General features: G+C 42.0%; 2 protein-coding genes across 3 annotated transcripts; one reads left to right on the forward strand and one right to left on the reverse strand.

Annotated features, from left to right (window-relative positions):
- The first annotated feature begins 3,580 nt into the window (after window positions 1-3,580).
- LOC132816526 (nucleoside hydrolase-like) lies at window positions 3,581-22,576 on the forward strand. The gene is made up of 6 exons (XM_060826237.1): window positions 3,581-3,764; window positions 6,366-6,556; window positions 13,037-13,216; window positions 14,423-14,534; window positions 15,681-15,817; window positions 21,564-22,576. The coding sequence occupies exons 2-6, from the start codon at window positions 6,374-6,376 to the stop codon at window positions 21,909-21,911; spliced, it is 960 nt and encodes a 319-aa protein (XP_060682220.1). The 5' UTR covers window positions 3,581-3,764; window positions 6,366-6,373; the 3' UTR covers window positions 21,912-22,576.
- A 21,732-nt stretch (window positions 22,577-44,308) lies between these two features.
- On the reverse strand, window positions 44,309-65,295 carry LOC132816849 (nucleoside hydrolase-like). 2 transcript variants are annotated; one of them, XM_060826828.1, is made up of 6 exons: window positions 65,164-65,295; window positions 57,181-57,371; window positions 52,765-52,944; window positions 51,441-51,552; window positions 50,151-50,287; window positions 44,309-44,808 (listed from the first exon to the last, which is right to left on the reverse strand). In XM_060826828.1, exons 2-6 carry the CDS (start codon window positions 57,361-57,363, stop codon window positions 44,461-44,463), a joined length of 960 nt encoding a protein of 319 aa, XP_060682811.1. In that variant the 5' UTR covers window positions 57,364-57,371; window positions 65,164-65,295; the 3' UTR covers window positions 44,309-44,460. The 2 variants fall into 2 exon arrangements, with proteins under 2 accessions (XP_060682811.1, XP_060682812.1); XM_060826829.1 differs by lacking the exon at window positions 65,164-65,295 and adding an exon at window positions 60,317-60,397.
- Window positions 65,296-72,089: the final 6,794 nt, after the last annotated feature.

The following is a 72,089-nucleotide window of genomic DNA, read 5'->3' on the forward strand; positions in this document are numbered from 1 at the left end:
ACAGCATTTGAATCGGTCCAACAATGTAGAAAATTTACCAGGTATGTCCTGTACACAAAACACAGGACAAATCCAACTTGGCCAATTGCTGTCCATCAGTCAACTTGCAAACATTAGTGACACGGTGGAAGGTATCATCAACAGTGCTCAAAGTTTGGGAGAAGATTTGTAGCTCGGAAGCTCGTTGTTATGGTTCTGTTCACCGAGCTGGGAATTTGTGTTGCATCCCCTGTCTAGGTGACATCCTCAGTGCTTGGGAGCCTTCTGTGAAGCACTTCTGTGATGTTTCCTCCAGCATTTATGATTCACAGAAGCGCTTCACAGGAGGCTCCCAAGCACTGAGGATGTCACCTAGACAGGGGATGAAACGTTTGCAACACAAATTCCCAGCTCGGCGAACAGCACCACAACATCAACAGTGCTATCAAGTAGCACCTGCTCAGCAATAACCTGACCCATGACGCACAGCTTCCGTTCTGCTAGGGCTACTCAGCTCCTGAACTCATTACAGCCTTGGTTCAAACATGGACAAAAGAGCTAAATTCCAGAGGGGAGGCGAGAGTGACAGCCCTTGACATCAAGGCTGTATTTGACACAATGTGGCAGTGTTTCTGTATGGACAGTAATTGAATGGAAGTTCTTTCTCAAGGCAGTTGTAAGCTTATTTAGCTACTTCACCTTTTCCAGATACCCACAACCTCAGTATGATCGTGCTGCACATTGTCACCTCACTACTCATTTGACAAACTAGCCATGGTGAGTACTCCTTTTCTGTCAACATTACTTGTTCATCTTTCCCTGTGGCCTGTGGTCTACCTGATTACACTTCCTCAATCTCATTGCAACCCGTAAAATGTGCATAACTATGCAGGTGCTTGCAAATGTTGACTCCAAGTGGTAGAGGGTGTATTGGGATATTGCATTGGCCTGGGGTAATATCAGTCTTTCAGGATACTGGTCGGGGTCAGTGTGGCGGAGAATTGATAAAGATAACAATATTAATTTACCTGTGAGTTATTTCAATGAGTAAATGCAAAGTGTTCTCCTGACCACATCTGCACTGTGATTCATGAATATGCAACATGCAGTTCACTCTTCCAAGTTAATTCAGAACTCTCAAGGGTGGTCTTCTTTATGGGACACTTCCTCCTCTCTCTACAAGAATCTCAGGGAGTCCCTCTCCCACTGCAACTCCCAGGACATTTCCTCTGCCCTGAAGCTACTCTATGCTTTCTCTCCATCCCCATCCTCCTCTCACTTACCTCTCCACCCTTCAGACTCTACCTGTATGCCTGATGAAGGGCTTTTGCCCGAAATGTCGATTTTACTGCTTCTCGGATGCTGCCTGAACTGCTGTGCTTTTCCAGCACCACTCTAATCTAGAATCTGGTTTCCAGTAGCTGCAGTCATTGTTTTTACCTAACTTAAATGACTCAGCCTTTCCAACAAAACAAATAGGGAAAAGTGTTTGTAAACAATTGTTTACATAAATTATACCGTAAGGACGCTCAGAGTGCTGTAGTACACTCCCTACATTGTAAAGTTAGATGTCAAACGTTTCAGAGAATGATAAGTTGGAAATAGATATAGTGACCATATAGAAAATGGAGCTTAGAATGTTAACTAAAATGGCTGAAGCACATTGGCTATATTGCCCAGCATCCTGAGCGAACAAATTGCTAATACAGCAACTTGCACAGGCTGGGTAAACATGTCCAATCCCACAGATCTGAGAATGACATAGTACCAGCACTAGGTCAAAGGGCAGCCATCAGAGGAGTACTGGAGCCTCACGGTCTAGCTGTAACACATTAATGAGGTTTGAATGTTTACATTTAAAGAGCATCTCTGAGATTTGACTGTTGCCTTTAAGGGTTAGAAAAATAATGGGAGTTAATGTCTGACTTTAAAGATAGTGTTAATATCTTAACCAGATGGGTGCTGGTGTCTGTGTGTTAAGATTTAGAGCATTTTTTGATGTGTAAGCTTACAATTAAGTATACTTTGATTAATATACTTTGCGATAGCTTAATGACACGGGACTCTGTATTGCATGAGAAGTTATGTATAAATGTAACAACTTTCCCTATCAACGGTGAGAGAATCCACTCTTTAGTACCCAGTGTGGTCTGAGTGGCTTTTCTCTCCCAAGCCTTGTAGTATATTCATATACTGATAGTCTTGAATAAAAACAGTACTGTTGAAGTGTATTAATTAAGTGGTGGTTCTCTGTTCTTGGACAGGCGTTCACAGAAAGCCAGGTAACGTGGCTGAGCTTTCACAAGAACACCTCTGGAACACCATGACCAACCAACCCAACCACCCCGTGGCTCAACACTTCAACTCTTCTTCCCACTCCACCAAGGACATGCAGGTCCTTGGACTCCTCCATCGCCAGACCATAGCAACACGACGGCTGGAGGAAGAGCGCCTCATCTTCCGCCTGGGAACCCTCCAACCACAAGGGATGAACTCAAATTTCTCCAGTTTCCTCATTTCCCCTCCCCCAACTTCTCTCAGTCCCAACCCTCGAACTCAGCACCACCTTCCTAACCTGCAATCTTCTTCCTGACCTCTCCGCCCCCACCCCCACTCCGGCCTATCACCCTCACCTTAACCTCCTTCCACCTATCCCATTTCCAACACCCCTCCCCCAAGTCCTCCTCCCTACCTTTGATGTTAGCCCGCTTGGCACAGTTTCCTCATTCCTGAAGAAGGGCTCATGCCTGGAACGTTGATTCTCCTGCTCCTTGGATGCTGCCTGACCTGCTGCGCTTTTCCAGCAACACATTTTCAGCTCTGATCTCCAGCATCTGCAGTCCTCACTTTCTCCTGTCAAATATACCTGCCTGTCTAATACTCTGCATTATGTGAAATTCAGACACAGACCTCAGGAAATTTAACATTAATTTTAATTCGGGTGACACCTCTGGAGGGACATGTTTGTGGAAAGAGTTCTGTGTAATGTGTCTCAGCTCAACGCGTGGCATTTCCCATCGCAAAACCATGAAGAAAATTTAGCAAATCTAATCCAATATCACTGAACTGACCCCCATGGTCTGAGTTTGGTGAGGATTAAATTGCTTCTCCAAACTCCACTGGCAAGGCGTTAAGGACCATACTTCAACTTTAAAGAATGTAAACTTTGTCTTTGTGATTGTGTCGTTATTATGTTATCCCAAAACTTGTAACCGTTCTCTCACTCTAAAATGTTGAGGGATGGTGGGCATGCCATTTTTGTTTTAAAGACTGCATTTAATTATTTGATTATTTATGTTTTTAACGAGGATCTGTTTAACACACCATTCACGTCTGATTGAGGAAATAATTCACGCCCACGCACACTCTGCGTAAAAAATGCAAATATTTGCACAGGGTCAGTGGTTAATGTTGAAAGATTGGTCGAAGTTTACAAATCTCTCCGCCAAGATAAAGGGGGAAAAAAAGACTTTTGATTAATATTTTACAATCTGGACCATAATCAACTTTACAATCTTCTTTATCAAAGTCGGTTCTGTTCCTTACTGTTGAACATTTCCGAATTTGTCACTATTGTGGGGAGTCGGTGGGGGGGAGGGTGGAATTTGAACTATGATGTGCAATAAATGACATTGCAATAGCGGAAGTAAACGGGTGAGGAGGTCTCTGTTTTGATTCAATCGCGATCCTGTCCCCTGTAAAGAGGCTCCAGAGGCACCAGTTGCTCGGCTGGAAAAGCAGACCCACGGCTCACATCGGCCTTCACTCACTCCGTCACTGCCAAGGTATGTTGTTGTAGGCGCTAACCAAATGTACATTGTTGTGAGCGGGTGTGTACCCACACACAAAGCATTATTCAGGAGCTGATTCTCAAAATTACTCACTCTTCCCACCGCATTTATTAGTGTTTGTAACATCGACTGTTGTTTAAGATGTTTTACTGCATGTCCCCAGATACAGAGCTGTAGAGATGTACAACATGGAAACAGACTCTTCGGTCCAACCCGTCCATGCCGACCAGATATCCCAGCCCACTCTAGTCCCAACTGCCAGCACCCGGCCCATATCCCTCCAAACCCTTCCTATCTATATACACATCCAGATGTATTTTAAATGTTGTAATTGTACCAGCCTGCACCATTTCCTCTGGCAGCTCATTCATACCCGTACCACCCTCTGTGTGAAAAAGTTGCCTCTTAAGTCCCTTTTATATCTTCCCCCTCTCACCCTAAACTTATGCATTCTAGTTCAGGACACCCCTCCACCCCAGGGAAAAGACTTTGTCTATTTATCCTATCCAGTTCTTACAATAATGGGAGGGTTTGTGTCCTCACGAATAAATGTGGTCTTATTAATGAACAAGATGCATTTTTCAGTTTTTTTATTCACCCATGGGACTGGAAGTCGCTAGCTGTCCAGCATTTCTTGTGGTCTGTCTCCATCATATCTGTTCTCACAAGGGGGCCTCTGAAATGTCCACCTTCTTCCTCAGCCAAGGATTCCCCACTGTAGTCATCATAATGAGGTTAGCCCTCTGCTGTGTTTAACCTCTTCCCCCCCCCACCCAGCCCTCATCTTGTCTCTTCCCTCCCATGACAGTGATAGTGTACCCTCCGTCTTCACTTAGCATCACTTACCATCCCACCAGCATCCGTATCTAAAGGATTGTTAATTTCCATTTCCACCACCTCCTGCAGATGCCACCATCAGACACATTTCCCTCCTCTCCCTTGTCATCCTTCTACAGCGACTGTTCTGTCTGGGATGCCCTGGTCCACTCCACTTCCAACATCTCCACACACTCCTACAGCACCTTCCCATGTAATCACAGAAGGTGTCCATTTACCTCTTCCATTCTCGCTATCCAATGTCCCAGAGACATCTTCCAGATGAAACATTGCTTTACCTGGACTTAACCCTATGTCATCTACTATATTTGCTGCTCACGATGTGGTCTCCTCTATTCTGGGTCAAGGAAGCACAGACTGGGTGACTGCTTTGCAGAACACCTATGCTCTGTTTGGCTTCCAGTTGCCTGCCATTTTAACACACCACTGTGTTCCCTGACCATCAGCTCTGTCTCGGGCTTGCTATACAATGCTCCATCCAGCAAAGCTCAACACAAGCTGGCAGTACATCATTCTGCTTGGGAACTCTGCAACCTTCTGGAATGAATATCGAGATTATTGAGAAGAATCTTGTGGTCTGAGCATGTCCTTAACCTAACCCCCACAGACTAGGCCCTGTTATCACAAACAACCAATTGTTATCCACTGATGGTCCCCATTACCAGCTATTTATTCCTTTGTCTGCTCAACTCTCTTTCTCTCTGTCTCGGCTCAAACTCGACCTATCATTCATTCCTTCCGTTTACTGTGTCCCCTCTATAGCATATACAGAGAAACCTTGATTATCTGGAATTTAATTAACCAAATTTTGGATGATCCGAACTAGATTGCAAGGACCCGATACATGGCTAACTATGTTATCTGGGATCAATTATCCGGCATTGGATTAACCAAACGAAATAATCCCCATCTCTATCCTTTGGATAATCGAGGTACTCCTGTACATCAATGTTTTCCTGGCTACACTTAGTTCTGGAGAAGGGTCACTGGACCCAAAATGTTAACTCTGCTATCTCTCCACAGATGCTCCCAAACAATTTCTGTTTTTCCGTCTTTATTTAACTCTTTAGATATCGAGATTCATTACAAAACAGACATTCATTTCAACATTTACTTCTTATGTCATCTAACTTAATTTTAACATTAACTCACTTCATTTAACCACTTTATCTTGAACTTAATTCACGTTCAACTGTACCTCTAACTTTAATTCTATAAGTTTGACTTGAAACAAATACTACACTGATTTGAGTGAAGTGGGTGACTTTGTTCTTGGTGTCTAGAGTGTGGTGCTGGCCTCATTCCTGATGAAGCCTGTAACGTTGACTCTCCTGCTCCTTGGATGCTGCCTGACCTGCTGTGCTTTTCAGCACCACACCTTTTGACTCTGAATGTCCAATATCTGGAGTCCTCACTTTCTCCTTAATTGCTTTGTTGTCATAATAAAAGAAGGAGCAAATGAACAGTGCTTGCAATTCTAAAAAATTACAGTTTCCCATTCTCTCTTCAGTGCTCCATGCTGCCAGAATATTAATCCCAGATTGTAAGGCCAATAACTTCTGTTTTCAAGTTAGACATTAATAGATTTATAGTTGCACATGACACCAAGGTTTATGGGTCCAGAGTGGGGATATAGAGTTAGGGTCAACGATCAGCCCTGATCTAGGTTCACACAGCAGAGCCACTTGGCTGAATGGTACACTCTTGCTCTATAACTCTATCTTTTAAAGTCAATCTTATTTATTTTTTGTGCCACAGACTTTAAGATGTCGAAGAAGCTGTTGCTCTTAGATGTTGACTGTGGGGTGGATGATGCCCAAGCGATCATGATGGCTCTTGCAGCTCCTGATGTACACGTCCTGGGTATAATGTGTACTCATGGAAATACAAACATTGAAAACGTGTGCAAAAATGTACTTCGAGTGCTAAAGGTTTGCCAGAGGACAGAGGTATGTGATGGCCATTTTGGGTGAGGGTACAGTGTACTTTGAAAGATAACCTTTTATCATTACTAGAACTTTCTTTTCATAAGTGGTTTGTAGAAATGAATTTGTCTGTCTTTTTAAAACGCAGATTGATGACAAAATGGCTGTTGTGAAATGTCTCAAAAAGAATATGTCATTTAGGCCCTTTGGCCTGATTAACCATGCAGTGAGATCATTGCTAATCTATGACCTTTGGTCCATATTCATAGGAACTTAGAAAATAGGAGCAGGAATATGCCTTTTGACTCATCGAGGCTGCTGTGTCATTCAATATGGTCATGGCTGATTTTTAAAATTTCACTTATGGGACATGGGGTTTCCGGGCTGGACCAGCGTTTAATACCTCTTCCTAGTTGTCCTTGAGAAGGTGGTGATGTGCAATTCTGTGTGCTGTATGTAGACTCACAATGCTGCCAGTGAGGGAACCTAACTCAGTACTTTGTTCCTGCTTTTGCCCCAAACCTTTTGAAACCTTTATGCAAAGAACCAATCTAACTCCTTCTTGGTCTTAACTGCATTCTGTGGAAGAGAATTCCACGGGCTTACTACTCTCTGGGTGAAGAAATTTCTCCTCGTCTTAGTCCTAAATGGCCACCTATGTATCCTTAGATTGTGACGCATAGCTCTGCATTGCCTGGTCTTGGAGAACAAGGCAAAAATGAGGACTGCAGATGCTGGAAACCAGACTTTAGATCAGAGTGGTGCTGGAACAGCAGGTCAGGCAGCATCCGAGGAGCAGGAAAATTGACGTTTCGGGCAAAAGCCCTTCATCAGGTCCTGGAGAACATCCTTCCTGCATTTACCATGTCTAGTCCTGTCAGAATTTTTTTGTTCAACTCTGGTGAATATAATCCTAAGCAATCCAATTGGTTTTCACATGTCAACCCTGCCACTTCAGGTATTTTTGCACACTTTCCATAGCTAGACCATCCTCCCTCAGATAAGGAGACCAAAATTGCACACAATACTCCAGATGTGGTCTCACCAAGGTCCTGTACAATTGCAGCAAGACTTCCCTGCTCCAGTGCTCGAATCTTTCTGCAATGGAGGCCAGCATACCATTTACCTTCATCACTGTCTTCTGCACCTGCATGGCTACTTTAAGTGATTGGTGTATGAGGACACCCAGGTTTTGTTTCACCTTCCCCTTTTACCATTCAGATAGTAAGTTCCCTTCCTGTTTTTGCTACTAAAGTGAATAACCTCACATTTATCCACATTATATTGCATCTGCCATGCATTTGGCCACTCACTGAACTTATAATAATCACATGTGAGCATGTCTGAATCCTCCTGACAGCTAACCCAACCTCCTGGCTTTCTTCACCTGTAATCCAGGGGATTTTACATTTCGCTCCTGCATCTAAATGATTGCTGGGGTCAATGCAATGTGATATCCAACTAATCACTCTTTGGCGCTCAGAAAATGACCCATTTATTCCTGATCTTTGTTTCCATCTGCTGACCAGTTCTTTATCCATGTCAGTACACACCCATCAATTCCATGTGCTTGAATTTTACATGCTAATCACTTACATTGGACTTGATTGAGAGCATTCTGAAAGTGCAAGTAAACCACATTCATTGGCTTCCTGTATCAAATGTAATAGTTTCATCCTCAAAAAATTGCAATACATTTGTTAAGCATGATTGCCCCGTCGTAAATCAATGCTAACTCTGTCTAAACATGGCACTGTTTGCCAAGTGCTCTGCTATCAAGTCTTCTCTAACATTAGAATATTTCTCGAAATCAGTACCCGGCTAACTGATCTTTAATTTCATTTCGTCTATCTACCTCCCTTTTTAAACAGTGTGGTTAAATTAGCAATTCTCCAACTGTTAGGAACTCTTCCAGAGCCTGTAGAATCTTGAAAGGTGACCATCAATACATCCAATATTTCTAGTGCCACTTGTTTATGTAATCTGGGATCAGGCCTTAGGGATTTATTAGGTTTTAATCCTATTAATTTCCCTGATACCATTTCCCTATTAATACAGATTTCCTTTAATTTCTCCTCTCACTTGAACATTTAGTGAATCAGTTGGTCCTCCTTTATGAAAAGACAATTGAAGTACAAATTTACTTGGTCTGGCATCACTTCATTCCCCATAATAATTCTCTCTGTTTCTGATTGTTTCCCATTAATAATATTTTGGTCTAGAAAAAATCAATCAATAAATCAATCTATTCTATCAACAGAATTAATGTTTATAATTGATGTAGCCTCAATTACCAATCGCAGAAGAGTGTTCCAAATTTCTACCGTACTTTGTGTGTAGAAATGTGTCATGATTTCTTTCCTGAAAGCTCTGACTCTAAATTTTGGACTATATTCCTACAGTTAGGTTCCCGAGCCCATGTCAATAGCATTGATCGGTCTATGTTTTGAAAACTGTGAAATCACCCCCATATTTTAAATTTCAGTGAATCTGCCCTGAACATTAAAGGAACAGTACCAAAGCTACTCAAAGCGATCTTGCCTGTGGAGGACCAACTCTCCGTGCCATGGAAAATTCCAGTGTCCTTCAACAACCATTCAATCTGTCCAAGCTTTCCTGGGTATGAATACCAACAGCAAGGCAGACTGTGTAATTGCTCCCCATTCCTGAAACCTGTCCTATTTCCTCTTTTAATGGAAATTGAATTCCCAAAGCCATCCTGCTTGGTTAGTAACACAAAGCAGTTCTTCTTGCTTTACAGCAGTGCCTTCTCTGTTCCTCTGTCTCAGCTACAGCTGTCCTTTTTTAGTGAGATACTGTTTGAATGTGATTAAACTATCACTTGACATAGAGTCACAGAGATGTACAGTATGGAAACAGACCCTTCGGTCCAAACTGTCCATGCCGACCAGATATCCCAACTCAATCTAATCCCACCTCTTAAATGTTGCAATTGTACCAGCCTCCACCATTTCCTCTGGCAGCTCGTTCCATACATACTCTGTGTGAAAACGTTGCCCCTTAGGTCTCTTCTGGAATTCAGTGTACTTTGTTAACAAATATTATGAATATTTGAGACCCAACATAGAGCCTAAGTCTCCTAAGAATCTTGAATGTTTCAATAAAGTCGCATCTCATTCTTCTACATTCAATTGAGCAGACTGAACCGACTCAGCCTGTCATTGTAAGATAGTCGCTCTATACAGGAAGCGGCGTAGTGAACATTGTCTGGTCTGTCACCAATGGCAACATGTCTTTGCTCAGATAAGGGAACCACAACTGTTCACTGAATTCACCATTCCCCCAGACATCCCCCCATACTAAGGCAGAACGATCAGTCCTCAGCAAAGGCCTTACCTTCATCCCCCTCCGTCCACGCACCAACGAATTCAATACACATCATGACGTTGAACACTTCTTCTGTCGCCTCCATCTCGAGCTTACTTTTTCAATCAGGACACCTTCCGAGGACCCCTTCACCCGCCTCCAACACACTGCATCCACCTGGACACCCTGTGCGGGCCTATTACCCGCCCTTAATCTCTTCATTTTCAACTGCCACCGAGACATTGACCGCCTCAACCTGTCTACCCCCCTCCCCCACTCCAACCTCTCACCCTCACAGCGTGCAGCCCTTCACTCCCTCTGCTCCAATCCCGACCTCACCATTAAGCCAGCAGATAAAGGGGGTGCAGTGGTAGTCTGGTGCGCTGACCTCTACACCGCTGAAGCCAGACGCCAAATTGAAGACACCTCCTCCTACCGCCCCCTCGACCATGACCCCACTGCCTCCCCCATCACCAAACCGTCATCTCCCAATCATACAGAACCTCATCACCTCAGGAGATATTCCACCCACAGCTTCCAGCCTCATAGTTCAGGAACCCCGCACTGCCCGGTTCTACCTCCTTCCCAAGATCCACAAGCCTGACCACCCTGGCCGACCCATTGTCTCAGCATGCTCCTGCCCCATTGAACTCATCTCTACCTACCTCGATACTGTCCTATCACCCCTAGTCCAGGAACTCCCCACATACATTCGAGACACCCACCCATGCCCTCCACCTCCTCCATTTCCCCGGCCCCCAACGCCTCAATTTCACCATGGACATCCAATCCCTATACACCTCCGTCCACCATGACCAGGGCCTCCAAGCCGTCTGTTTCTTCCTCCCCTAATGTCCCCACCAGTACCCTTCCACTGACACTCTCATTCGTTTGGCTGAACTGGTCCTCACCCTTAACAATCCTCCCACTTGCTCCAGATGAAAGGGGTAGCCATGGGCACCCGTATGGGCCCCAGCTATGCCTGTCTCTTTGTTGGCTACATAGAACAGTCCATCTTTCGTAGTTACACCAGCACCACTCCCCACCTCTTCCTCCGCTACATTGATGACTGCAATGGCGCCACCTTGTGTTCCCGCGAGGAAGTTGAACAATTCATATGGTTGAAGATGCCCTCAAACGCATCTCGTGCACGTCCCACACCTCCGTCCTCAAATCCCACCCCTCCAACCGCAACAAGGACAGAACCCCCCGGTCCACACCTTCCACCCTACCATCCTCCGCAAAAACCGCATCATCTGCCGACATTTCTGCCACCTACAAACGGACCCCACCACCAGGGATATATTTCCCTCCCCACCCCTATCCACTTTCCACAAAGACTGTTCCCTCCATGACTACCTGGTCAGGTCCACGCCCCACAACAACCCACCTTCCCATCCTGGCACCTTTCCCTGCCACCGCAGGAATTGCAAAAACCTGCGCCCACACCTCCTCCCTCACCTCCATCCAAGGCCCTTAAGGAGCCTTTCACATCCATCAAAGTTTTACCTGTACATTCACAAATGTCATTTATTGTATCCGTTGCTCCCGATGAGGTCTCCTCTACACTGAGGAGATTGGATGCCTTCTCGTAGAGCATTTTAGGGAACATCTCCGGGACATCTGCACCAATCAACCCCATTGCCCTGTGGCTGAACATTTCAACTCCCCCTTCCATTCTGCTGAGGACGTACAAGTCCTGGGCCTCATTCACCGCCGCTCCCTCACCACCCGATGCCTGGGGGAAAAAAACGCCTCATCTTCCGCTTCGGAACACTTCAACCCCAGGCATCAATGTGGACTTCACCAGTTTTCTCACTTCCCTCTCCCCACCTTACCTCAATTCCAACCTGCCAGCTCAGCACCATCTCATGACCTGTCCTACCTGCCAATCTTCCTTCCCACCTATCCGCTCCACCCTCCTCTCCAACCTTTCACCTTCATCCCCACCTCCATCCACCTATTGTACTCTTAGCTACCTTGTCTCCAGCCCCACACCCCTCCCATTTACCTCTCCACCCGGAAGCTCCCAGCCTCATTCCTGATGAAGAGCTTTTGCCTGAAATGCCAATTTTCCTGCTCCTCGGATGCTGCCTGACCTGCTGTGCTTTTCCAGCACCACTCTAATTTTTGACTCCAACTGTGGTCTGTCTAGTGCCTTGTATAGCTTTAGCAAAACATCTCTACTTTTTGTTCCCTTTGAAATAAAGGCCAACGTTCCACTTGCCTTCCCTATTACCCTCTGAACTTGGATGGTCGTCTTTTGTGATTCATGGATGAAGATTCCTAAATCCCCCTGTTTTGTAGCTTTTTGCCCATTCTGGAAAAGTAAAAGTGATCTCTGCACAGTGCTGCTGTACAACACTTGTGGAGACAAAGTCTGTTCATCGCATTGAGAAGAATGTTGTACATCACAAACACTGTGCTTAACTGAGATAGACTTTGAACAGAAGGAACAGCTCAAGACTCGGCATGCAGGAGATACTGTGGTCCATGAGCAGCAGCAACAGCAGAATTGTACTCAAACACAATCTAGAGCCTCATGGCATTCACAGAAAAATTGCCCCAAAATTCCTGAGCCAAGGAAGGCAGAACCAAAGTGGATTGTATATGGTGGTGGAAAGTGGAATTGGGTGGTGGTGGTGGTTGTGAGGGGAGTGTCTAAACTTGAAAGTGCCTACTTTCTAATTGTCACATTTTTGACAGATGAGATAAATGCAGAAACAGTGAACTGATGTTTGTGATTAAAAATCTCAACTGGTCAAAATCTCCTAGAGCCAACGTATTGAATGCCTGCCTCATGCAGGAATCGGTGTCTGTTACAAACTTACGATTACCGACAAATCACAGAGTAATTGCTTTCCAAGAAACAGCAAAAGAGTATGTTTTAATGCTTTCCTACCTTCAAAGTAAAAAGTGTCAATCCCCCTGCATGTGTAGAACCCAGGCAGTGTGAAAGTTTATACGTTCTTGACTTATCTCCCATCTCCTGTCTGGAGGTGTTTCAGATAAGGAGGAGCCAGTTTGTGGCCAGTAGTCCTGCCTTATGACACATCAAGTAACACAGAGCTCTGATGTTCAGAACCATACATTTATCTGGTACCATTACATGTGGGAACCATTGCATTACACTCCCATGAATGTTGTTAAAGATGGTATTTATCCTTATGATTGCAGATCCCCGTATATCGTGGTGCAGGTGCATCGATTCTGGAAGAGCAGCTAAATGGTGCCCAGTACCATGGAAAAGATGGTCTAGGTGATGTTCCAGATTGTAATGCTCCAGGGCTAGAACACCTACAAGCTGAATATGCAGTAAATGCCATCACAAGAATAGTCACTGAACATCCTGGTCAGGTGAGATGTATCTGTATCAGGAAATATAATTCTGGTAGTCAGTGCGACAGAGAACAGGAATCATTTCAGTCCTTGAAACTTGTTCCACCATTCAGTTAGATCATGACTGATAGATAACAACACATTAAAGCACCTTGATACTGTACTCCTTAATATTACCAAACAAACATCTGTGAATCTTGGTTTTGAAATTTTCAATTTACTTTGACTCAAAAGCTTGTAAGGTGATAAACTGCCAACATAACCAAGACTTTATGTGGGGCAGTGCTGTCTTACATCACCACTGAGTAGCCTAGCTTTAGTTTTAATGTAATGCCCTTCTAGTTTTGAACTTACTTTTAAAATAGAGGAAAATGAAAATACATTTTCAATTGCACAAGTCCACTGTGACAGTCCACTGGTGTGGATAAATCACTACAAGGTACCTTTAATAGAATTCTGCCTATTAAGAAATCTCACAGACAATCAAGACAAAATCATTTTAATAAGTGTAGCAACCAAAATAAGACCCCTCAAGTAAGCAAGTTAAACCTCACAACTCAGCTTGGCTTTTGTCTGATTAATGATGGTATTTAGCTAGGAGTCCAATCAACAGTGTCTGTCTCTGATGGTTTGATCCTGTGCAGTGTTGGTCTTTGAAGTTGTGCTGCTAAAGAGTTCTGATGTCGGATTCTTATATAGTTTTTCCATCCTCAGGTCTATGGTGTGACATTATTGATGACCTTCTGCATTCTTCCATCTAAAATATGCATTTCTCTTCTGGAGTCCTTGATTCTGCAGCTTCCTTTCTTATCAGAAATAACTTCACTGTTCCTTGTGACATTTAGCTGTAACTATCTGCTTGAAAGCACAGCATGTCTTGCAGTTAACTCCATAAATTCTTCAGCATTCAGTCATCTGTCCTTGTGGCGTAAGGTGGACAGTTACCAAGTTGGTATCCAAACAATTTTGTTTATGTAGCCTTGACTCCTCCCTTTCCCAGGCTTGGCTAATGCCTTTCAATTCCCTCAGTAACAGCTTGTCATTGCCTCTTAACAGCTCATTCCAGACAGAACTATTGCTGATCACCTTGTGTGTAAGAGTTTATCCTTACTGATTTTTTTCAATTCGTGAATAGTTATCAAACTTCTGACATTTATAATATCACACTACTGTGACGTCTCCATCCTCAGTCACCTTGATAAGCATTTATTTGTTACCCGATAGGTCTCGCTTGTGGCTACTGGCCCCCTGACCAGCATTGCTTTGGCATTTAAAATGGACCGCACCTTTCCGTCGAAGTTAAAGCATCTGTACATCATGGGAGGAAACATGGAAAGTATGCTGAAGAGCTAACTGCATCATTCTGTTAAGTGTGGATCACATCACACCTGACCCTGATTAAATTCTCCCCTGATATTGAATATATATGCTTGCAGTAGTTCATGCTCGTGAATCTTTTTATCCCTATGTCCTATTTAGAGTGCTTTACTGATTGATGTAAGAAAATAACCAGAGCAAACAGAGATCCAAGCTGATCATTTCCTGCAGCCCTTCATGTGTGCACTCATTCAATGAGTCATTGGGGAAACTCAGGAAATAATATTTTCTGGATCAGAGCAATGAGTATTGTGTACACATTGATTCTGTATTCCTATTGCGTGTAGTTTTCCTAATGTCTTGTCTATTGTGTAGTAATCCATTTTCATTTTTTCTCCCGCATCTTTGTCTCACCAATGCTCATTATCTTGTATCCCTACAATGTCTTTGAATCATGTTATCGTGCTAAACTGACAGCAGATTCCTATGTTAGTAACCTACATCTGGAAGAACAGTATTACTGCTGATAGTAGCTTTTACAAATTTGTCCTGCCTTAAATATCTTCTAGATTTTGTGGCATTAAGCATTCTTATAAGTGTTCTGAACAGTTATATGAGTTGATTCCCTTTGCCCTGCATCAGCTTCTAAGACAGTATGTTCCAAATATTGCGGTAGCACCTGTTTGTATCGTTTACATGAAAGTGGTCTGATAGCGTACTCAGGCAGAAGAAACTTAACACAAATCAAGTGTTTCATAGTCAATTTTTCAATCAATACAACTGCAGGTATGAACACAAAATACTGAGTATATTACACTGCTACCCCATCAATGTGCTGCCATACCTTACGGGCTTAGCCTGGTCAAGTTTAAAATCTTCAAAGTGAAGATGATTTCAGGAGTAGAATTTTGGAACCAATACTGCACAAAACTGTCTCAATGGAAACATTTTCAGACTTTCTAAAATGTGACGATGGTGTCATTGTGTATTTGATTACTTAAAGTATGCGCATTTTATATTTTGGCTGTTGACAATTCCATCCAATGTTGACATTTATCGATCAATGCCAAGCATTTATTTTCCCCGGGCTGCTAAATGTGACTGGATTAAGAAACTCTTCACGTTGTGATGAATTAATTTCATTTCATGTTTTTATCTTTGACAGGCAGGGGGAATGTAACGATGTGTTCTGAGTTTAACTTTGCAGCAGATCCTGAAGCAGCTTATATCGTCTTGAATCACTTTACTTGTCCCATGTATATTGCAACTTGGGAATATTGTCTTCGCCATGTGCTACCTTGGGTAAGCTGTTGAGAAACATTACCTTTAATATAAAATCACAATCTTTGAATGCATATTGTTGCGGAAACCCTTATCTATATAAATATATTTAATATAGTTTATTGTAAATTTGGATTTTTGGCTTTTGTTTGTAATGTGTGGATTATCAGTGTATTTGAAGTTCATAATTAACTGTAGCCAAGATGATTCCTTTAGAACCATATTCAAGGCCTAGCTTTCAAACTCATGGGGTTTTCTGCATCTTGGTAGGATTTATGACCTCACAAGAATATCAAGCTCCATTTAGAAGGAGAGTTTGATTTTCAAGTTTAAGGAAAACAGCCATAGCTTCGAGAAAGTATTTTTAAAACTTCACTTGGAATTTTGAATATTCCTGTGAAGTTCTTAGATGAAGATTGCTGTATAATCCTAAAATTGTTGTATAAACCAATGCTTAAATGATGGAAGGGTGGTACTAGATTATTTTAGAGTAAAGAGTTAATTATAGATCAAAATTGTTGGGATAAAGTCCTGAAGAGGTTACTTAAAGTAAAGTATATTTAATTACACATGTACAGTAACTCCAGGAGGAAGCTACTTGCAGTTCCAGTCTTTAAATTAAACCAAGCAAGAAATCAGAGGCAGAGACACTGGTGTCAGTCCTTTTGAGATTTTGAATATTATACAGAAGCTATTCCTTTTTCTTTTCAGTTTATAAAGGTTGAGTTTTGGGAGTAATGGAATTATACTTGGTGTGTTTAAAGATCTTTGAGTTTGTGTTATATATTAACAGTCTGATTTATTCTATTTTATTTTAGTTTCCTTCATTAGTAAAATTATTTTTTATTGTGAAAGGAAAATTTGTAGCTTTATGTATTTGTATTCCAGTGGGAGACCCCTTGTTAGAATCAAAACAAATCGAAATGTTATCTATCAAGCCAAGTTTTAATCTGGGATCTGGCTTAACTAGTCATAACAATGCAGACATTGTTTGATTTGGAAAGTAGCTAAATTGCTGACGAACATGAGATGCATCCCAGGTGAAAGTAACGTGCAGTGCTGAAGAGACCAGTTTCCCCTGCTGGTTTTCATTAACCTAAAGAGAGGAAAAGCAAAGTAATACTGCCACAAGGTAATTACACCAAATAACAGAAGTTGGCTGATGCTGGGATCTTAAGAGTGAATTGCCAGGCTTCAGTATAGTGTACAAGAATTCAAACAAATGGTAAAATTTGCATCTGGAGGGAAATGCAGGTGTTTCAATGCATCACATGTTTATTGTTAATCTCAGAGAAACTTAGAACAAGTTAGTGTCTGGAATCTTCAGAGGTAAGCCATCCAGGGATCAGAATAGAACATTATAGGGCATATTTCTCCAAAGAACCATCAGGGAGAGATTCGTTTTAAAACACTAGATATTCTCTGTTAGATCTTTGGCCCTTGACTTCTGATGTGTTTGATTGGATTCATCAATCCTGTGTCCTTTCGCATCTGTAGGTTTATTAAATATTATAAAATGAAGGGTTTCAATGTGGTGTTTTTAATGATCCTTGATGTAGTCAATACAAAACACCTTGAGTAAGGAAAGACATTCCTGTGTCTAACCAGAAAATGTTTCTTGCATCTCTACAATGTCTGTGTGACTCAAAATCCCACTGTCCTTTCATTTGCATGATTGGTCTGACACTCAGAAGCTGAGCAGATAACTTGTTCACATGGAATCACTTGAGTGCCATTGTCCTGTCAGCTCGCCTGCTTTCACCAACCCATCCAACTCCCTATGATCTCCTATAACCCTCTGAAAAACCTTTTGACCCATCCCAATATCTCCTTCTTCAGCTCAGCATTCATTCTTTCCACATTAATCTACAAACTATCTTGAGATATTGCTATCTATATTAAAAGCACTATATTAAGGCAATGTATTTTTGTTAAACTGAGTTTTGTTATGATATTTCATGGAAGGAGGCCATTTGGTCCTTCATATTCATGCCAGCTCTTTGACAATACTATATTGATGGTAGAAGCTGCTACTCCTGCCTGTGGTTGCTCATTCCCAAAACAATCACTGACATTGAGAGTCCAGGAAGGGAAAGCAGTGAAAACACTGGCAACTCAGCACCATTGGAAAATATCACCCCATCAGAACTGCAGCTTCCGACTGCAAATGGATCTGGACCATGAACATCTGATCAAGTTCAGTAGAGAGGAAAGAGTGGGAGAGTCGAGGAGTGAGCGGTCAGAGGGTGAGTTAGAGAGTGGCAAGGGCCACACGTCCGAGGATTGGTAGCCGACAAGTCGCAAGCAGATGATTGTCACCTAGAGAGTAGATTTGAAATAGGACGCATTGCTACAGAATGACTGGCAACAAGTGGGGTGTCAGGAAGCCGGACAGGTTACATCACAATGGCACTGATTGTGTCGCACATCTTGATGTCAGACTGACATGAAACAAATTTAAAATGAATCTTGCCATATTAAACAAGGATAGAGGCTCCAATAACAAATCAACATTCGAGCAAACAATATTAAATGGAGGCCATGTTAAATGGGGACTTACTATTATTCCATCACACCACCCTCAAGACACTCAAACCAAATCATCCACCAACATTTCCACCACCTCCAAACAGACCCCACCACCATGGATATATTTCCTTCCCCACCCCTTTCTGCCTTCCGCAAAGACTGTTCCCTCTATGATTACCTGGTCAGGTCCACGTCCCCCTATAACCCACCCTCCCATCCTGGCACCTTCCCCTGCCACCGCAGGAATTGCAAAACCTGCACCCACACCTTCTCCCTCACCTCCATCCAAGGCCCTAAAGGAGCCTTCCACATCCATCAAAGTTTTACCTGCACGTCCACCAATATCATTTATTGTATCTGTTGCTCCTGATGCGGTCTCCTCTACATTGAGGAGACTGGACGCCTCCTCGCGGAGCGCTTTAGGGAACATCTCCGGGACACCTGCACAAATCAACCACACCGCCCTGTGGCCCAACATTTCAACTCACCCTCCCACTCTGCCGAGGCCATAGAGGTCCTGGGCCTCCTTCACCGCTGCTCCCTCACCACCTGACGCCTGGAGGAAGAACGCCTCATCTTCCGCCTCGGAACACTTCAACCCCAGGGCATCAATGTGGACTTCAACAGTTTCCTCATTTCCCCTTCCCCCACCTCACCCCAGTTCCAAATTTCCAGCTCAGCACTGTCCCCATGGCCTGTCCTACTTGCCTATCTTCTTTTCCACCTATCCACTCCACCCCCCCCCCCCCCCCCCCCCCCCCCACCCCCCCAACCTATCATCTTCATCCCCTCCCCCACTCACCTATCGTACTCTATGCGACCAGGATAGCTGGTTGTGTCATTTCGTGGCTAGTTGGTATTCATGGATGCGGATCATTAGCTGTCTTCCTGTTTGTCCTATGTAGTGTTTTGTGCAGTCCTTTCATGGGATTTTGTACACTACATTAGTTTTGCTCAGGCATTGTTCAAAAGGGCCACAACACACTGCAGCACACCAGAACTGCAAAAAGAGGAAGAAGAACACCTCGACAATGTATTCGCCAAAAATGGATATTGGCGCAATTTCATCAACAGATGCCTGAGGGAAAGACAACGGAATGAGGACATGCCGCAACCCAAAGGACACGTTACCATACATCAAGAACATTTCTGAACTGACAGCCAGACTACTACGACCACTAGGACTCAACAGCACACAAACCAACAGCCACTCTCAGACAACAACTCACCAGGACAAAGGACCTAATACCCAGCATGAGCAAAACCAACGTACTGTACAAAATACCATGCAAGGACTGCACAAAACACAACATAGGACAAACAGGAAGACTAACGATCTGTATCCATGACCACCAACTAGCCACGAAACGACACGACCAACTATCTTTAGTAGCCACACACGCGGATGACAGCAACATGAGTTCAACTGGGACAACACTACTATTATAGGACAAGCCAAACAGAGAACAGCCAGGGAATTCCTAGAGGCATGGCACTCATCCACAGATTCTATCAACAAACACATCGACCTGGACCCAATATACCAACCACTGCAGCAGACAGCTGGAACTGACAACCGGAAGCGGCAGAGACAAACCACTATAAATGCCAGAGGAAACATCACAGAAGCGCTTCACAGGAGGCTCCCAAGCACTAAGGATGTCACCTAGACGGGACGAAACGTCTGCAACACAAATTCCCAGCTCGGCGAACAGAACCACAACAACGAGCACCCAAGCTACAAATCTTCTCACAAATTTTGAATGCGGTGTACAGTATTTAAGTATCTTTTTTATTTAAGAAAGGATGGAAACACATTGAACGTAGTTCAGAGGCTTACTAGACTAATACCTGGAATAGATGGGTTGTCTTATGAATAAAGGTTAGATTTGTTATGCTTATATTTGTGGGGTTTAGAAGCCTAAGAGGTGACTTGAGTGATTGAACCATTTAAGATCTTGAGGGGACTTGACAAGATGGATGCAGAATGTGGATATTTCTGATTGTGGAAGAATCTGGAACTGGGGTCATTGTTTCAAATTGAAGGGTCATCCATTGAAGGCAGAGCTGATGAGAAATCTTTGCTCTTTGAGGTTTGTGAGTGTTTGAAACTCTCTTCTTCAAAAAGGTGTGAAAGCAGAGTCTTTGGATGCTTTTAAGGTAGAAGTACTATTGAAAGGCCACAGATACTTGTCATTATGGGTAGAGCTATGTACTTCTTCATATTGAAACTAAACATCATTATTTTGCTACAAGTCTTTGTCCAATTTGTTAGTTGCCTGGGTTTGCCATCACCTCCAAAATTGGCCATTTTGGTATCAATGTGGCCTCCAAGAGTCTACTGTCTCTGCTTATTTTCCAATTCCGAATTATACCATTGTCCTTTATTTCTTAGAATTTACAGACTAATATGCCAAAGATAGATGTAATTTAGCCCATTGTACTTTTAATTGCTCTTTTGTGGACCTATCCAATTACATCATTCCTTTCTTCAACTGCCTTGCAATTTTATCCCCTTCAAGTATGTATTGTAGCTAATTTTTAAAGCATTTATTCATGGGATGAGGACATCGCTGGCTAGGTCTACATTTATTATGCATCCCTAATCACCCAGAAGGCAATTAAGAGTCAACCACACTGCAGTGGGCCTGGAGTCACATGTAGACCAGCAATTTCCTTCCCTCAAGGACATTAGTGCATTAGATGAGTTTTTTCCAATGATTGACAATGGATTTATCATCACCAGGCTCTTAATTTCAGATTTTCATTGAATTCACATTCCACCATCAGCCCGAGTGGGAGTCACACCCGGGTCCCAAGAACATTTCCTGTCTCACTGGATTACCAGTCCAGTGTTAATATTCACTAGCACATTGCCTCCTGAGTAGTCCAATCGAAAATATAGAGGACCAGATATTCGTAACTGATAGTAATTTAATATGAGATTGTTAATGGGAAAAATAATCCAACAATTACCAGTATAAATATAGGTCTTCATTTCCTCACCAATACAGTGGTTTCACTCTTTCTGATGGGGCGATGTATGTAAAACCTGTAGATTTCGAATTCATCCTGTGTCCACAAGAAATGTTTTCAACATATTAAGATACTCACTCTTATAATGAGAGGTTCCATGTCTTGCAAAGATTTTTTACCTTTGATAGACTTGTTTGGTATTTCAGGTAGTTACGCTGGATGACGTATAAATTTGATTGCTTTTCATTTTGTCTATTTGCAGGAGTTTTTTAAGGAGTGGGTAAACCAAGGCACTGAGAAAGCTTGCTTCATGAAGAAGATAACAGCACACAGTGAAAAATTTTCCAGAGGCAAGCAAGGTGATAGAGAGATGTATTTCGGACCTGGCTTTGTGTCCTGTGATTCTTTTGCAGTGGCAGCTGCTATTGATGAGAGTGTTGTTACTGAATACAAGAGATATGGAGTAAGTGTGGAGTTACAAGGTTCAGTGACCAGAGGGATGATGATTGTGGATACACTTAACACACTGCAAAAAGAAAATCAAGCTTTTATTATGACAAAATGTGATGTTGAGAAGTTAAAGCAGCTCATGATGTCTGCTCTGAAGTAGCAGGCTAAAATAACATGGGCAAAAAGAAAATTGATCACAAATATCAGTAGACTTTCTAGAGTGCATAGTGTGAATTTGCCTTTACTGTCAAGTGACTTTTCCTGTTTTCTATCAATTTACTAGAGTGTTTCTTTCACTTCTTCTTGGTTTTGCCACGCCCATTATCATTTTCTCCTAAAAGCATAGGGTAGGACTCACTGGGTTACAGGTGTCCTCATCCGAGCTCTTCATTTTCATGTTTAACTGCAGGTGTTGAATATTGGCAGACCAGTGTTCATGTTCACAGTGATTCACCCAATGAAATAACTCCACAGAGAGCGGTATCCCATCACCAAGTCACCCTTTATTTACATGTGGAAAGTCCTTGACTCTGTCACAGCCTCGGCAGAGTCAGCACCCAGAGTGAACGGAATCTCTGACACTCCTCTTTACCTGTTGGCCAGGGCTCCCTGATAAGGACATATTAACAGCTCCAATCAGGGAAACTCATATTTGATCAGGTCCAGCTGGTTGACCTCATTGCAGTCACTGCACCCAGTTTCTACATGAGCAGTCGAGACCCGGTCATTGGATAGTCACAGCAGCAGAAAGCTTTGTTGAATTTATATTATTTTGCAGGAACAGTTATCATGCTTCTAATAAACTATCTCCACTTCGAGTAGAAATGTGATGTGTTACCCTTACTGACTGACTTAAAGGCTAAAGACAGATGGTAGCGAAACAATAATGACACTCTGACTGAACTATGACTTTTTATGGCTCTATGACACAATTTTTAATGTATAGTGGCCTTAATGGAATGAAGACCCAACAGAACATCAGAGCAGTACAGAGGAACTTCGGTGTCCGAAGGACACAGATGGGGAGTACTTCATTTGGTTCATGGAATGCCTGATAATGGAATGCCGGATAACATAGTGAGCTAAGCATCGGGACTTTGCGATCTTGTTTGGATAATCTGAAATTTGGTTAATTGAATGTTAGTTAATCGAGGTTCTTCTGTGTAATGGATTTTTTAAAAAAAAACATGCTGAGGTGTGGAAACATACATGACCAAAAACTTGACAAAAGTGGTCAATTTTAAAGAGTGTCTTAAAAGAGAAGGAAGAGATAGTTTGGAATTATTGCATCATAAAATCCCTGTAGTTTGGAAGCAGGCCATTCGATCCATCCAGTCCTCACTGACCCTCAGAAGAGCATTCCACCCAGAATAACCTCCTACCCTATCCCTGTAACCCTGTATTTCCCATGGCTAACCCACCTAACCTGCACATCCCTGGACAATATATGGTGAGATTTAGAGAGCAAATTCCTTCGACAAACTGTCAGTGCAGTTTTAAGGTTTAGTCTGAACTGATACCTTGCCAATTATGTTTCCTTAAGGAAAAATTGTTGAGTTCCCAAACATGAATGGTATTTTAAGAGTAGAAGGTGGTACAGACTGTAACTTCATTCTGCTTCATTTCCATTAATTCATGGGATCATCACCCATTGTAAGCTGCATTGGCAATATCACACATTGCTTCAAGGAGGATGCCAACTATCAAATGAATAACTAATCTAAAATCAAGTCATGCACAAACTCTGACATCCCTGGTTCAAGGCTGACCTTGTTCAAGTTAAATTTTGTTTACATTGTATGGGTTAGCTAGAACACTCCATAGTATTGAGTAAGCCACAGGTTAATAGTAAACCATGTATAAAAGCTTGATTTCCTTTTCTCGTAGAAAGAACCAATTTATTGGAGGGGATACAGTACTTGTTGCACTTTTTTTGTTTTTGATATGGTTTCATAATAATCTCCAGCCATCAGAAATGGCAGTCTTCAGCCAATTCAGCACTCCACATGATATCAAGTTGGAAGCACTGGGTTCTGGAAAAGCTAGAATGTTCCCTGACCACATTCTGGCAGTAGTACTGAAGACTTGTGCTACAGAATGTGCCACATCCCTAGCCAAGTTATTCTAGTCCAGCTGGCATCTACTTGACAAAGTGGAAATTTGCCCACATACATCCAGTAAAAGCAACTCCAACAGCACTCAAGAAGCTAGACAGCAGCCAGGACAAAGCAGCCCACTATTAGGTACCACATCCAATTATCACCTTGTCAGTGTACTCTCAATCATCAGTAAAGTAATGGAAAGTGTCATCAACATTGCTATCAAGCAGCACCTGCTCAGCAATAACTTGCTCACTGATGCCTAATTTGGGTTCCACCAGGGCCACTCAACTCCTGGCCACATGCAGCCTTCATTCAAACGCAGACAGAGCAGTTGAGTTCCAAAGGTGAGGTGAAGGTAACAGCCTTTGACTTCAAGGCTGCATTTGATCATGTGTGGCATCAAGGAATCCTAGAGAAACTGAAATCAATGTTGAATCACAGAGCGAAACTTCTGCCGGTTGGAGTCATACCTGGCACATAAGAAAATCGTGTGGTTGTTGGAGGTCGGACATCTCAGCTCTCTGCAGAAGTTCGGAAGGGTAATGTCCTAGGCCCAGCCACCTTCAGCTGCTTCATCAATGACCTTCCTTCCACTATAAGTTCAGAGTGGGCATGTTCACCAATGATTGCACAATGTTCAGCACCATTTGAAACTCAATAGATACAGAAACAATCCACGTTCAGGTGCAATAAGATCTGCAGAGTATCAAGGTTTGGGCTGACAAATAGAAAGTAAAATTCATGCTACACAAATGCCAAGCAATGTCCATGTCCAATAAGAGACAATCTAACCTGTGCCCCTTGACATTCAAAGAACAAAGAAAATTTACAGCCCAGGAACAGGTCCTTCGGCCCTCCAAGTCTGAGCCGATCCAAATGTACTGTCTAAACCTGTCGGTCAATTCCTAAGCATCTGTATCCCTCTGCTCCCCATCTACTCGTGCATCTGTCCAGACGCATCTTAAATGAATCTACCGTGCCTGCCTCTACCACCTCTGCTGGCAACGCATTCCAAATGCCCACCACTCTCTGTGTGAAGTACTTGCCGCATGTATCCCTCTTAAACTTTCCACCTCTCACCTTGAAAGCATGACCTTTTGTTATTGAATCCTTCATCCTGGGAAAAAGCTTGTCTGTATCCACCCTGTCTATACCCTTCATGATTTTGTAAACCTCAATCAGGTCCCCCCTCAATCTCCTTTTTTCTAATAAAATAAACCTAACCTACTCAACCTCTCTTCATAGCTAGCACCTTCCATACCAGGCAACATCCTCGTAAACCTTCTCTGCACCCTCTCCAAAGTGTCCACATCCTTTTGGTAATGTGGCGAACAGAACTGTACACAGTATTCCAAATGCGGCTGAACCAATGTCTTGTACAATTTTAACATGACTTGCCAGCTCTTATACTCAATACCCTGTCCAATGAAGGCAAGCATATTATATACCTTCTTGAACACTCTATCCACTTGTGCAGCAACCTTCAGGGTACAATGGACCTGCACTCCCAGATCTCTCTGCCCATCAACTTTTCCCAAGGCTCTTCCGTTCATTGTATAATTTGCTCTAGAATTATTCTTGCCTAAATGCATCACCTCGCATTTGTCTGGATTGAAATCCATCTGCTACTTTTCAGCCCAACTCTCCAGTCTATTTATATCCTCCTGTATTCTCTGATAGTCCCTTATGCTTTCTGCTACTCCATTCAATGGCACTATCATCAATGAATCCCCATTATTAACATCCTGGGATTACCATTGAACAGAAACTCAATAGGAACTTGCCATATAAATATGGTGGCCACAATTGCAGATCAGAGACTGGGAATACTGCAGAGAGTAACTCACCTCCAGGCTCTCCAAAGCCTGTCCGCTACCTACAAGGCACAAGTCAGGAATGCGATGAAATATTCCCTACTGGCTTGGACGGGTACAGCTCCAACAATACTCAAGAAGCTTGACACCATCCAGGACAAAGCAACCTGCTTAATTGGCACCACATCCATTCCCTCCACCATTGATGCTCAATAGCAGCAGTATTTGTGATCAGTAAGATGATTGCAGAAACTTATCCAAGATCCTTTGACAGCCCCTTCCAAACCTATGATCACTTCCATCTGGAAAGACAGAGCAGTAGATGCATGGAAGCACTGCCATCTGCAAATACCCTCCAAGTCATTCACCATCTTGACTTGGAAATATCTTGCTGTTCCTTCACTGTTGCTGGGTCAAAGTTTTGGGATTGCTTCTCTACCGACTATAGTCATTCAAGAAGTCAGTTCACCATCACCTTCTCAAGGGCAACTAGAGTCAGGCATTAAATCAACGACACTCATATCCAGAAGAAAAAAATGGTATCTTCTAAGATACTTGTTAAAACAATCAAGCATTTGTTGCAGAAAGAAGAACAACAACATGGCTAGAAACTTATTTGCCATTAGGAAAAGTGGGTGCTCAGATGATGCAAGGTGAGAGCTCAGGGATCAGTGTGAGTCCAACTTTATACTCAGTCTATTGTCACAACTGTATAACAAGAATATTGCAGGTGTTTTTTAAGTCCATAAGGATGCTGTCTCCTTAGAGAGAGAGACAACTGAAAGTGGTTGAACTTGAGGATCAGCACATCTCAGATGAGGGGATCGGTTGAGAAGGAGAATCTTTCCTGGTAACCTCAGCTAATGCAGGAGTTGAATGCGCACTGTTGGTATTGATGCATTGCAAACCAGCCTACTGAGCTCACTGATCCCTCTCTGACTTCACAAAGAAGGCTAATGTGCCTTTAAATGGGCACAGAAACTTAAAAAGATGCCCTTCCCAGATAGAAAAAAGAGAAAATAGATGTCGGGGTACGCCAGTTAGCCCTTTGAGCCTGTCCCACCATTTAGTATGGTTGTAGGTAATGTCACGTGGCTGATCTTGTTGATTCACAGGAGCCAGAAAAATAATCAGACTAATGTGTTACCTCAGCATCAATCACAAAGGGAGATGTTTAAAATCTGATACACGATGGGTCCTTCTGTAGTTCCTTTCTATGAGAATTCAAAGACAATGCTGAGAGAACAAGAGGTTGAAAGGACGTCACAGGAAATTCCAGGGTAATTTACTTTGTTTTGTGAACAATGGTTCACATAGCAGCCATTTTGCTTTGGTTGTGCTAAGACAAGCTGTGAGACACTAATTTTTTAGAAGCCCAAGAAGAAATCTGAGAGTCACCATTGGAGGGTGAGTAATCTCAACAGGGAAATGGAATGGGGAATACCAGCTGTAGAACTGCTATGTTGAACCAGCTTAAGAGGGGTGAAGACTGACAGTGATGTTAAAGTGAAGCCTTCACTCCCTCTCATAACCTGCTCAGTCCACCTGTGGAAGAAATCTCTCATCTGTTTGGCTGCAGAAGCCATAGTAGCTGCTGAATTCTGACTGCAAGCTTTCAACTTGGGAACAAATCTTCAAGCAACCCAGATCTGCAGTATTTACAGACTGATTTTGCTCTGACCTTTATAAATAACTCTTATCCATGCTTTCTTTGTGTCTTTGTATCTATATTTTTGCTAACAATCTTTTAATTACTAACTTTTAACAGTGGTTGTGTAATAAACTACTCTTTGAACCTGTTTAAGACTAAAGCTTTGCTGATAGCTATTTGTAAGCTGGAATTGATAACTGCAGAATATTTCCTGGCTTCTCAAAGATATGAGCATAAATGTCTCAGATTGACTTAAATAATTTACCACTGTTTTATAGTTGATACTGAAGATTGAGGTTGTGAATATGAATTGTGCATGTATTTTCTATCTGGTACCATAAGACCATAAGACATAGGAGTGGAAATAAGGCCATTCGGCCCATCGAGTCCCCTTTATGTAGTGAAGTCCATGATTAATATGTGTAGTTGTGTCTCCTGCACCATATAGCTTCATGTCTCCAGCTCTATGGTATTTGGTCTGACAAGACAGTGACACTCACCCCTGTATCTAGATTAAAATTAATGAGATGTCTATTGGCATAAAGAAGTTCTATAGAACTTGACAAAGTGAGAACTGCCTCATTCCTGATGAAGGGCTTTTGCCTGAAATGTTGATTTTCCTGCTCCTCGAATGCTGCTTGATCTGCTGTGCTTTTCCAGCACCACACTCTTGACTCTATTGAACTTGAATCAGCTGAATCACCGGTTTCCTCTGTAAATGTGTCAGGTATCTTTTCAAATAGTGGATTGCTCTGCCATGTTGACTCTTTCATGAGTAGCACCCACCAACTTTGTTGCTCTGGAGCTTTGTTCTATATCTTTGGGTGCACCCTATAGTTTTAGATGTGGACTGTCAGAGGCATACAACATGGAAACAGGCCTTTAGCCCAGCTCGTCCATGCCGACCAGATTTCCAAAACAGAACTAGTCCCATTTGCCTGCATTTGGCCCATTTCCTTCTAAATCTTTCCTATCCACGAACCTCTCCAATTTTTTTTTTCATCTGTAATCTGTAGTTGTAATTGCAACAACCTCTACCACTTCCTTTGGCAGCTTGTTCCATACATGCCCCAGCCTCTGTGTGAAAAGGTTGTCCCTCAGTTCCTTTTAAATCTTTCCCCTCTCACCTTAAACCTATGCCCTTGAGTTGAGATCCCCCACCCTGAGGAAAGTGAAGATCTAAGACCACTCAAGAGGGGCCTCTTGGTTTGAGATCGGTCAAAAGAATCGACAAATGCAGTTTGTTCAAAAGCAAGGGTCATTAGTTTATTGAATGAAAGTACCTTGACACAGTTCTATCCAGCAACACAGAAGTTAAAGCATCTGTGTTCCATGGTGAAGTTGCGCAATTACATTTGAAAATTGCACATTATTTATATGTTTTTTAAGAGATTGTACAGCCTTAATTACAAGAAAGACCAATCACATATAAGAAGGAGATATGATATTTCCTGGGAAAGGGTTCTTAGTTACAAGAAAAGCCCAATCAACTGTAATATGGTGACATGATCGATAACAGGCTAATCCAGTGGTATTCCTTGGAAAATAAATCTTATTTATGTAAATTGTCATTCAAGGTTAGTTCAAATGGTCAATTAATGTGTCAGTATTCATTTTATGAAAACTCTATTATGCTCTTACCTTTGAATTTCAGCTTAATTCTGCAAATCAGCAGTACAGGTTCACAGAGTTCAATCAGTATTCTCAGTCATTATATAATATTCTTTTAAATTGAAAAAAACTATTTTGTGGTTATTAAAAATCTGCATATACTTGTTGCCTAAATTCAAAGGCTACGGAAATTCACCTTATCCATGCTCCTCATCAAGAATGTCTGTCTTAACTATATTCAAAGATACAGTTATTCAAGGAAGAGTCCCAACATTTCACCAACCTCTGCAAGAAAAGATTTCTCTTCATCTCTACCATGAATCCTAAGTTTTATTTTTAAGTTTTTGATGTAAGTTACTTCCAAATAATTACCTCTAATTCTGAAATTTCTCACAAAAAAATCCTTTCCACATGCATCCTGTCAACGGCGTTCAGAATCTTATTTGTTTCAATCAAGTTGTAATTTTAAATCAATCACCAGCAGATTTCAAACATCAGCAGATGTCTATCTATCCTATCCAACTTTTCCCAAAAGACATCCTGCCCATTCCAGGAAATATCTACTGAACCTTGGCTGAACTGCTTCTGATGCATTTTTACAATTCATGTAATGAGGACATCTAATACAGGGCATTAGTGAGCCAGATGGGTTTTCCTAACAATGGATTCATGGCCATCGTTAGACTTTAATTCCAGGGTCATTAAGGACAATTAAAAATAACAACTCACAAGCATCAACTCACGAGCTTCATTTAATGTATAACAATAAAGTCCATCATGACCCAAGAACTTATCAGCACACAGCTCCAATAATTTTCTCTGTATCGCTTCCCTAATAATAATAGTTTTCCTGAGTTCCTCCCTGCCTTCCATTTCCTGATTTACAGTTAATTTTGAAATGTTATTTGCATCCCTAGAGTGATGATAAATGCAAAATACCAGCCATCTCCTTGTTTTTCATTGATAATCCTGCAGCTACACTTTGTATAGAACCAATGTACTCTTGGTTAACTCTTTACTTTTATAATATTTCTAGCAAGCTTTCTCTTGTACTCTAATTTTCCCTCTTCTTTTCAGTTCTTTGCTGTTTCTTATAATCTGTCCAATCTTCTTACGTGCCACCAATCTTTGTGCAATTACATGCTTCTTAGGTTTTATCCTATCTTAAATTACTTCTCCTTAACCCTGAATTCTGGATTCTCCCCTGTAATATTTCTATTATGTCGGAATGCATCTGTTCTAGGTATTCTGAAATATCCCCTTAAAAATCTGCCATTACATTTCTGTTGACCTGTCCCTTCATGGAGTTTGCCAGTTCTCTTTCATTAGCTCTTATCTCTTGTTTCAAGCCCTCATAATTGCTCTTAGCTAAGTTTAAAATAGTTCAGACCAAATTTCTCTCCATTAAGCTGAAGGTAAAATTCAATTATAGTATGATTGCTGCTATCTAGGGTAACTTTATAATGACTAAAAAGTCATTAATTAATCCGATCCCATTACAATAACTGATTTGCTGATTGGCTCCAAAAAGTGCTGTTCGAAGAAACTACCTTGAAAATATTCTATATGTTCCTCACCTAAGCTACTTTTACCCATCTGATTTTTTTAGTCTATATGTAAATTAAAGTCCTCTTTTGACAAGCGCCCATTATTTCTTCCTTTAAGTAGCATCAAATCATGTGGTTGCTCTGAGTTAATGTGAAGCCCTCTCCATATCCAGTTTACCTCCACATGTGATTATGACAATGATTCCCTGACCAGCCTTCAATCATCCACCCTACGTAAATTTTAGATTGTCCAATTGTCTGCATCCTGTTCATTATTAGTCCTTTGCACACTAACCTGTACAGCTCCTGGTCTATCAACACTTCAGTTTTAAAATTCACTTTCTTGTTTTCAAATCCCATCATTGATACACTTCCTTTCTTTCTCTATAGTTTCTTCAGCTCAGTTTTGGCTGGCTGCACATACTCAGTTTTAACTTATAAAGTTAAAAATCACACAACATCGGGTAATAATCCAACAGATTTATTTGAAAGTACTAGCTTTCAGAGGGCTGCTCCATCATCAGGTAACTACTGTCTTATAACGGCATAAGTGGTTGTGCCTTCAGCTCCTTAGGCCCAAGAGTTGAGATTCCTTCACTTAATCTCTCCACGTTTCTCCCTGCATTTAAGAAGCTCCTTAAAACCTACTGCTAATTTAGCCAAAGCCTCCTTCCTGGCAAGGTGAAGTATCTTGAAGAAACTATATAAATTTACCTCACAATTGTTGTAAAAATTTGCTGAAGACACTAAGGCAAAAACTAATCAGAGATTGAATAGGTCAGCAAGCTGTTGAGTTATTTAGGCTACATCAAACCATTGAAGGATTAGTAGAATATAACACAATACAATGGAATTAAGAATGATGATTGGAGAGGATTTTCATTTCTTTCTTTGAGTACAAACTAAATGCTTTGTCTACATATTGAACAGTCATATTGAGAATTATATTTGAGCACTACTTTATTTGATACAAATGTTAAACTTAATCATAGCTTAATGCTGGCACTTTAATAATATGCTATAATTTGATATCCATTTCTCAAAAGTCTAGAAATTTGTATTAACGTATCTGCATTTTGGTATTCCTTTCTGTTTATTATCAGTTGCCTTATTGTTTTCTCAATAAATTAATGAGCTCTTTTGTGCAGAATTCTCCAATTCACCAGTATTTATACCTCAAACATAGTCCATCAGAATGGGGAAGGAAACACTGTGTTGGTTGGCATCATACATAGCCTAAGATTGTGGTCGTTGGAGGTCAGTCATTTCAATACCAAGGCACCTCTGTGGGCAGTCCTCAGGACTGTGGGCAGTCCTAGGCCCAACCACCTTCAGCTGCTTTACCAATGATCTTCCTTCCATCAGAATGGGGATATTCGTTGCTCATTGCACAAGTTTTAGCATTGTTCATGATTTCTCAGATACAGCAGCAATCTGTGTCCAAATGGAGCTACACCCAGACAATATTCAGGCTTGGGCTAATGTGGAAAGTAATGCTTGTGCTAAGCAGGTGCCAGGCAATGACCATCTCTGACCAGAGAAAATCTACCCATTACCCTTGACATTCAATGGCATTACCATCAATGCCTACCCCTCTATGAACATTGCAGGGAAGACCATTGACCAGAAACTGAACTGACCCTACATGATATAAATACTGTGGCTATAAGAGCAGAGTTGTAAAGTATGGTGCTGAAATGCACAGCAGGCCAGGCAGCATCCGAGGAGCAGGAGAATCGATGTTTCAGGCATAAGCTCCTCGGGTGCTGCCTGGCCTGCTGTGTTTTTCCAGCACCACACTTTTTGACTCTGACATCTCCAGCATCTGCAGTCCTCATTTTCTCCTAGTCATTATAAGAGCAAGACAAGTCTAGGAATCCTGCAGCAAGTAACTCACTCCCTAACTCCCCAAAGCCTGTCCACTACTGACAAGTGACAGGTCAGTGGTGGGTCTGTGGAATTCATTGCCACAGAATGCAGTGGAGGTCGGGACGCTAAATGTCTTCAAGGCAGAGATTGATAGATTCTTGATGTCACGAGGAATTAAGGGCTACAGGGAGAATGCCGGTAAGTGGAGTTGAAATGCCCATCAGCCATGATCGAATGGTGGAGTGGACTCAATGGGCGGAATGGCTTTACTTCCACTCCTATGTCTTATAGTCTTATAGTCAAAGGGTGATGGAATTCTCCTCATTTGTCTGGACAAGCACTGCTCCAACAACACTGGAGAAGTTTGGCACTGTCAAGAAATCCGCTTGATTGGTCTTAAAGCCACAAACATTCACTTAGAGTCATAGAGATGTACAGCACTCGAAACAGACCCTGCAGTCCAACTCATCCATGCTGACCAGACTAGTCCCAAACCAACCCATTCTAGTCCCATCTGCCCACACCCGGCCCATATCCCTCCAAACCCTTCCTACTCATATACCCATCCAGATGCCTTTTAAATGTTGCAATTGTACTAGCCTCCACCACTTCCTCTGACAGCTCATTCCATACAAGCACCACCCTCTGTGTGAAAACATTGCCCTTAGGTCTTTTTTATATCTTTCTCCTCTCACCCTAAACCTATGCCCTTTAGTTCTGGACTCCCTAACCCAAGGAAAAACTTAGTCTATTTATCCTTTCCATGCCCATCATGATTTTATAAACCTGTATAAGGTCACTCCTCAGCCTCTGACGCTCCAGTGAAAACAGCCCCAGCCTGTTCAGCCTCTCCCTATAGCTCAAATCCTCCAACCCTGGCAACATCCTTGTAAATCTTCTCTGAACCCTTTCAAGTTTCACAACATCCTTCAGATAGGAAGGATACCAGAATTGCATGCAATATTCCAAAAGTAGCCTAACCAATATCCTGTACAGCTGTAACATGACCTCCAAACTCCTGTACTCAGTACCAATAAAGGAAAGTGTACCAAATGCCTTCTTCACTATCCTATCTGCCTACCACTCCACTTTAAAGAAGCAATGAACCTGCACTCCAAAGTCTCTTTGTTTAGCAACAGTCCCTAGGACCTTACCATTAAATGTATAAGTCCTATTAAGATTTGCTTTCCCAAAATGCAGCACCTCACATTTATCTAAATTAAACTTCTCAGCCCATTGGCCCATCTGGTCAAGATCCCGTTGTACTCTGAGGTAACCTTCTTCACTGTCAATTACACCTCTAATTTTGGAGTCATCTGCAAGCTTACTAACTATACCTCTTGTGCTCACATCCAAATCGTTCATATAAATGATGAAAAGTTGTGGACCCAGCACCGATCCTTGTGGCACTCCACTGGTCACAGGCCTCCTGTCTGAAAAACGTTCCACCACCACCCTTTGTCGTCTACCTTTGAGCCAGTTCTATATCCAAATGGCTAGTTTCCCTGTATTCCTTGAGATCTACCTTTGCTAACCAGCCTCCCATGGGGAACCTTGTCGAATGCCTTACTGAAGTCCATATAGATCAAGTCCACCACTCTGCCCTCATTAATTCTTTGTTACTTCTCCAAACAACTCAGTCAAGTTTATGAGACATGACTTCCCACACACAAAGCCATGTTGACTATCCCTAATCAGTCCTTGCCTTTCCAAATGCACGTACATTCTGTCCCTCAGGATTGCCCACCAATGAGGTCAGGCTCACTGGTCTATAGTTCCCTGGCTTGTCTTTACCGCCCTTCTTAAACAGTGGCACCATGTTTGCCTACCTCCAGTCTTCCTGCACCTCACCTGTGACTATCAATGATACAAATATCTCAGCAAGGGGCCCAGCAATCATCTCTCTAGCTTCCCACAGAGTTCTACAGTATGCCTGATCAGGTCATGGGGATTTATCCACTTTTATGTGTTTCAAGACATCCAGCACATCCTCCTCTGTAATATGGACATTTTGCAAGGTGTCACCATCTATTTCGCTACATTCTATATCTTCCATATCTTTTTCCACAGTAAATACTGATGCAAAATATTCATTTAGTATCTGCTCCATCTTCTGTGGCTCCACACAAAGGCTGCCTTGCTGATCTTTGAGGGGCCCTATTCTCTCCTTAGTTACCTTTTTGTCCTTAATGTATTTGTAAAAACCCTTTGGGTTCTCCTTAACTGTTTTTGCCAAACATATCTTGTGTGCACTCCAGATTTCCCTCTTAAGTAAACTCCTACTGCCTTTATACTCTTCCAAGAATTCATTTGATCTATCTTGCCTGTACCTGACATATGTTTTCTTCTTTTTCCTAACCAAAGCCTCAACTTCTTTAGTCATCCAGTATTCCCTACACCTACCAGCCTTTCCTTTCATCCTAACAAGTGTATACTGTCTCTGGACTCTCATTATCTCAGTTCTGAAGGCTTCCCATTTTCCAGCCATCTGTTTACCTGTGAACATCTGCCCCAGTCAGCTTTTGAAAGTTCCTGCCTAATACCATCAAATTAGTCTTCCTCCAATTTAGAACTTCAACTTCTGGATCTGGACTATTATTTTCCATCACTATTTTAAAACTAATAGAGTAATGGTCTCTGGCCTCAAAGTGTTTCCCCATAGCCCTGCCTTATTTCCTAAGAGTAGGCCAAGTTTTGCACGTTCTCTAGTTGGTACATCCACAGACTGAATCATAAAATTTTCTTGTACAACTTAATAAATTCCTCTCCATCTAAACTCTTAATACTATGGCAGTCCCAGTCTATGTTTGGAAAGTTAAAATCCCCTACCATAACCATTCTCCACCATTGACACACAGCAGCAGTCTAAATGCACTGTAGAAACTCACCAATGCTCCTCAGATAGTACCTTCCAAATCATAGTAGCTATCATCCAATAGGATATGGGTGGTCGATGCAAGTGGCTCAGTGGATAATACTGCTGCCTCACAGCACCAGGGTCCCAGGTTCAATTCTCAGCGTTGGGTAGCTGTCTGTGTGGAGTTTGCACATTGTCTACGTGGGTTTCCTCCAGGTGCTCTGTTTTCTTCCCACAGTCCATAGATGTGTAGGTCAGGTGAATTGGCCATGCTAAATTGCCAGAGGGAAGTGGGTCTGGGTGGGTTTGAAGGGTCAGTGCAGATTTGTTGGGCCGAAGGGCTTGTTTCCAATCTAATCTAACACCACCACCTACAAGTTTCTGTCGCAGTCGCTCAGTTTCCTCATACAAGTGTGGAATGGCTCTGAGGACACCATATGTCACAGAGGGAGGTACTGGAACCAAAGGTTACCATTCAACAATTTTGCTGCATGCACAGTGCACCATGTTAATGAATGTTTGAAGTGACATCTGAGGAATAGTGGGGGGCTAAGTTAATTTAGCAAGGGGATGGGATGTGGAATGGAGGTACAGTAAGGAGTGACATAAAGACAAAAGCAGAAGTTGAACCAAGTCAGTCTAGAAGGCAGTGCAAATGTAGTCACATTTGGCACGAGGGACCGTGGCAGGGATGGATGGCATTTATTTTAATGCAAGGAGCCTTGCAAGTAAGGTAAGCGAGTTGAGGGTGTTAATGAATGCATGGGAATGTGATATTATTGCTGTCATGGAGACATGGTTGAGGGACACACAGGATTGGCAGCTCAGTATTCTGTGGCATAGAATCTTTAGGCAAAATAGCAAAGAGTTAGTGTTGCAATATGGATCAAAGTGTTGATCACAACTGTAAGAAGAGATCATATATTGGAAGATTCCTCAGAATAAGCTGTATACATAGAGCTTCAAAACACAAAAGAAGCAAGAGCTGAGGTGCAAGTAACTGCTGATGACATCAAGGCTGCATTTGAGTGAGTATGGTATTAATGAGCCTTCGTAAAACTGGAGTCAATGGGAAGAACTCAACTGGTTAGGATCACACCTGGCAGAGAGGGACTTAGCTATGGTTGTTCGAGGTCAGTGACCTCAGCTGCATGCCACCTCAGCAGAGGTTCCTCAGGATACTAGGCTCAACCACCTTCCCTCCAACATAAAGTCAGAGTGAGGATGTTTGTTGCTTGCACAATGTTCAGTATCATTCACACCCTTCAGATACTGAAGGAGCCATGTCCAAATGCAGCAAGACTTGGGCAATATCTAGGCTTGGCTGACCAGTGGCATGAAAAATTTATTCCACAAAATGCCAGATAATGACCGTCGCCAAGAGGAGCCAATCTAACCATTGTCCCTTGATATTCAATGGCATTACCAGCACTGAATCCCTCATTATCAATATCCCAGGAGTTACTGTTGACCAGAAACTGAACTAGACTAGCCATGTAAATGCAGTGTCTATGAGGGCAGGTCAGGGACTCACCTTCTGACTCCTCAAACCTTGTCCACCATCTACAAGGCACAAATCAATAGTGTGATCAAATATTTCCCACTTGTCTGAATGCGTACTACTTTAATCAGTAAAGTACTGACACTGGAAGAAGTGCAGAGGAGGTTCATTAGGTTGATTCTAGAATAGAGGGGGTTGGCTTATGAGGAGAGATTGAGTACACTGGGATTATATTCATTGGATTCAGAAGAATGAGGGAGGATCTTATAGAAACATATAAAATTATGAAGGGAATAGATAAGATAGAAGTAGAGGGGATGTTTCCACTGGCAGGTGAAACTAGGTCAAGAGGGCATAGCCTCAAGATTAGAGGGAGCAGATTTAGGACTGAATTGAGAAGGAACATTTTCACCCAGAAGGTTGTAAATCTATGATATTCCCTACCCAGTGAAATAGTTGGCACTATTTCAGTAAACATTTTTAAAGCTAAGATAGATTTTTTTTAACAATAAAGGAATTAAGAGATACGTGAGAGTGCGAGTAAGTGGATCTGAGTCCATGAAATGATCAGCCATGATCTTATTGAATGGCGGAGCAGGCTCTGAGCGCTGGACGGCCTACTCTTGCTCCTCATTCTTATGTTCTTATATTCTTATGAAACAATTTAAATTCACTGCATACCGTCCAGAATGTTGAAGAGCATCAGAACAGTGGCATCAAACTATCAACACCATGTTCATGGCTTATAGTCAAGACTATCCAGAGGATTGGGATACAGGAATCCTATCTGTATTGATTTGCAATCAGGGATGCACCTAATGAATCAATTAAATCTGCCCATTTGAATTAGTTTTTGGGCATGTGGTGAGAGGACCACTGGAATTAATGAAGGAGCATTTGAAGAGTCAGAGTTCAGAAACCACACATTTGGACTGTGGGTCAAATTTTAGGGCAAAATTAAATAGAGTAGATAAGCTGTCTCAACAGCATTTTAAAGTAGCATACCATGTGATGAAGCAGGAAGCAGATAAGAAATCACAAATTCAAAGTAAAGTTTGAGTGTTACTTCTAGTCATAGGTGAACCTTTATGAGCAAGGCTTAGTGGGCCTTACCAAATTGAAACAAAATTGAGGGAGGTGAACTATTTAATAAGAATGCCAGATGGAAAGAAATCTCACAGAGGATGTCATGTGAATGTGCTCAAAAGGTAATTTGATAGGGAAGGAAAGCAAAAGAAGAATGTATTATTGGTCACAACACAGAGTGAAGAACCAAGGTCGGATATTTCTGAGTTGGAATTCCTCAAATTAAATTGGACAATGAAGAAGTTCTCAAAAAGTGGGATAAATTATTGAGTTATCTTGCAGAGGAAAATTGAAATGACCTGAAATAATTATTACAAACACAGGGGAAGATATGTGAGAGTAAACTGGGAAGGACTAATTTAATTATGCATGATGTAGAGATAGGAAATGCTCCAATTTAGCAACACTGTTATATACTTAACCCTCCAAAGTTGGCACAAGTTCCAAAGGTGATTAAATGCATACTCAAAGATAATATAATTGAAGTGAGTTGCAGCAAATGGAACTCATCCATGGTAATGGTGCCAAAACGAGATGATATGATTATGTGTGAACTATTGCAAAGTGAGTGCAGTTACAAAATCTGATTCATACCTTATTTCACTTTTGGAAGACTGTATTGAGAAGGTGGGACAAGCAACTTATATTTCTAAGTTGGATTTACTCAGAGGATATTAGCAGGTACCTTTATCCGAAAGAGTGAAGACAATTTTGGCTTTCTTGACACCAAATGAACTGCACTAATTTAAAGTAATGCCATTATAGTTTACTTGTGTTGATTTGATTTATTATTATCACATACACCTAGGTACAGTGAAAGGTTCTGTCTTGTGTGCAGTACATGCAGATCATAACATACAAAGTGTGGAGGTTAATAGAACAGACTGAAGAATTCAATGTTATGGTTGCAGAGAAAGTGCACGGAGAGCAAGATCAGCATTAAATTTAAAATTTGAGAGGTTCATACATAAGTCTAATAACAGTGGGGAGGAACACTCCTGAATCTATTTGTAGGTACATGCAAATTTTATATCTTCTGCTGGACGGTAGAGGGTGGAAGAAACTATAATCAGTGTGGGAGAGGGCTTAGATTATGTTGGTTGCTTTTCTAAGGCAGTGGCAAGTATAGATGGAGTCAATGGATAGAAGCCTGGTTTGTACCTCTATGATTCTATGACTGAGCGGTATCCAGTACTCTCTGTAGTTTCTTGCGGTCTTGGAAAAAGCAATTGCCAAACTACACTGTGATGCAGCCAGATAGAATGTGTGCTTTGGTGCATCTATAAAAATTGGTAAAAGTCCCTGTGGACATGTTGAATTTCCTTAGCCTCCTGAGCAAGTAGAGGCATTGCTGAACTTTCTAGACCATTGCCTAGTGGACCAGGTCAGATTATTGATCATCACTCCCAGGAACTTGATGTTCTCAACCATCTCCACCTCAGCAGCATTGATGCAGACAGGGACGTGCCCTCCACTCTACTTCTTGAAGTCAATGACTACCTCCTTTGTTTTGTTGATGATGGAGAGATAGTGTCTTTACACCATGCCGCTAAGCACTCAATCTCTTTCCTGTCTCGCCATTATTTTTGAGAAACACCCTATGACTGTGGACTCAGTAAACTTGGAAATGGAGCTGGGGAGGAATTTGGCCACACAGTTGTGAGTGTATAGTAGAGGGCTGAGTTCATAGCTTTGTTAAGGATAATGGTGTTGTTGCCTATTTTTACTGACTGCAATGTATACATCAGAAAGTTGAGTATTCATTACAGTGGGTATGAAAACTAGGCCAGCAACACTCCAAAGACTAACCAATAAAGTCATTTCCGGATTACCCAATTGTTTGGTGTACATCATAATCTGGTGATTTTTAGTTACATATGAAAGGAACATTTGGAGAGTCTATTGGAATTGTTTGATTGACTTTGGGATGTGGGCTTTAAGATAAACCTGGCTAAGAGTGAGTTTGCAAAAGCCCAAGTCACATGCTTGGGCCATGTCATTGGACATGGAAAGAATGTTCCATGGGATGTGAAACCAAAGGTTATTGGGGAGTTTCCTATACCATCAACAAAGAGGGAAATACTATGATCCCTGCAACTGAGTGATTTTTATTGGAAGTATGATGTTGCTGTCACTTTAAGAGGTTATTTTGTCCTGGTATTTTTTTTTGAGAGACTGTAAGAGAGAGCTATTGAACCAACTACTGAAGACCACTGAGTGTGAACAGCCTGAATGAGCGTGACCAGTTTTCCCAGATCCAGACTTCTGGGGTTTGGACTTTTCAATACCATCAGAAGCTATCAGGATCTCAACCGAGTTGGCAGCTTCAGTGAATGTCTCCTGGGTGCTACTTCCTCGGAATCTTTTCTTCATGTTATTTTCCTCCTGGATTGGAAAACTGCATGTTAGAATCTCTGAATTTTCATTTTTGGCAAGGGGCGTATTTATGAGATGCCACTGTATTGGAACAGTTAATTAGTAATGGCTAGTGTATCTATTTTTCTCTTAAGTTTCCAATATTTATTATTCTAAATTCCACTTTCTTTGGTTGTATTTTAACTACAGTATTTAAATAAACAGTGTTTTGCTTAACATCAAGCAATTTGACCAGTCTCATTGCATCTGGAACTGATATTTTATATTTGTATATAAAATAAGAAAAAGTTAGGGTTTAGGCTACCTTCTTAGAATATCTTGAGGGAGTGTGGTTTGGTCCATAACAGAAGTTTGTACTGAATTTTAACAGTGTGGTTGCTCCAGTGACTGACTTGTTGAAAACATGCAGCAAATTTCAGTGGATGGAGGAATGTCAGGAGGCATGTGACAGCCTGAAGGCTGTGTTAATCACTGTCCTAGTGTTACCCACACCTAATCATGCAAAGCCATTCAACGTGGCTATCGATGCAAATGATGTGGATGTTAGTGCTGTATGCTTGTAAGAAAATGACACAAAGTTAGAAAGACCTATTTGCTACTTTTACAGGAAATCGAATATTCACAACAGAAATATTCCACGATTGAGAAGGAGATCATGAGCTTGGTTTTGGCGTTGCAACGTTTATATTACCAATAACATGTCTGAGACAATTGGATATACTGATCATAACCCCTTAAAATGTTCAGACAAATTTAAGGATGAAAATTCCAGACTGTTTAGATGGAGCTTATTATTGAAGCCATTCAATTTGGACATTATACACGTGGCAAGACAAGAGAATGTAATTGCCAATGTATTGTTGTAAATTTGATGAAAGAAGATGAAGGTGTTTAGTGGTGGGTAAAGATGGATTGAAACAGATTGTAGTAGTGAATGTTTGAATGCTTAGAGTCAATGCAATGTATATGGTTTGACGTGTATAAATAGTGTATTGTCCAACAGGGTGTTTCTAAGACCCTGCAGACTCCTCAGCTAGTGTACACATTATTAGTTTACCATGGCAGCTTAGCATGTATCAGGAAAAGACTACATGGCACGAGTCTGCAGTCAGTGAACCAGGGCACAACTTTATTTGATTTTGATAAAAGTAAGAATTAATCTTTACAATTTTAACAATTCTATTTTTAACTATTCAATTCTGTAGAAACTTAAAATAATTCCCAGATACTCATAGCTTTTTGGTCTGTTCCACTCTTTCACAGGTTGATTCTCTCTCTGATCACAGGGTGAGCTACTTTGGTCACTGCCATATCCTGATGTACCTTTAGGTATGCTGGAGAGTGGGGTCCCCTCGAATCCTGTCAGGATGGATTCATATACACAGGCTACCTTCTGGAACTTTCCAAGGACTTGACCAATCAGAGTTATCGAATTAATCAATTTTATCACCTTGGAATGCTGCTAATGGCTCTTGATTGCTTGCTTTACAGTGGACCCTTTGATGTGCCTATGTTTGGGCCTGGAAGTCTGGTTTCAACCCAGAATATACATCTGGTCGTCTATCTTACTGAGGCATGTTTGCCCCATACATGTAGTGTTGTTTGTTTGTTTGTCAGGAAGGGTTGAAATGCCCTTTCACGCTTTCAAATGTGTTCTGGTGCCTCTCTGGTATCCTATTGTTTAGGTTTAGATCTTGCAAGGACTTGATCCAAAGCAGAATTGTCTCTTGTGTGTCTGTCTTGACTAATGATGTGGATGAGCCAGTGTTGGACTGGGGTGGACAAAGTTAAAAAATCAAATAACACCAGGTTACAGTCCAACAAGTTTATTTGGAAGCAATAGCTTTCGGTGCACTGCTCCTTCATCAGGTGGCTGTGAAACAGGATCATAAGACAAAGAACTTATAGCAAAAGTTCATGCAACTGAAATAACATATTGAACGAACCTAGACTCTGTGTATGAGAGAAGGTCTGCGTGAGCATGTGAGTATGTAAGAGTGTGTGCTTGTGTATGTACATAAGAGAGAGTGTATAATGTAGTGGGGTCATCTGTAGTGTGATATAAACCCAGGGTCCCGGCTGAGGCTATCGTCATGGGTACTGAACTTGGCTATTAGCCTCGGCTCAGCCACTCTGCATTGTTGCCTATCTCGCTCTCATATGCATGCTGTCTCTCATATACACACTCATACAAACCCCACACTCACACCCAGGTACACATCTTCTCACAGGCTTATACTCCATCATATTCACCCACACACTTCACAAAGCATGCATACATGCAAACACACCCTCTCTCTTGCACACTCACATGCAGACACACTCTCTCTCTCTCTCACACACATGCATGCACACACACATATAAGCCTACAGGGTGAATTTGCACTTGCAGAATTGTACTTGCAGATGCATTCTATTTTTCTCAAAAAGCACACATTCTACAGGCAGTCAATCCATGTAATATTTTATAAATTCCACTTTGGAAACAGAAACAGTCTGACTCAAGATTGAGATACAGACAGACTCCAACCTCACACCTTTAATGCATTGTCTGAGCTGAAATGTCACTTTTATTTTACTAAAATCTTAAATTATCTCAACACTGACTTAAAAGAAATTCTGGGATTTACATATTAATGAACCAAAATCTGCCACCCATTCTAAAAGACGAAAGGCTTAACAGCAATCTAGGTTTGTTCAGTTTATAATTTCAGTTGCATGACACTGTAATCTTTTGCATAAATTCTGTGTCTTATGGTCCTGCTCCACAGCTACCTGATGAAGGAGCAGTGCTCCGAAAGCTAGTGGTTCCAAATAAACCTGTTGGATTATAACCTGGTGTTGTGTGATTATTAACTTTGTCTTGGCTCAGGAATTTCCAGCATACTTTGTTTTTTGGCCATCTCTTCTGCCCTGTTTATTTCAGTCGCAGTGCCTGTATTTCTGGCCTCCCTTGTAAATTGCTTTTATTTCACCTGAGCAGTCACAGGCTGTTACAAACATAAAACTTAAAGGCTTTTAAAAATGAAGCCACCTTTGTACACTGATGTAATTTTTTTAAGGGGGGAGGTGTGACGATACTATGGCTTTAAGAGATACATTTGCCCCTTTTTTTAATGAAGAAAGGTTGAGACAGAGGTACCAATTGGTCTACTCTGATCTTATAAAGTAAACAGTTTGTGAGGCCTTGGGCTTTTTTTGAAAGTTAGAACAGAAGCAGCATGATTAGTAGAGACAACCTCCCACAGAACTAAGATTTTTACTTTTATTTTTTCAGTAGCAGTTGTTGCTGTGGTCTTGCAGTAGTGCTTGGAGGCTGCAGTAACATCTCTTCCTGCTACTCTCTCTCTCTCTCAGAGGTTTTGCTTGATGTTTTTTTTCCCACCTAGATGGGAGAACTGCCTGTCAGACAATTTATTTTACCGAATTTGCCTTTGCCAAGGGTGTGTTTAAGAGATGTTTCTATTTTGGAATAGTTACTGTTTAGTAGTAAAATAATCTATTATTCTATTAAGTTTTCCAATAGAGTTAAGCTATTCCAATTTCTTCTTTCGTTTGTTGACTTTCAACTATAGTGTAAGAATAAAATGTGTTTGGTTACCATCCATCTTTACTCTTTAAGTCAGTCAAGGTAGCACATCACATTTCTACTCTGAGTTGAGATAGTTTATTAGAAACATGGTAACTGTTCCGGTAAAGCAAAGCTTTCTACTGCTGTGACCATCCGGTGACCGGGGCTCGACTGCTCATGTATAAACTGGGTGCAGTGATTGTAATGAGGTCAACCAACTGGACCTTATCGAATATGAGTTTCCCTGATTGGGGCTGTTAATTTGGTCCAATCATGGAGCCCTGGCTGACAGATAAAGAGGAGTGTCAGAGACTCCGTTCACTCTGGGTGCTGACTCTGACGAGGCTGTGCCAGAGTCAAGGACTTTCCACATGTAAATAAAGGGTGACTTGGTGATGGGATACCACTCTCTGTGGAGTTATTTCATTGGTTGAATTAGAGTTAGCTGTGAACACTGGTCTGCCAATATTCAACACCTGCAGTCAAACATGAAAATGAAGAGCTCGGATGAGGACACCTGTAACCCAGTGAGTCCTACCCTATGCTTTTAGGAGAAAATGATCATGGAAGTGGCAAAACCAAGTAGAAGTGAAAGAAACACTCTAGTAAATTGATAGAAAACAGGAAAAGTCACTTGACAGTAAAGGCAAATTCACACTATGCACTCTAAAACGTCTACTGATATTTGTGATCAATTTTATTTTTGCCTGTGTTATTTTAGCTGCTACTTCAGGGCAGACATCATGAGCTGCTTTAACTTCTCAGCATCACATTTTGTCATAATAAAAGCTTGATTTTCTTTTTGCAGTGTGTTAAGTGTATCCACAATCATCATCCCTCTGGTCACTGAACCTTGCAACTCCACACTTACTCCATATCTCTTGTATTCAGTAACAACACTCTCATCAATAGCAGCTGCCACTGCAAAAGAATCACAGGACACAAAGCCGGGACGAAAATACAATTCCCCTTTGCTTTGCTTGTCTTTGGCAAATTTTTCACTGTGTGCTGTTATCTTCTTCATGAAGCAAGCTTTCTCAGTGCCTTGGTTTACCCACTCCTTAAAAAACTCCTGTAATGGACACAATGAAAAGCAATCAAATTTATACATCATCCAGCGTAACTACCTGAAATACCAAACAAGTCTATCAAAGGTTAAAAATCTTTGCAAGACATGGAACCTCTCATTATAAGAGTGAGTATCTTAATATGTTGAAAACATTTCTTGTGAATTTTGAATTAACCTAGTAACCACATGTTTTACTTTTACAATCTCAAAGAAAGTGCAAAAGCACTGTATTTGTGAGGGAATGCAGACCTGTATCATTATACTGGCAATTTTTGGATTTTCTTTTCCATTAACAATCTCACATTAAATTACTATCAGTCATGAATAACTGATCCTCCACATTTTTGAATGGATTTAGGCTACAATTGGGTGTATAGTGTCCTAGAGACGTACAGCACAGAAACAGACCCTTCGGTCCAACCCGTCCATGCCGGCCTGATTTCCCAACACAATCTAGTCCCACCTGCCAGCACCCAGCCCATAACCCACCAAATCCTTTCCTATTCATATACCCATCCAGGTGTCTTTTAAATGTTGCAATTGTACCAGCCTCCACCACTTCCTCTGGTAGCTCATTCCATAGATGTACCACCCTCTTCATGAAAATGTTGCCCCTTAGGTCTCTTTTATATCTTTCCCCTCTCACCCTAAACCTATGCCCTCTAGTTCTGGACTCCCCGACCCCAGGGAAAAGACTTTGTCTATTTATTCTATCCATGCCCCTCATGATTTTATTAACCTCTATAAGGTCACCCCTCAGCCTCCGGTGCTGCAGGGAAAACATCCCCAGCCTATTCAGGAGCTCAAATCCTCCAGCCCTGGTAACATCCTTGTAGATCCTTTTTGAACCCTCTCAAGTTTCACGACGTCTTTCCGATAGGAAGGAGACCAGGACTGCACACAATATTCCAACAATGGTCTAACAAATGTCCTGTACAGCTGCAACATGACCTCCCAGCTCCTACCATGTAAAAAGCCTTTGGAGTTTCCATAGCTGTATTCGCCAAAGCTATCTCATGTCCCCTTTTTGCCCTCCTGATTTCCCTCTTAAGTATACTCCTTCCTTTATATTCTTCTAGGGATTCACTCAAGCTATCTTGTCTATACCTGACATACACTTCCTTCTTTTTGTTAACCAAATCCTCAATTTCTTTAGTCATCCAGCATTCCCTATACCTACCAGCCTTTCCTTTCACCCTGACAGGAATATACTTTCTCTGGACTCTCGTTATGTCATTTCTGAAGGCTTCCCATTTTCCAGCTGTCCTTTTACCTGCGAACATCTGCCCCCAATCAGCTTTTGAAAGTTCTTGCCTAATACCGTCAAAATGTGCCTTTCTCCAATTTGGAACATCAACTTTTAGATTTGGTCTATCCTTTTCCATCACTATTTTAAAACTAATAGAATTATGGTCGCTGGCCCCAAAGTGCTCTCCCACTGACACCTCAGTCACCTTATTTCCCAAGAGTAGGTCAAGTTTTGCACCTTCTCTAGTAAGTACGTCCACATACTGAATCAGAAAATTGTCTTGTACACACTTAGCAAATTCCTCTCCATCTAAACTCTTAACACTATAGCAGTCCCAGTCTATGTTTGGAAAGTTCAAATCCCCAACCATAACCACCCTATTATTCTTACAGATAACTGATCTCCTTACAAATTTGTTTCTCAATTTCCCTCTGACTATTAGGGACTCTATAATACAATCCCAATAAGGTGATCATCCCTTTCTTATCTCTCAGTTTCACCCAAATAAAACTCCCCTGGATGTATTTCCGGGACTATCCTCCCTCAGTACAGCTGTAATGCTATCCCTTATCAAAAATGACACTCCCCCTCCTGTCTTGCCTCCCTTTCTATTCTTCCTGTAGCATTTGTATCCTGGAACATTAAGCTGCCATTCCTGTACATCCCAGAGCCATGTTTCTGTAATTGCTATGATATCCCAGTCCCATGTCCCTCACCATGCCCTGAGTTCATCTGCTTTCCCTGTTAGGTCTCTTGCATTGAAATAAATGCAGTTTAATTTATCAGTCCTACCTTGTTCTCTGCTTTGTCCCTGCCTACCCTGACTGTTTGACTCACTTCTTTTCTCAACTGTACCATAGAACATAGAACATAGAAGGATACAGCGCAGTACAGGCCCTTCGGCCCTCGATGTTGCGCCGACCGAATCCTACCTAACCTATACTAGCCCAATAACTTCCAAATGCCTCTCCAATGCCCGCTTAAATGACCATAAAGAAGGAGAGTTCACCACTGATACGGGCAGGGCATTCCATGAACTCACAACCCGCTGTGTGAAGAATCTACCCCTAACATCTGTCCTATACCTACCACCCCTTAATTTAAAGCTATGTCCCCTAGTAACACCTGACTCCATTAGCGGTAAAAGGTTCTTAGTATCTACCCTATCTAAACCCCTAATCATCTTATACACTTCTATCAGATCTCCCCTAAACCTTCTCTTCTCCAATGAGAACAGCCCCAAGTGCCTCAGCCTTTCCTCATAAGATTTTCCTACCATTCCAGGCAACATCCTGGTAAACCTCCTCTGCACTCGTTCTAAAGCTTCCACATCCTTCCTATAGTATGGCGACCAAAACTGCACACAATACTCCAGATGAGGCCGCACCAGAGTCTTATACAACTGCAACATGACCTCAGGACTCCGGAACTCAATTCCTCTGCCAATAAAGCCCAGTACACCATATGCCTTCCTCACAGCACTATTTACCTGGGTGGCAACTTTCAGAGATCTGTGTACATGGACACCAAGATCCCTCTGCTCATCCACACTACCAAGTAGCCTACCATTAGCCCAGTAATCCATCATCTTGTTATTCCTACCAAAGTGAACGACTTCGCACTTAGCTACATTGAATTCCATTTGCCACATTTCCGCCCAGCTCTGCAACTTATCTATATCCCGCTGTAACCTACCACTTCCTTCCTCACTATCCACAACTCCACCGACTTTTGTGTCATCCGCAAACTTGCTTACCCAGCTTTCAAGTCCTTCCTCTAGATCATTTATAAAGATAACAAAAAGCAATGGTCCCAAAACAGATCCTTGTGGTACACCGCTAGTAACTGCGCTCCAAGATGAACATAATCCATCAACTACTACCCTCTGTCTCCTTCCAGCCAGCCAATTCCTAATCCAAACCTCTAATGTATCCTCAATGCCATACCTCCGAAGTTTTAGCATTAGCCTACCATGGGGAACCTTATCGAACGCCTTACTAAAATCCATATACACAACATCTACTGCTTTACCCTCATCCACTTCCTTGGTCACCTTCTCAAAGAACTACCAGTCTCAGATTGATCTCTTTCCTCACTATCTCCCTGGGTCTCACCACCCACCCCGCTCCCTTTCAATAGTACTTCTACCTTAAAAATATCCAAAGACTCTGCTTCCACAGAAGAGAGTTCCAAAGACTCACATACCTCAAAGAGCAAAGGTTTCAATCTATTCTGCCTTTAATGGGTGACCCTTCATTTTGAAACAATGACCCCAGTTCCAGATTCTTCCACAAACAGAATTATACACATTCCACAACCATCTTGTCATTCAAGTCACCTCTTAGCCTTCTAAATCCCACAGATATAAGCATAACGAATCAAACCTTTATTCATAAGACAACCCATCCATTCCAGGTATTAGTCTAGTAAGCCTCTGAACTGCTTCCAATGGGTTTCCATCCTTCCTCAAATAAAAAGATACTTAAATACTGTATGCAGTAACCCAGATCTAGTCTCACCAAAGCCCTGTATAATGGAAGAATAGCCTCCCAGATGTTGGACTCAATTCCCCTTGCGATAAACAGTAATATTCTATTAGATTTCTCAAATAATTGCTGTTATTGCATTTTAACTGTTGGAGATTTATCCACTGGGACATACAGATCATTTTGCATCTCAAAGGTCTGGAATTTTTTAATGTTTAGATATTAGGATTTGTTACTCTTCCAGAAATTTATATTTCCATATTTTCCCATATTACATCCGTTTGCTGGACCTTTGTCGACTCACTTAACCTCATTGTATTTTTTGTAGCTTCCTTATGTTCTTTCCACAATGTGGTGCATTGACATATCTGCATTTCCCTCCAGATGCAAATTTTACTGTTAGTTGGATGCTTGTACACTACATGAAGCCTGGCAATTCACTCCTAATTTCCCAGCATCAGCCACTTGCTGTTACTTGTTGTAATTACCTTGTGGCAGCGTTACTTTGCTCTTGCTCTCTTTAGATGAATAAAAACCAGCAGGGGAAACTTGTCTAGTTATCAGCCCCTATAGCAGAGCACACTACTTTCACCTGGGACACATCACATGTTCATTAACAATTTCTCTATTTTCCAAATCAAACATTGCCTACATTGTTATGATGCCTGCCGATGTTATTACCCGTTCATTCAGATGCTAGGTTAAAGCTTGGCTTGATAGATAACATTTTGAGTTGTTTTGATTCTAACAAAATGATCTCTCACTGGATAACCTGCACCAAACTGCAGATTTGGCTTCAATGATAAAACAAGTTTACTAACCAAAGAAATGAAGGTAAATTAAAATAAATCAGCTGTCTATTTATAACACAAATTCAAAACTTTTTAAACACCATCAAAGTATAATCCCATTAATCCCCACAACTCTCCTTTGTAAATGAAAAAGGAAAAGAAATAGCTCGTGTATAATACTCAAAATCATATATTACTCACATCAGTGTCTCTACCTCTAATTGCCTCTAATGTCTTGGATGGTTTAATGCATAGACTGAAACTGTAAGTAGCTTTTTCCTGGAGGTTTTGTACATCTGAGTTTAAATATACTTTAAGTATCCTCTTCAGGACTTTATCCCAACACTTCTCGTCTATGAATATAACTAAATCTTTACTGTAAAATAGCCTAGTACCACCCTCCCATCTTAAGAGCATCGGTTTATACTGCAATCTTCATCCAGGGACTTTACAGGAGTATTAAAAATTCAAAGTGAAGCTCAAAAAAACATTCTTTCTAACCTATGGCTGTTTTTCTGAAGCTTGAAAAAACTCTCCAAAATGGAGTATATATTCTTGTGAGGTCATAAATCCTACCAAGATGCAGAAAAACTCATTAGTTTGAAAGCTAGGCCTTGAGTATGTTTCTAAAGGAATCATCTTGACTACAGTTAATTATGAACTTCAAATACACTGAAAATCCACACGTTACAAACAAAAGCCAAAAATCCAAATTTACAATAAATTATATTAAAAATATCTGTAAATAAGAGTTGCCATAACAATATGCATTCAATGACTGTAATTTTACATTTAAGATGATTTTATTCAACAGCTTACCCAAGGTAGCACATGGCGAAGACAATATTCCCAAGTTGTAATATACATGGGACAAGTAAAGTGATTCAAGACAATATAAGCTGCTTCAGGATCTGCTGCAAAATTAAATTCAGAACAGATCCCCACATTCCCCCTGCCTGTCAAAGATAAAAACATGAAATGAAATTAATTCATCACAACGTGAAGAGTTTCTTAATCCAGTCACATTTAGCAGCCCGGGGAAAATAAATGCTTGGCATTGATCGATAAATGTCAACATTGGATGGAATTGTCAACAGCCAAAATATAAAATGCGCATACTTTAAGAAATCAAATACACAATGACACCATCGTCACATTTCAGAAATTCTGAAAATGTTTCCATTGAGACAGTTTTGTGCAGTATTGGTTCCAAAATTCTACTCCTGAAATCATCTTCACTTTGAAGATTTTAAACTTGACCAGGCTAAGCCCGTAAGGTATGGCAGCACATTGATGGGGTAGCAGTGTAATATACTCAGTATTTTGTGTTCATACCTGCAGTTGCATTGATTGGAAAAAATTGACTATAAAATAGTTGATTTGTGTTAAGTTTCTTCTGCCTGAGTATGCTATCAGACCACTTTCATGTAAACGATACAAACAGGTGCTACTGCAATATTTGGAACATGCTGTCTGAGAAGCTGATGCAGGGCAAAGAGAATCAAATCATAAAACTGCTCAGAACACTTATAAGAATGCTTGATGCCACAAAATCTAGAAGATATTTAAGGCAGGACAAATTTGTAAAAGCTACTATCTGCAGTAATACTGTTCTTCCAGATGTAGGTTACTAACATAGGAATCTGCTGTCAGTTGAGCACGATAACATGGTTCAAAGACATTGTAGAGATACAAGATAATGAGCATTGGTGAGACAAAGATGAGGGAGAAAAAATGAAAATGGATACTACACAATAGTCAAGACATTAGGAAAATTATACACAACAGGAATATAGAATCAATGTGTACATAATATAAATGTCCTATGCTCTGATCCAGAAAATATTATTTCCTGAGTTTCCCCAATGACTCATTGAATGAGTGCACACATGAAGGGCTGCAGGAAATGATCAGCTTGGATCTCTGTTTGCTCTGGTTATTTTATTACCTCAATCAGTAAAGCACTCTAAATAGGACATAGGGATAAAAAGATTCACGAATATGAACTACTGCAAGCATATATATTCAATATCAGGTGAGAATTTAGTCAGGGTCAGGTGTGATGTGATCCACACTTAACAGAATGATGCAGTTAGCTCTTCAGCATACTTTCCATGTTTCCTCCCATGATGTACAGATGCTTTAACTTCGACGGAAAGGTGCGGTCCATTTTAAATGCCAAAGCAATGTTGGTCAGGGGGCCAGTAGCCACAAGCGAGACCTATCGGGTAACAAATAAATGCTTATCAAGGTGACTGAGGGATGGAGACGTCACAGTAGTGTGATATTATAAACGTCAGAAGTTTGATAACTATTCACGGATTAAAAAAAGCAGTAAGGATAAACTGTTTTACACAAGGTGATCAGCAATAGTTCTGTCTGGAATGAGCTGTTAAGAGGCAATGACAAGCTGTTACTGAGGGAATTGAAAGCCATTAGCCAAGCCTGGGAAAGGGACGAGTCAAGGCTACATAAACAAAATTGTTTGGACACCATCTTGGTAATTGTTCACCTTATGCTACAAGGACAGATGACTGAATGCTGAAGAATTTATGGAGTTAACTGCAAGACATGCTGTGCTTTCAAGCAGATAGTTACAGCTAAATGTAACAAGGAACAGTGGAGTTATTTCTGATAAGGAAGGAAGCTGCAGAATCAAGGACTCCAGAAGAGAAATGCATATTTTAGATGAAAGAATGCAGAAGGTCATCAATAATGTCACAACATAGACCTAAGGATGGAAAAACTGTATAAGAATCCAACTCCAGAACTCTTCATCAGTAGAACTTCAAAGACCAACACTGAACAAAAACGATCAGAGACAGACACTGTTGATTGGAATCATAGCTAAATATCATCATTAATCGGGTAATAGCCAAGCTGAGTCGTGAGGTTTAACTTGCTTACTTGAGGGGTCTTATTTTGGTTGCTACCTTTAGTAAAATTTAAGTGATTGTTTCAGTACTTGATGGTCTATAAGATTTTGTAATAGGTAGAACTGAATTAAAGGAAATTGTGGTGATTTACCCACACCAGTGGACTGTCACAGTGGACTTGTGCAACTGAAAATGTATTTTCGTTTTCCTCTATTTTAAAATTAAGTTCAAAGGTAGGAGGGCATTACATTAAAACTAGAGCTAGGCCATTCAGTGGTGATATGAGACAGCACTGCCCCAAATAAAATCTTGGTTATGTTTGCAGTTTATCACCTTACAAGCTTTTGAGTCAAAGTAAATTGAAAATTTCAAAACCAAGATTCACAGATGTTTGTTTGGTAATATTAAGGAGTACAGTATCAAGGTGCTTTAATGTGTTGTTATCTATCAGTCATGATCTAACTGAATGGTGGAACAAGTTTCAAGGACTGAAATGATTCCTGTTCTCTGTCGCACTGACTACCAGAATTATATTTCCTGATACATATATATCTCACCTGACCAGGATGTTCAGTGACTATTCTTGTGATGGCATTTACTGCATGTTCAGCTTGTAGGTGTTCCAGCCCTGGAGCATTACAATCTGGAACATCACCTAGACCATCTTTTCCATGGTACTGGCCAGCATTTAACTGCTCTTCCAGAATCGATGCACCTGCACCACGATATACGGGGATCTGCAATCATAAGGATAAATACCATCTTTAACAACATTCATGGGAGTGTAATGCAATGGTTCCCACATGTAATGGTACCAGATAAACATATGGTTCTGAACATCAGAGCTCTGTGTTACCTGATGTGTCATAAGGCAGGACTACTGGCCACAAACTGGCTCCTCCTTATCTGAAACACCTCCAGACAGGAGGTGGGAGATAAGTCAAGAACGTATAAACTTTCACACTGCCTGGGTTCTACACATGCAGGGGGATTGACACTTTTTACTTTGAAGGAAGGAAAGCATTAAAAAATATTCTTACTGCTATTTCTTGGAAAGCAATTACTCTGTGATTTGTCGGTAATCGTAAGTTTGTAACAGACACCGATTCCTGCATGAGGCAGGCATTCTATACGTTGGCTCTAGGAGATTTTGACGAGTTGAGATTTTTAATCACAAACATCAGTTCACTGTTTCTGCATTTATCTCATCTGTCAAAAATGTGACAATTAGAAAGTAGGCACTTTCAAGTTTAGACACTCCCCTCACAACCGCCACCGCCACCCAATTCCACTTTCCACCACCATATACAATCCACTTTGGTTCTGCCTTCCTCGGCTCAGGAATTTTGGGGCAATTTTTCTGTGAATGCCACGAGGCTCTAGATTGTGTTTGAGTACAATTCTGCTGTTGCTGCTGCTCATGGACCACAGTGTCTCCTGCATGCCGAGTCTTGAGCTGTTCCTTCTGTTCAAAGTCTATCTCAGTTAAGCACAGTGTTTGTGGTGTCCAACATTCTTCGCAATGCGATGAACAGACTCTGTCTCCACAAGGGTTGTACAGCAGCACTGTGCAGAGATCACTTTTACTTTTCCAGTATGGGCAAAAAGCTACAGAACAGAGGGATTTAGGAATCTTCATCCATGAATCACAAAAGACAAACATCCAAGTTCAGAGGGTAATAGGGAAGGCAAGTGGAATGTTGGCCTTTATTTCAAAGGTGAGAGTGTGTTGCTGGGAAAGCACATCAGGTCAGGTAGCATCCAAGGAGCAGGAGAATCGACATTTCGGGCATAAGCCTGATGAAGGGCTTAAGCCCGAAATGTTGATTCTCCTGCTCCATGGATGCTGCCTGACCTGCTGTGCTTTTCCAGCACCACACTCTCAATTCGCAACTGCAGTCCTCACTTACTCCTCCTTTGTGTGGATGTGGTGGAGGCTGGTACAATTGCAACATTTAAGAGGCATTTGGATGGGTATGTGAATGGGAAGGGTTTGGAGGGATGTGGGCCAGGTGCTGGCAGGTGGGACTAGATTGGGTTGGGATATCTAGTCGGCATGGATGGGTTGGACCTAAGGGTCTGTTTCTATGCTGTACATCTCTATAACTCTATGACTCTATTTCAAAGGGAATGGAGAGAAAGTAGTGATGTTTTGCTAAAACTATACAGAGCACTCTTCAGACCACAGCTGGAATCCAGTGAACTGTTTTGGTCTCCTTATCTGAGCAAAGACATGTTGGCATTGGTGGCAGACCAGAGAATGTTCACTAGGCCGCTTCCCGTATGCAGCAACTATCTTATAATGACAGGCTGAGTAGGTTGAGTCAGTGCTCATTGAAATTTAGCAGAATGAGAAGCGACTTTATTGAAACATTCAAGATTCTTAGGAGACTTGACATGGTCGTTCGAGAAAGGTTGTTTCCTCCTGTGGGGAAGTCTCGGACCAGACAGTGGAATCTCAGAATAAGGGGGTCACACATTAGAAACAGAAATAAGAAGGCATTTCTTCTCTCAGAGGGCAGTGACTCTGGAAGTCTTTGCCTCTGAGAGCTATTGAAGTTGGATCATTAAGTAAATTCAAGGCTAGGAGAGGCAGGTTTTTTTTATCAGTGAGGGAATCCTAACCCTAACCCAATCACAGATGAATGTTTCCACACACAAAGTAGGATAAAAATTTGAAACACTCTTCTGTGAATGGTTGTTGCTTCATCAATTGTAAATATTAATTCTGTTGATAGAATAGATTGATGGATTTTGTTTTGCTACTGATAGCAGGCCAACTAAATACGTACTTTCAAAACATTGGGGAGCACAGGGTCTAGTGGGAGTGAGAAATTAAAGGAAATCTATATTAGTAGGGAAATGGTGTAGTGGAAATTGATAGGATTAAAGTCCAATAAATCCCTAAGGCCTGATCCCAGATTACATAAGCAAGTGGCAGTAGAAATATTGGATGTATTGATGGTCACCTTTCAAGATTCTACAGACTCTGGAGTTCCTATATTTTAGAGGATTGCCAATTTAACTATACTGTTTAAAAATTGGGGTAGAGAGACAAAATGAAACTATTGAGAGGTTAGATAGCAGAGTACTTGGTAAACAGTGACAGGTTTAGACAGAGTCTATATTGATTTACGCTAGGGAAATCATGCTTAACAAATGTATTTCAATTTTTTTTAGAAAGTAACTAATAGATTTGATACAGGAAGCCAATGGGTGTGGTTTACGTGGACTTTCAGAAGACCCTTGCTCAGATCCCATGTACGTGATTAACATGTAAAATTAAAGCACATGGAATTGATGGTTGTGTACTGACATGGATAGAGAACTGGTCAGCAGATGGAAACAAAGATCAGGAATAAATGGGTCATCTTTTTTAGATTAGATTACTTACAGTGTGGGAACAGGCCCTTCGGCCCAACAAGTCCACACTGACCCGTAACCCACCCATACCCCTTTACCTAACACTACGGGCAATTTAGCATGGCCAATTCACCTGACCTGCATATCTTTGGACTGTGGGAGGAAACCAGAGCACCGGGAGGAAACCAACACAGACACGGGGAGAGTGTGCAAACTCCACACAGTCAGTCGCCTGAGTCAGGAATTGAATCCGGGTCTCTGGCGCTGTGAGGCAGCAGTGCTAACCACTGTGCTACCATGCCACCCACAGCCAGTGAATGGCAGCCAGTGATCAGCCTGTTATTGCACCTCAGCTCTTCACAATATATACTAATGATTTAGATGAAGGAGCTAAATATCACCCTGGTTTACAGGTGAAGAAAGCTGGGAAGTTAGGTCAGTTGTGAGGAGGATTCAGAGATGCTTTGGTGTTCAGTATAAATTCAGTGAGTAGGCAAATGCATTGTGGATGCAATAGAATGTGAATAAATGTGACATTATCCACTTTAGTAGCAAAAACTGGAAGGGAAATTACTATCTGAATGACAGAAGGGGAAGGTGAAATTAAACCTGGGTGTCCTCATACTCCAATCACTTAAAGTAACCATGCAGGTGCAGAAGACAGTGATGAAGGTAAATGGTATGCTGGCCTCCATCGCAAAACAATTCGAGCACTGGAGCAGGGAAGTCTTGCTGCAATTATACAGGACCTTGGTGAGACCACATCTGGAGTATTGGTCTCCTTATCTGAGGGAGAATGTTCTGCAACACTTCTTCAGATGGTAGAATTGACGTGTGAAGAGACTGGATTGCTTAGGACTATATTCACCAGAGTTGAACCTATAAAATTCTAACATAACTAGACATGGTAAATGCAGGAAGGGTGTTCTCCAGGACCAGGCAGTCCAGACCAAGGTGGCACAGTCTAGGGAAACAGAGTTGGTCATTTAGGACTAAGATAAGGAGAAATTTCTTCGCCCAGAGAGTGGTCATTCTCTTCCACAGAAAGCAGTTAAGACCAAAACATTGAATAATTTCAAGAAGAAATTAGGTATAGTCCTTAGGACTAAAGGTCTTAAAGGGTTTGGGGCAAAAGCAGGAACAAAGTACTGAGTTAGGTTCCCTCACTGGCAGCATTGTGAGTCTACATACAGCACATAGAATTGCACATCACCAACTTCTCAAGGACAACTAGGAAGAGGTATTAAATGCTGGTCCAGCCCGGAAACTCCATGAGTAAATTAAAAAATCAGCCATGACCATATTGAATGACACAGCAGCCTCAATGAGTCAAAAGGCATATTCCTGCTCCTATTTTCTAAGTTCCTATGAATATGGACCAAAGGTCATAGATTAGCAATGATCTCACTACATGGTTAATCAGGCCAAAGGGACTAAATGGCATATTCTTTTTGAGAAGTTTCACAACAGCCATTTTGTCATCAATCTGCATTTTGAAAAGGCATGCAAATTCTTTTCTAAAAACTACTTAAGAAAAGAAATATTTAGTTATAATAAAAGGTTATCTTTCAAAGTACACTGTACCCTCACCCAAAATGGCCATCACATACCTCTGTCCTCTGGCAAACCTTTAGCACTCGAAGTACATTTTTGCACACGTTTTCAATGTTTGTATTTCCATGAGTACACATTATACCCAGGACGTGTACATTAGGAGCTGCAAGAGCCATCATGATCGCTTGGGCATCATCCACCCCACAGTCAACATCTAAGAGCAACAGCTTCTTCGACATCTTAAAGTCTGTGGCACAAAAAATAAATAAGATTGGCTTTAAAAGATAGAGTTATAGAGCAAGAGTGTACCATTCAGCCAAGTGGCTCTGCTGTGTGAACCTAGATCAGGGCTGATCGTTGACCCTAACTCTATATCCCCACTCTGGACCCATAAACCTTGGTGTCATGTGCAACTATAAATCTATTAATGTCTAACTTGAAAACAGAAGTTATTGGCCTTACAATCTGGGATTAATATTCTAGCAGTATGGAGCACTGTTGAGAGAATGGGAAGCTGTAATTTTTTAGAATTGCACCACTGTTCATTTGTGGCTTCTTTTAGTACAACAATAAACTAAACAATGTGAGTTTGGGGTTCAAGGTGGATAATCTTCAGGTTTGGAGTTCAAAGTAACACTATTTATCGTACTTTAATACATGGTAATCATATAATTTAACTTACAGGTACATTGGATAATAACTAATCTTTCCATTCATCCCTATACCTAAGAAAGCACATGCATTTTGCCTTAATGACTACTGCCCAGTGGCTGTGACTTCAATAATCATGAAGTGCTTTGAGAGGCTGGTCATGGCCCGTCAACCCAGTCTCCCAGCCTGCCTAGTTCCCCTACAATTTGCCTACCAATGTAACAGGTCCACAGTGGACATGATTTCCCTAGCCCAGCGCTCATCCCTGGAACATTTGGACAACAAAGACACCTACATCATTCTCCTGCTCGTTGACTACAGCACCACCTTCAACACCATTATTCTCTCCAGACTGATGTCAAAACTCCATGTCGTTGGTCTCGACTCTGCTGTCTGCAAATGAATCCTCAGCTTCCTGACCCACAGACTGCAATCAGTGAAGACAGGTTATTGCACCTCCTCCATAATAACACTCACCACTGGTGTCCCCCACCCCAAGGATGCATCCTCAGACCCCTACTGTATTCCCTGTACACCCACAACTGTTTTTCCAGATTCTGAATGAATGCTATCTACAAGTTCACTGCGGTAGGTCACATATCTAACAACAATGAGTCAGAATACAGAATGGAGATAGAAGGCTTGGTGAGGTGGTGCAATGAGAACAACCTCTCTCTCAGCATCAGCAAAACTAAAGAACTGATCATTGACTTCAGAAAGAGAGGAGGAGAACACCCCCCCCCCCCCCCCATCTACATCAATGAAACTGAGCTTGAGAAGGTGGAGAGTGTCAAGTTCCTCAGAGTGACAGTAACCAATGATCTGTCATGCATTTCCCACGTAGAGGAGATGGTCAAAAAGGCACACAACGCCTCTTCTTCCTCCGGCTGCTCAAGAAATTTGGTATGTCTATAAGGACCCTCACCAACTTCTACAGGTGCACCACTGAAAGCATTCTATCTGGGTGCATAACGGCCGGTGTGGCAACTGCTCTGAACAGGACCGCAAGGAACTACAGCTGGTGGTGTGTACATTCCAGACCATCACAAAGCCAATCTTCCATCCATGGACTCCATTTACATGCATCATTGCTGTGGAAAGGCTGCCAACATCACCAAGGACCCATCGCACCTCAGCAATGCTCTCCTACAACCTTTTCCATGAGGCAGAAGATACAGAAGCCTGAACACATGCACCAGCAGTTTCAGACACAGCTTCTTCCCGGCTGTTATTAGACTGATGAATGGATTCTCTAACTTCAAATAATGCTGAACTTGCCAACATAGATGAAGGGCTCTTGCCTGAAACATTGATTCTTCTGCTCCTTGGATGCTGCCTGACCAGCTGTGCTTTTCCAGCACCACACTCTTGACCCATTTTCTTCTAAACCCTTCCTATTCATATACCCCTCCAGATGCCTTTTAGGTGCTGTAATTGTACCAGCCTCCATCACTTCCTCTGGCAACTCATTCTATACACACACCACCCTCTGAGTGAAAGGGTTGCCCGTTAGGTCTCTTTTATATCTTTCCCCATTCACCCAAAACCTGTGCCCTCTAGTTCTGGACTCCCCGTCCTCAGGGAGAGGACCTTGTCTACTTATCTTATCCATGCCACTCATGATGTTATAATCCTCTTTCAGGTCACCCCTCAGAGTCCAATGCTCCAGGGAAAACAGCTCCAGCTTAATCAGCCTCTCCCTATAGCTCATATCCTCCAACCCTGACAATATCCTTGTAAATCTTTTCTGAACCCTTTCAAATTTCACAACATCCTTCCAATAGGAAGGACACCAGAATTGCATGAAATATTCCAAAAGTGGCCTAACCAATGTCCTGTAGAACTGTAGGGCGACACGGTGGTTAGCACTGCTGCCTCACAGCGCCAGAGACCCGGGTTCAATTCCCGCCTCAGGCGACTGACTGTGTGGAGTTTGCACTTTCTCCCCGTGTCTGTGTGGGTTTCCTCTGGGTGCTCTGGTTTCCTCCCACAGTCCAAAAATGTGCAGGTAAGGTGAATTGGCCATGCTAAATTGCCCGTAGTGTTAGGTAAGGGGTAAATATAGGGGTATGGGTGGGTTGCACTTCGGCGGGTCGGTGTGGACTTGTTGGGCTGAAGGGCTTGTTTCCACACTGTAATGTAATGTAATCTAATCTAAACTGCAACATGACCTCCCAACTCCTATACTCAATGCTCTGACCAAAAAAGGAAAGTATACCAAACGCCTTCTTCATCAAACCAAGGTTTTCACTGTACTTAGGTAACCGTGACAATAAATAAATCAAATCAATTCAAATCTTCTTCTTTTCATGTGTGTCTTCCAGACAGATTGCCCTGGTCTGTTTAACTCCACTTGTTCTGTGGTATTTATACTCCATGTAGCTCCATAACATCATCATAATTACTCCAGGCTCTTAATACCCTTACACAAAACAAGTTTCATTACATTCGCCTTAATCACTGACCCATGATGCTGGTGAAAGTATCAAGTTTAAATTTGATTGGTTGACAATTTACATAGACAACAACTGTCAAATTTACCTCCGGCAACTGTTCAAATTCTCCATGGGAATGAAAAGAAACATGTTCTATTGCAGTATTAGCCTGTTCTTTACAGTGCTGTTCCAAGGCATGAGTCTGAACATTGGTCAGAGACAATTTAGTTTAATGCTTTGTTTATTGTTCACACTGATTCATAACTTTGACAAGTGACCTCTTTCACCACAATGTTGTTGTTGGAAAGTTAGACAGTTTTGTCCTTGTTGATGTAGGAGTTTGGAAACACATCAATGGCAAAATGCTGTGATATTACATTGCCTAGAGTCTCATATTGATGCTGTCACATAAGAAACTTGATACGCTCCACCGTTTCAAGCTCAGATATTGTTCAGATGAAATGTCTATTTTTCTGACCAGGTGATTTATTGTATTTTACATCCACACTCTGTCAATTGTTCTGCATTAACTTTAACCTTTGCTGTGTAATACTTCATTGGCAGTTTTCGAGATCCTGCCTTGGGGCTGCTCTTTCTAGAGTTAGACCCTCTTTCAATTGAAGAAAGTCAGCAACTGATCTAATTAAGAGATCAAGGACAATTTTGCTATAAATGGCCTCTTGTTGTAGGTTTCCATAATTGCATGGTTCAGATATTACATGCAGATCATTAACAAAACTCTTAACAAACAGATTCTCTTGGGAGTTGATACAGATAAACTTTGTCAACTGACTGATTGTTGGTAAGCACTTGAAGTTGTTATATTCTTGACTGGATGATCATTATTAGGATTTTCACCTTGTACCGCACAAATTTTGTTGTCCTGTTGTATTCTTTGTTGATTAAAATTCTTCTTAAATCTTTGTTGTTGTAAAGATTGTTACTGCTGTACTAAAAAAGGAAGTTGTTAATATTTCTGCTGCTCGAAATGTTGTTTTTAATGTAAACTTCAGCTCCCAGAGATAAATGAGGATGCAAGAGAGTTTAGTTCCCCAAGTTGACTGATGGATCTGTCAATGCTCTGTGGATAGAAACTTTCCCAAAATGAAATCAGGGAAGGTCTGTTGACACGTTGAAAATATTCTCTGTACACACGTGTAGTACCCCTCCTAGTGCTGCCAGTGACATCATCCCATCCATATGTATTGTGCTTATTTGGGAGTCAGCGTGTTTTTGTCTGGTTCAGTTCACAATGTATGTACGTGCAGAAATTTCTTGCATGCGTAATCTGAACCTTTTGGCCGTGTCAGGAGACACAGCATAAGATTCAATATATTAAAGATGACAGCTGGTCTTTTGACTGTTCCAATAAAGACATCTATGCTATTGAATAAAACTTGCTTTTCCTGCTCAAAATGTTGAAATGACAACAATTTTGAGTGGAAATGGGTTCACCTGAAAGTCCCCCTCTAGGCCACGCACCATCCTAGCTTGGAAATATATCACGTTCCTTCAGTGTCACTGGGCCAAAACTCCCTCACATTTGCCAAGAAGGCAACTCAGCACCATTTTCTCAAGGGCAACTAGGGACAGGCAATAAATGTTGGCCCAACCAGTGACATCCAGGTAACCCTAGTGATTTTGATTATGACTAACTTTACTCCTTAGCTGCCCTATCACTTATCATCTGTTTTGATTCCATGTTATGTGTTTGGCTTTAATAGACAGTGGTCAAGAAGAAGGCAAAGTCAAAGACTGTTGTAGAGTCATTTTGTCATACAGCACAGAAACAGACCCCTTGGTCCAACTTGCCCATGCTGACCAGCCATTCCAGTCTAACTGAGTCCCATTTGCCAGCACTTGGCTCATATCCTTCTAACCCTTCCGATTCATATATCCATCCAGATGCCTTTTAAATGTTGCAATTGTACCAGCCTCCACCACTTCCTCTGGCAGCTCATTACATGCACACACCACCCTCTGCCTGAAAAGTTGCCCCTTAGGTCTGTTTTGTATCTTTCCCCTTCTAGACTCCCCTACCCAGGGAAAAGACTTTGTCCATTTACCCTATCCATCCCACTCACGATTTTAAAAATCCTTTATAATTCACCTGTCGGCCTCCGAAGCTCCAGAGAAAATAGCCCTTGCCTATTCGCCTTCTCCCTATAACTCAAACCCTCCAGTCCTGGCAACAATCTTGCAAATCCTTTCTAAAGAACAAAGACAATTTATAGCCCAAGAACAGGCCCTTCAGCCCTCCAAGCTTGAGCTGATCCAAATCCACTGTCTAAACCCGTCGCTCAATTCCTAAGCGTCTGTAGCTCTCTGCTCCCCACCTACTCATGCACCTATCCAGATGTATCTTAAATGAATCTACAATGCCTGCCTCTACTACCTCTGCTGGCAATGCATTCTAGGCACCTACCACCCTCTGTGTAAAAACTCTTTCAAGTTTATGTAAGAAGTAAATGTTGCAACAAATGTATGTTTTATACTGAATCTTGGTACCTGAAGAGTTAAAGCTGAAAATGTGTTGCTGGTTAAAGCGCAGCAGGTCAGGCAGCATCTAAGGAACAGGAAATTCGACGTTTCATGCAAAGGCCCTTCATCAGGATTTAACCTGAAGAGTTAAATACAGGAGAAAATACAGAAATTTCTGGAAAAACTCAGTAGATATGATAGCATCTATGGAAACGCAACAGAGTTAACTTCTTGGGTCCAGTATCACTTCTCCAGAACTGCTTGTAGCTCGGAAAAGGTTGATGCACATGCTAGAGAAGGGGCTGGGGAAGGGGAAAGAGCAAACAATAGCTGGAGATAGCACCCAGAAGAGAGAGAAAAGCAGTTGGGTGGACTCATGATAGGGACCATTAGTGGCCGACAATGGGCTGTTTCTGATGATAAGGTCTAGTCTTGTAGGGGTTAGGTTAAGCAGAAAATGTGTTGCTGGAAAAGCACAGCAGGTCAGGCAGCATCCAAGGAGCAGGAGAATAGACTTTTCGGGCATGAGCCCTTCTTCAGGAATGAGGAAAGTGTGCCAAGCAGGCTAAGATAAAAGGTAGGGAGGAGGGACTTGGGGGAGGGGTGTTGGAAATGCGATAGGTGGAAGGAGGTTAAGGTGAGGGTGATAGGCCAGATTGAGGGTGGGCGCAGAGAGGTCAGGAAGAAGATTGCAAGTAAGGAAGGTGGTGCTGAGTTCGAGGGTTGGGACTGAGACAAGGTGGGTGGAGGGGAAATGAGGAAACTGGAGAAATTTGAGTTCATCCCTTGCTCAGACCTTAATATTCTTCTGAATAAATTTGATATTCAATTTCAGAAGGTTGCAGGGTTCCCAAGCAGAATGATGTATTTCCAGCTTGTGTTGAGCTTTGCTGGATGGAGTACTGTAGCAATCCCAATACAGAGCTGTTGGCCAGGGAACACGGTGGTGTGTTAAAATGGCAGACAACTGGAAGGTCAGGGTCATTTTTGACGACAGAATGCAGGTGTTCTACAAAGTGGTTGCCCAGTCTGCAGTCCATCTTGTCCATGTACAGGAGAGAGCACATTGTGAACAGCGAATGTAATAGATGAGGTGGAGTTAAGTCCAGGTAAGGCACTGCTTCAACTGGAAGGTGTCTCTGGGATGTTGGATAGCGAGAATAGCGGGGGGGGAGTGGTAAATTGGCACCTTCTGTGCTTACATTGGAAGGTGCTGTGGGAGTGTGGGGAGATCCTGTAAGTGGAGTGGACCAGAGCATCCCAGACAGAATGGTCCCTGCGGAAGGATGACAAGGGAGAGGAGGGAAATGTGTCTGACGGTGGCATCTGCAGGGGGTGGTGGAAATGGAAACTAATGATCCTTTGAATATGGATGCTGGTGGGTTGGTAAGTGAGGACAGAGGGTACACTACCACTGTTGTGGGTGGGAAGAGGGCTGAAGGCAGAAGATGGGTTAGAAACAGCAGAGGGCCCTATCAACCATGGTGCAGAGTGAAATAACACCACAGAGGCTAGTATCCTGTCACCAAGCCAAGCTTTATTTACATGTGGAAAGTCATTGACATTGATCCAGCTCCCTCAGTGTCAGCTTTCAGTCCATCTTTTCAATGTACAGGACAGAGCACAGAACCCTCTGACACTTCTCTTTTTATCTGTTAGCCAGGGATCCCTGATTGGACCAGGTTAACAGCCCCAATAAGGGAACTCATATTCTCTGAGGTCCACCTGGCTGACTTCATTGTAACGACTACAGTGGGGAATCCTTGGCTGAGGAAGAAGGTGGACATTTCAGAGGCCTCCTTATGAGAACAAATATGATGGAGACAGACCACAAGAAATGCTGGACAGCTCGCGACTTCCAGTCCCATGGGTGAATAAAAAACTGAAAAATGCATCTTGTTCATTAATAAGACTACATTTATTCGTTAGGACAAAACTCTCCCATTATTGTAAGGACTGGATAGGATAAATAGACAAAGTCTTTTCCCTGGGGTGGAGGGGTGTCCTGAACTAGAATGCATAAGTTTAGGGTGAGAGGGGAAAGATATAAAAGGGACTTAAGAGGCAACTTTTTCACACAGAGGGTGGTACGGGTATGAATGAGCTGCCAGAGGAAGTGGTGGAGGCTGGTACAATTACAACATTTAAAATACATCTGGATGGGTATATGGATTGGAAGGGTTTGGAGGGATATGGGCCAGGTACTGGCAGTTGGGACTAGAGACGGTTGGAATATCTGGTCGGCATGGACGGGTTGGACCGAAGAGTCTGTTTCCATGCTGTACATCTCTATAGCTCTGTATCTGGGGACATGCAGTAAAACATCTTAAACAACAGTCAATGTTACAAACACTAATAAATGCGGTGGGAAGAGTGAGTAATGTTGAGAATCAGGTCCTGAATAACGCTTTGTGTGTGGGTACACACCTGCTCACAACAACGTACATTTGGTTAGCGCCTACAACAACATACCTTGGCAGTGACGGAGTGAATGAAGGCCAATGTGAGCCGTGGGTCTGCTTTTCAGCCGAGCAACTGGTGCCTCTGGAGCCTCTTTACAGGGGACAGAATCGCTACTGAATCAAAACAGAAATCTCTGCCTATTCCCTCCTCACCCGTTTACTTCCGCTATTGCAATGTCATTTATTGCACATCATAGTTCAAATTCCACCCTCCCCCCCCTCCCACCGACTCCCCCCAAACTGGGTAATCGTGACAAATTCGGAAATGTTCAACAGTAAGGAACAGAACTGACTTTGATAGAGAAGATTGTAAAGTTGATTATGGTCCAGATTGTAAAATATTAATCAAAAGTCTTTTTTTCCTCCTTTATCTTGGCAGAGAGATTTGTAAACTTCGACCAATCTTTCAACATTAACCACTGACCCTGTGCAAATATTTGCATTTTTTACGCAGAGTGTGCGTGGGCGTGAATTATTTCCTCAATCAGACGTGAATGGTGTGTTAAACAGATCCTCGTTAAAAACATAAATAATCAAATAATTAAATGCAGTCTTTAAAACAAAAATGGCATGCCCACCATCCCTCAACATTTTAGAGTGAGAGAACGGTTACAAGTATTGGGATAACATAATAATGACACAATCACAAAGTTTGCATTCTTTAAAGTTGAAGTATGGTCCTTAACGCCTTGCCAGTGGAGTTTGGAGAAGCAATTTAATCCTCACCAAACTCAGACCATGGGGGTCAGTTCAGTGATATTGGATTAGACTTGCTAAATTTTCTTCATGGTTTTGCGATGGGAAATGCCACGCGTTGAGCTGAGACACATTACACAGAACTCTTTCCACAAACATGTTCCTCCAGAGGTGTCACTCGAATTAAAATTGATGTTAAATTTCCTGAGGTCTGTGTCTGAATTTCACACAATGTAGAGTATTAGACAGGCAGGTATATTTGACACTGCTGCCTCACAGCGCCAGAGACCTGGGTTCAATTCCTGCCTCAGGCAACTGACTGTGTGGAGTTTGCACATTCTCCTTGTGTCTGTGTGGGTTTCCTCCAACTGCTCCGGTTTCTTCCCACGGTCCAAAAATGTGCAGGTTAGGTGAATTGGCCATGCTAAATTGCCCGCAGTGTTAGGTGAAGGGGTAAATGTAGGCAAATGGGTCTGAGTGGGTTGCGCCTCGGCGGGTCGGTGTGGACTTGTTGGGCCGAAGGGCCTGTTTCCACACTGTAATTAATCTAAAACAAAACTTTACACTGTAGGGAGTGTACCACAACACTCTGAGCGTCCTTACAGTATAATTTATGTAAACAATTGTTTACAAATACTTTTCCCTGTTCGTTTTGTTGGAAAGGCTGAGTCATTTAAGTGTCCAATAAAGAAGGTATGACCACCCTTGAGAGTTCTGAATTAACTTGGAAAAGTGAACTGCATGTTGCATATTCATGAATCACAGTGCAGATGTGATCAGGAGAACACTTTCCATTTACTCATTAAAATAACTCACAGGTAAAGTTACATTGTTATCTTTATCAATTCTCTGCCACGCTGACCCGACCAGTATCCTGAAAGACTGATATTACCCCAGGCCAATGCAATATCCCAATACACCCTCTACCACTTGGAATCAACCTTTGCAAGCACCTGCATAGTTATGCACATTTTACGGGTTGCAGTGAGATTGAGGAAGTGTAATCAGGTAGACCACAGGCCACAGGGAAAGATGAACAAGTAATGTTGACAGAAAAGGAGTACTCACCATGGCTAGTTTGTCAAATGAGTAGTGAGGCGACAATGTGCAGCACGATCATACTGAGGTTGCGGGCATCTGGAAAAGGTGAAGTAGCTAAATAAGCTTACAACTGCCATGAGAAAGAACTTCCATTCAATTACTGTCCATACAGAAACACTGCCACATTGGGTCAAATACAGCCTTGATCTCAAGGGCTGTCACTCTCGCCTCCCCTCTGGAATTTGGCTCTGTTGTCCATGTTTGATCCAAGGTTGTAATGAGTTCAGGAGCTGAGTAGCCCTAGCAGAACGGAAACTGTGCGTCATGGGTCAGGTTATTGCTGAGCAGGTGCTATTGTTGATGATACCTTCCACCGTGTCACTAATGTTTGCAAGTTGACTGATGGGCAACAATTGGCCAAGTTGGATTTGTCCTGTGTTTTGTGTACAGGACATACCTGGCCAATTTTCTACATTATTGGACCAATTCAAATGCTGTAGCTGTACTGGAGCAGCTTAGCAAGGAGTGTTGCAATCCTGGATCACAATCTTCAATACTGTTGCCAGAACATTGTCAGGACCCATGGCCTTTGCAGTATACAGTGTTTCCAACCATTTCTCTATACCACGTAGAGGGAATCAAATTTGTTGAAGACTGGCTTCTGTGATGCTGGGGATTTTTAGAGATGACCAAAATGGATCTTTGACTCAGCTTTTCTGACTGAGAATTGTTGTGAATGTTTCAGTTCTACCTTTTGCCCTGATGGGCTGGGCTCTGATCCTCCAGTGAACTGTTTGACTATCCATCACACTGCATGCGGGAAGGCTGCAGTGCTCAGATCTGATCTGTTAGCACGGTATTGCTTTGCTCTGTCTAACACTTGCTGCTTATGCTGTTTGGCAAGCAGATAGTCCTGTTTGGCAGCTTCACCAAGTTCACCTCGCATTGTTAGGTATGCCTCTGCCCTAGACGTTCTGTCCTGCACTCTTCATTGAATCCCCTGGCTTGATGGCGATGTTTGAGTGGGAGATATGCTGGGCCATGAGGTTGCAGATTGTGTTAAAGTATGATTCAGCTGCTGCTGATGGCACACAGGGCTTCATAGATGCCCAGTCTTGAGTTGTTAGATCTGTGCATCTGTCCCATTCAGCACGGTGATCGTGCCACACAACATGATTTAAGGTGTTGTCAATGTGAGGCAAGACTTTGACTCCACGAGGACTGTGCAGTAGTTGCTCTTATCGATACTATCACGGATACATGAATGTGCGGCCGACGGATTGATGAGGATGAGGTCAATAATGCTTTTCCCTCTTGTAGGTTCTCTCACCATCTGCCACAGACCTGGTCTAACAGTTGTGTCTGTTAGGGCTCGATCAATAGTGCTGCTGCTTCCTCAGTCTCAGGTCTCAATGTCAGCATACATTCTGTGCCCTTACGACTGTCAGTGCATCCTCCAATTGTTGTTCAACACGGAGCAGAACTGATTCATCAGCTGAGGGAGGACATCACATGATAATCAGCAAGAGATTTCCTTGCTGATGTTTAACCTAATGCCAGGGACTTCATGGTGTCAGAGGTCAGTGTTGAGGACTCCCAGGGTAATTCCCTCCGACTGTGCACTTGATGAATTATACACCGCCACAAAGAGCCTTGGGACAGAATGTCCCGAGGAGAAAGTGAGGTCTGCAGATGCTGGAGATCAGAGCTGAAAATGTGTTGCTGGAAAAACGCAGCACGTCAGGCAGCATCCAAGGAATAGGAAATTCGACGTTTCGGGCATAAGCCCTTCATCAGGAATGTCCTGAGACCTTGTTCATTGGAGCAACCAGGCCAGCCTCAAGAGTGTGCTACCAAGATACCATCAACACTTCTCCTATCCCACCAGAGGCTCAAACTCTCTTGACCATTGCTTCACAACCATCAGAGACACCTACCGCTCCATGCCCCACCCATATTGTGGTAAGTCAGACCATAAGGCTGTGCTCTTTCTCTCAGCTTACAAGCAGAAACTGAAACATGAGGATCCGCTGGAGAAAGTCATGCAGTGCTGGCCTGAGGTAATAGCTGAGCTCCGACATGACAGCTTGGAGTTGGTGGACTGGTCCATATTCAAGAACTCAGCAGCCAACCTCAATGAGTATGTCACTACCATTACAGACATCATCAGTAAGTGTGTAGAGGACTGTGTGCCAAAGAAGTTAATCTGTGTGTTCCCCAACCAGAAACCATGGATGAACCGAGAGATCCACCCCCTATTGATGCCCAGGTCTGAGGTGTTCAGGTCAGTGACCCTGACCAAGACAGGAAATCAAGGTACAATCTCCACAAAGTCATCAGGGACACCAAGAGCCAATACCAGACTAAACTAGAATCCCACATTCATTAACTGTGGCAAGGCTTACACAATATAAAGGGCTACAATGTGAAGTCGAGTAGAATCGTTGACAACGATGTATCTTTCCCCAGTGAACTCAATGCATTTTATGCTGGTTTTGAACAGAAGGTCAGTGAAATGATGTCACCTACCCCAACAGCCTCAGGTGCACGTGTACCCACAGTCACTGTCACAAAACGGCCTTCTTGAGAGTCAACCCACAGAAAGTGTCTGACCCGGATGTGCACTCAGACCCAGCTGGTAGGTAAATATCTCTAACCCCTCCTTACTCTGAAGTGAGCTTCCCACCTGCTTCAAGAAGACCACTATCATCCTGGTGCTGAAGAAGAATCTGGCAATGTGTCTCAATGCCTACTGCCCTGTGGCTCTGATACCCATCATTATGAAGTGCCTGGAGAGGTTAGTAATGGCGCACGCCAACCCCATCCTCCCAGATTGCCTTGATCCACAACAATTTGCCTACTGTCACAATAAGCCCACAGCAGATGCCATCTTCCTGGCCCTACACTCATCACTGGAACATCTGAGTAACAAGGACACCTACATCAGTCTCTTATTTATTGTCTTCAGCGTCACCTTGAACATCATAATTCCAAAAAAAACTAATCTCCAAACTCTGAGACCTGGGACTCTGCTCCTCCCTCTGCAACTTGAGAATATTCTTCCTGACCTACAGACAGCAATCAGTAAGGATAGGTCACAATACCTCCTCCACGATAATCCTCAACACTGTTGTCCTCAGTGTTGCTTACTCAGGGCTGCATACTCAGTCTCTTACTATACTCCTTTAACATTCACAGCTGTGTGGCCAAATCCGGCTCTAACTCCATTGACAAATTTACTGATGATGCCAGCAAAGTGGGTCAGATCTGTAATGACAATGAGACAGAGTACAGAAAAGAGATAGAGAACTAAGTGGCATAATTTAAAGACAACAATCTCTCCCTGAATGTCAGTAAAATGAAGGAGCTGGTCATTGACTTCAGGAAGTGGAGTGAAGGACATGCCCCTGTATCAATGGTGCTGAGGTGGAGATGGTCGAGAGTTTCAGTTTCCTCGGAGTAAATATCACCAACAATCTGTCCTGGTCCATCTACAACACCACTAGAGTTTAGAAAGTAGACCAATGCCTCACCTTCTTCATGACGCTAAGGAAATTCGGCATCTCCAGTGACTCTTACCAATTTTTATAGATGCACCATAGAAAGTATCTTATCCAGATACATCATAGCTTGGTATGGCAACTGCTCTGCCCAACTCAAGAAATAACAGAGAGCTGTGAACACAGCCCAGTCCATCACAAAAACCAGCCTTCCTTCCAGTTACTCTATCTATGCTTCCCGCTGCCTTGGGAAAGCAGCCAACATCACCAAGGACCCCTCCCACCAACAGATTTAAGAACAGCTTCTTCCTCACTGTTATCAGACTAATGAAAGGGCTTCTTGTGTATTAGGCCTGACCTTTCTTTCTCTGTGCCTTCTCTGTCACTGTCACACGATATTGTGCACTCTGTTCTATTAGCCTGATATTTATGCAAGATATGATTTGTCTGGATAGTGCACAGATCAATACTTTTCACTGTATCTCCGTTCATGTGACAATAATGAAGTAAATCAAATCAAATCCAAAACCAGTGTGCAGCTACCCAGCTGGGCCTGCAGTACCGCTGGGACAGGATATATTCAGAGATGATGGCGGTCATGCCTGGGACCTTATTGCCAGTAGGATGTGACTGTGTGGTCATGACTATGTCAGTCTGTTGCTTGTCTAGTCTGGAAGCCACCTGTCCCAGTGTTGGCACTGCTTCCCAGATCCTCGGAAGGAGCACTTCGTAGAGCTGACAGATTGTCATTGCTATTTCCTTTATGGTTGCTGCCTTCTGGTTTGACTGGCTACATTTCTTTCTAGAGACTTCATCACAATTGTTAAACTGAATGGCTTGCTCGGCCATTTCAGAGGGCAGTTGCGAGTCACCACATTGCTGTAGCTCTGGAGTCACATGTAGGCCAGACCAGGTAAGGATGGCAGTTTCCTTCCTTTTAGGACATTAGTGAACCAGATGGGTTTTTCTGACAAATGACAGTAGTTTCATGGTCATCATTGGACTCTTAATTCCAGATATTTATTGAATTCAAAGTCTACTGTCTGCCACGGCAGGATTCAAAGCACATCTCCAGAACATTACCTAAATTTCAAAATTGATTAGCAAGCAACAATACTATTTGGCCATCACAACCCATTTAAACTGTAACAACTAAGCCATTGTGATGCTTGATAGGCAGCCTCAAAGCTGATGGTCTTGCTGATAAATGGAAGGAGTTGGAACCATAAAATTGGGAACAGGTATCCAGGGCTGCCACTGAAACCACAAGCCTTTATGTAAGCTGGCCCACATTAGGAGTCACGTCTCCCCTCGTTTCTGGTGACCTAAAGCCCATGGAGTCTATTTCCTGGAGCAGCTGCCTGAGCCAGATATACATTTGGCTATGTGTCACCAACATGGCTGCAGTGTCATCATGTTTTTCATCTGATACAAGTTAAAGAATAAAATATAATGATTGAGGTGCTTTCAAAGTATATCTCCAGCAATAAGGAAATGGTAACTCAAGTAAAGCAGTTTGGTATTATTTGCATGTAAATATCATTGAACATCCTAAGCTTTAAGTATTCATAGAATTGTAAGTCTGTACCACCAAAACTAAGCTAAATTTATGTCACTTCCCAGCACTTACTTAGACCCTTGAATGGTATGAAATTTCATGCACTCATCCAAAACATTTTAAGCGATGTGAGGTTCCTCA

The sequence above is a fragment of the Hemiscyllium ocellatum genome, chromosome 6, assembly GCF_020745735.1.
Source record: "Hemiscyllium ocellatum isolate sHemOce1 chromosome 6, sHemOce1.pat.X.cur, whole genome shotgun sequence".
Classification (NCBI taxonomy): Eukaryota; Metazoa; Chordata; class Chondrichthyes; order Orectolobiformes; family Hemiscylliidae; genus Hemiscyllium; species Hemiscyllium ocellatum.

Excerpts from the sequence above, each read along its gene's own strand:
- LOC132816849 (XM_060826828.1), bottom strand. The coding sequence starts at position 57,363 with ATGTCGAAGAAGCTGTTGCTCTTAGATGTTGACTGTGGGGTGGATGAT. Across the intron at positions 50,288-51,440 it reads CATGGGAGGAAACATGGAAA|GCAGGGGGAATGTGGGGATC; the intron begins GTATGCTGAAGA and ends TATCTTTGACAG. Across the intron at positions 44,809-50,150 it reads TTCGCCATGTGCTACCTTGG|GAGTTTTTTAAGGAGTGGGT; the intron begins GTAAGCTGTTGA and ends TGTCCATTACAG.
- LOC132816526 (XM_060826237.1), top strand. The coding sequence starts at position 6,374 with ATGTCGAAGAAGCTGTTGCTCTTAGATGTTGACTGTGGGGTGGATGAT. Across the intron at positions 6,557-13,036 it reads AGGTTTGCCAGAGGACAGAG|ATCCCCGTATATCGTGGTGC; the intron begins GTATGTGATGGC and ends TTATGATTGCAG. Across the intron at positions 15,818-21,563 it reads TTCGCCATGTGCTACCTTGG|GAGTTTTTTAAGGAGTGGGT; the intron begins GTAAGCTGTTGA and ends GTCTATTTGCAG.